At 46.8% G+C, this 72,089-nt stretch overlaps 1 protein-coding gene across 3 annotated transcripts; it reads left to right on the forward strand.

The window, feature by feature from the left end:
* Window positions 1–25,310: 25,310 nt before the first annotated feature.
* On the forward strand, window positions 25,311–54,649 carry RNF138 (ring finger protein 138). Of its 3 annotated transcripts, none has more exons than XM_063924987.1 (6): window positions 25,311–25,445; window positions 29,936–30,101; window positions 31,647–31,759; window positions 41,129–41,234; window positions 41,546–41,653; window positions 54,496–54,649. In XM_063924987.1, exons 2-6 carry the CDS (start codon window positions 29,958–29,960, stop codon window positions 54,583–54,585), a joined length of 561 nt encoding a protein of 186 aa, XP_063781057.1. In that variant the 5' UTR covers window positions 25,311–25,445; window positions 29,936–29,957; the 3' UTR covers window positions 54,586–54,649. The 3 variants fall into 3 exon arrangements, with proteins under 3 accessions (XP_063781057.1, XP_063781056.1, XP_063781055.1); XM_063924986.1 differs by lacking the exon at window positions 25,311–25,445 and adding an exon at window positions 25,664–25,968 and having other exon boundaries at window positions 54,453–54,649; XM_063924985.1 differs by lacking the exon at window positions 25,311–25,445 and adding an exon at window positions 25,666–25,968.
* The last annotated feature ends 17,440 nt before the right edge of the window (window positions 54,650–72,089 follow it).

The raw sequence follows: 72,089 nt of genomic DNA on the forward strand, positions 1-72,089 counted from the left end.
ATACTGTACTCCTGAAGGTGTGTTCTTGGACATACCCGAAAACTACGCCCAGGAAGCGCAAGATATGCTAGACTCCCCAACAAGATTAATGTCACACACTGTTATTGTAAATAGGTGTCCGTCCAAGGTAGAAGAAATGATTTCCCAGATACCGGAGTCACTTTGGACCAAGGATGGACAAGACACTGGATTGATGGCAAATGTAGCCCCAGTAGTTGTGCAAGTAAAAGATGGTAGGATAGCTCCCACAATATCCTCTGAAGCCAGAGGTGGAGTTAGGAGTTTACCCTGTAATAGAGCGCTTGCTACAACAGGGCATTCTGGTAAGGATGTCCAGCACTGCAAATAGTCCTATCTTCCCTGTTAAAAAGAGTGGGGGGAGGGGTTACAGATTAGTGCAGGATCTAAGAGGGGTCAACAAAATAGTTGAGAGTCAATTCCCCGTAGTGCCAAATCCAGCTGTCATCCTAATGCAAATCCCTCCCACTGCCAAATTTTTCACTGTGATTGACCTCTGCTCCGCTTTCTTCTCGGTACCTCTGCACCCTGACAGTCAATACTTATTTGCATTCACATACAGGGGAGTTCAGTATACCTGGACTCGCTTACCACAAGGGTTCATAGACAGTCCAAGTATTTTCTCACAGGCCCTGCATGATTGTTTACAGTCTTTCCAACCAGTGAGTGGATCAGTATTGATCCAGTACGTGGATGATTTACTACTGTGTTCAGATTCACTGGAAGCGTCCCTGAGAGATACGAAACAGCTCCTGTTTCATCTTTCAGACACAGGACACAAGGTTTCCAAAGACAAGTTACAGTTATGCCAGACCCGTGTGAAGTATTTGGGACACTGTCTAACACAAGGACTGAGACACCTCACCGCTGATAGAATTCAAGCAATTCGTGACATGACCCTACCACAAACCCAGCAACAGATTAGAACGTTTTTAGGAATGTGTGGGTATTGCCGTAACTGGATCCCAGGTTTTTCCATACTAGCCCTACCTTTGCAGGAGATGGTCTCATCAAGTAAACCTGATCGGATTTCGCACACAGACGAATCTGAGATGGCATTTGAAAGACTAAAACAGTGCCTAACACAGGCACCGGCATTAGGTATGCCTGACTATGGGAAACCCTTTGAGCTGTACGGAACAGAGAGTGCTGGTTGCGCAGCAGGTGTCTTAACCCAGAAGCATGGTGATGCCAGCAGGCCGGTAGCCTACTACAGCGCTCAGCTAGATACGGTAGCGCGATCCCTCCCCACATGCTTGCGAAGCGTTGCAGCAATAGCATTGCTAGTTACGAAAAGCGAAGATGTAGTGCTAGGACACAACCTCACAATTCATACACCACATGCAGTGTCAGCCTTACTGAATTCTGCCCAAACCAGACACGTCTCATCAGCGCGGTTTACAAGATGGGAATTGGCATTGATGGCCCCCATAAACATCACCATAAGGAGATGCAGCGCATTAAATCCTGCAACGTATCTCCCAGGTGTGCCTGGACAGGCACAAAGGGTGGAGGATGAGAGTGATGGTGAAGGAGGATTTGATACAGGGGATGACACGCATGATTGTATGGAATATTTGACCCAAAATTTCACGGCAAGGCCTGACATCAGTGACAACCCACTGGAAGATGTAGATTTTACTTTCTACACTGACGGTAGTTGTCACAGACAGACGGACTTGGGAGACTTGTGTACTGGATACGCAGTCGTAGATGACCAAGGTACCATAGAAGCAGAACCGCTAGGCCCACCTCACTCAGCACAAGTTGCTGAACTGGTTGCCCTAACCAGAGCATGTGAATTGGCTAAGGGCAAGTCAGCCAATATTTACACAGATTCTAGGTACGCATTCGGAGTAGTCCATGATTTCGGAGCCCTATGGCGCCTCAGAAATTTCATGACGGCAGCTGGCACACCCGTAGCGCATGCAGCCCACATCAAAAGACTTCTAACAGCGATACAGGAACCCGACAGAGTGGCTGTTATCAAGTGTAAAGCTCACACGTATAGCCAAGACCCGGTATCACTTGGTAACAGCCGAGCAGACGAAGCTGCTAAATCAGCAGCAGGTACCCCCATACAGACAGACACCACACAGCTGATGGTATTTAATACTGTAAACACGCAGAAATTGCGTGAAATGCAAAATTTGTGTTCCCCACAGGAAAAGGCAGTTTGGAGGTCAAAAGGATATGGCCAAGAGTCCTCAGGACTCTGGACAGATGGCCATGGTAAACCAGTGGCACCCAGAGCATACCTTCCAAGTCTAGCGGAAGCAGCACATGGGCTGACTCATCTAGGCAAAGAAGGGATGTGCAAGCTAGTAAGAGCTTATTGGTGCGCCCCAGGATTTTCTTCCCATGCGGGTAAAAGAGCAATGACATGTCTCACCTGCTTGAGGAAGAATATCGGAAAGGCAATACCAACAGAACCATCCCATATCCCTCCGACAGATGGCCCTTTCCAGGTAATACAAATTGATTTCATACAATTGCCACCTTGTAGAAATTTAAAATATGTTTTGGTCTGTATTGATGTGTTCTCAAATTGGGTTGAAGCATTTCCCGCGGCCACAAATACCGCTGTATTTACTGCAAAGAAAATTGTGCAGGAATTTGTGTGTAGGTACGGTATCCCTAGAATAATTGAAAGTGATAGGGGTACCCATTTTACAGGTGAAGTCTTTCAAACAATGTGTAAGTTGATGGGAATTAATAGTAAGCTGCACACTCCGTACCGCCACCAGGCGAGTGCGAAGGTGGAAAGAGTCAACAGCACTATTAAAAATAAATTGAGCAAGGTAATGACTGAAACAGGACTGTTGTGGCTTGAAGCTTTGCCAATTGTATTATACAGCATCAGAACCACTCCCAGGTCCCCTCTTAATCTGTCTCCTTTTGAAATTCTGTTTGGTCGACAACCCCATGTTATGATTAACCCCCAGGATGATTTGAAATGTAACAATGAAGTAACCGTAAAGTACTTGGTTAAGATGAGTAAGCAATTGAGGAATCAGAATGATAATCTAAAGTTGGTGATTCCTGATTTGCCAGACAGTAATTGTCATGACATTGAACCTGGGGATTATGTAATGATACGGAATTTTCTACGCTCAGGTTGCCTTATTGACAGATGGGAAGGACCATACCAAGTCTTATTGACCAGCACAACTGCTTTGAAGGTTGCCGAGAGAGAGACTTGGGTCCATACGTCTCATTGTAAGAAGGTTGCGGATCCAGAAAGGTCCCGTGACAAAGAACAGACGGTAGAGGTTGTATCACTAGAGTGTCTGTTCAGGGAAGAGTGAGACGACACCTGAGCGTTGAGAATAATAAGACCAGAAGCTTGTCGAGCCAGATTTCTTTTTTCCCATTTGTTATTTTCTCCAGTTCCCACCTCCCTCCTATTTCCCTTCCTCCTTCTTATTTTCTCCTTTTACTCCTCCAAGATGGACTTGCCCCAAGAGACTGTGATACGGATTTTCCTGTTAACCATGATGTTGACCAGAGCAGTCTGTTTCGGTGAGAGTACCATGGAAGTCGAGAAAGGATCTGGAATGGGTTCTGATGGCCAGGATGAAGGCGTAGATTTCCAAGAACAACATAATCACAGAGTAAAGGCGAGTATCAGAAAACGATCTGGTAGCATTGACAATAGAAGGAATTGTGAAGGATTGTTAGCTGAAGAGAACTGCATCTGTAGACACTGTGACAGTATAGTCGAGGATGGGTGTATCAAGAAATGCCAATCCAGTTTTAATATCCATATGGACCGGCATCCATTGAGTGACTATCACTCCTTAGTGGGTAAAGTGTTAAATCAGACAGATTGTTGGGTATGCTCTCAAGTACCTCAAGGCCATAGCAAATCAGGACTAGTACCATTCCCTTTAACTGTAGGAGAGGTACTTGAGCTAAGCGGTGGGAGGCCGGTGGACAGGAGGTTTAATATCTCTAGTCCTCCTAGTTTGAAGCTCCACCAGTATCATGTGGATAGATCCTTAGTATGCTTTAACATTTCCAATCCCCGAAAGCCGGGAAATTGGGAAGTGTCATGGAGTAATCAAACCATGACATTTTCACATAGAGCCGACAGATTACCCGTAGATACAGAACTTATACGCCAGATAGCCGACCATAGGAAATTCTTTCGGTATAGGTACACCTTAGGAAGTAGGATCATGCGAGTTGGAGAAGTATCACCAGGATACTGTGCACAGATCATACAAACTGATACGTGCACTAAACAGATGGGAGAATTAGGGTTAGGAGAGTTCACATGGAAAATTTGTAACATGGTAATGTCATACTCCGTCCCATATGTTCTCCCCGATGATGCATATTTCATATGCGGGAGGAAGGCGTATAAGTGGCTTGCCCCAAACTCAGAAGGGTTATGTTATATTGGAAAAGTACTGCCTGAGGTAATGATTGTATCCCACACTAAAATGAAAGATATTCACCGTGGTGCCCAAGCTCCTTACACTCACACTCATTACGAGCACGTCGTTAAAAGGCAACTGACAGAAAGAACAGAGCATCCGGCCTCTGACCTGATCCATGAATCCACCGGGATTCGATTCCTAATCGCGTTAGATATCACTCGTACCGCCAGAGGAGTGTTAAACTATAGATATATATCTGCGCTTGCTAATTTATTAGACAATATCACTGAAATGTATGACGACACGCTCAGGTATACTGGAAGAGAGTTACAAGCCTACAAAACAGAACTGGTTCAGCATAGGATGATTCTCAATTATCTCACAGCAGTGACAGGCGGGTATTGTGTCACCTTGGCTACTCAATATGGAATAAAGTGTTGCACGTATATTACAAACAGCACTGAAGACCCGGTCGAGGTCATAGACCAAAAGATGGATGACATTTTACAATTAAAATGGGAGTTTCGAAGGAAACACAATCTCACACTCGCTACTGTGGGTAATGAGCTGACCAGTTGGGTGTCATGGTTGAACCCACGAAATTGGTTCTCCGGTTTAGGAGAATGGGCCCTGTCACGATCCGGGTATCTGGACGCCATTTCTTACCTATCAGATGCCTCCTAAGGCTGGCTCAGCGCTCCAGGACCGGATCCCATCTGTCATCCTGATGTGCACATTCCCGCATCCTCGCCTGTCTCTCTGGACGCAGTCACAGTAACGCCTTATACATCTGGCATGGCGTCTCCCGCGGCCTCCGCCGCCGTCCCTGAGCTTCTGCATTCAGAGTGGCGATTACGTCAGCCGCGGCCTCCGCTGTGTCCGCGTGGTTGGATGTGCATCTGTCAGCTTGGCGTCTCCTGTCTCCGGTGGCCGGCGCCGCCATTACTGTTTTCCAGACCACATGGATTACAATCCAAACTTCCCTCCAAGTGTCTGCATGGGCGCAGCCATCTTGGATTCTGTCAGCTGATCTTTCCCACCAATCTGTTCTCAGTATTGATAATCTGCATAATTGCCTAGCCAATCCCTTCCTTGCTGCAGGTATAAATACACTGTGCCTGAGCAAGGAAGGCGCAGTGCTTTGGTTGTCAAACCTAGTTCCTGTTTGTCTCTCTCCTGTGATTGTCTTCCAGGTTCCAGCTCCTGTCTCAAGACTTCCACCATAGAGACCCGCACCAGCATTCCACCTGCGGTGTAGCCTGACTCTCCAATCCATTGTGGATTCATCTGTTTCCAGCTACAACATTACCTGCTTCCAGCTCAGCTTCCAGCAGAGTACAGCTTCTCTTAAAGGGCCGGTGTCCTTTCTACACTTTACCACTCTCCACCGGTATTATTATTTCTCCGCTCTCAAGTTCTACATTTCAGTTCATATTTCATCGCTCCCAAGTTCATTTATTATTTAACTGGTTCCAGCCAGTATCCACTCCGTGCTAACAACAGTCTGGTTCCAGCCAGTATCCACAGCAGCCGTTTTATCTTCAGCAACCCAGCTTTTCCTGGAACACCAGCTGGCACAATCCTGGGTTATCTCCATTGCTACAGTCGGGCCTGGTAAGGACTTTCCATCTAGAAGATTATAAGAACTATCTCACACTACCAGTGCCCTGTGGCTCCTGCCATCCTGTAGTACCCAGGAACTGTATTTATTCTTTGCTGACTTTTACGTTTTCTTTTACTGCTGCTGTGTTGCGGAGTTGTCATAATAAACATCATTGACTTTTATCCAAGTTGTCGTGGTCACGCCTTCGGGCAGTTATTATTCATGTTACTTACATGTCCAGGGGTCTGATACAACCTCCCAGGTTCCGGTACATCTCAGCCCCTACAACTGAGGCTGCCTCCCGTCAGCTCAGGCCCTCAGTTGTGACAGTAAGCACTGACCTAATGAATCCAGCCGGAGACCAGGATCAAGCGGCCAGGCCGATGCAAGAACTGGCAGCCCGACTAGAACATCAGGAGGCTGCACAGGGCCACATCATCCGCTGTCTCCAGGATCTCTCTACTCGGCTGGATGGGATTCAGACAACTCTCCGTGGATCAGGCGCGTCTGGTGCGTCAACCACAGTGACTCCAGCTATAACCCCACCCACCTTACCCATTTCTGCTCCACGTCTTCATCTTCCAACGCCAGCAAAATTTGACGGATCTCCAAGATTCTGCAGGGGATTTCTCAACCAGTGTGAGATTCAGTTTGAGCTACAACCTGGCAATTTTCCCAGTGACCGTACAAAAATTGCCTACATTATTTCTCTTCTCAGTGGCTCAGCCCTTGATTGGGCATCACCGTTATGGGAGAGGTCCGACACCCTGCTATCTTCCTACACTGCCTTCGTGTCAACATTCAGGCGCATCTTCGACGAGCCAGGCCGGGTAACCTCAGCTTCATCCGAGATTCTCCGTTTACGCCAGGGGTCACGTACTGTAGGACAATATCTGATACAGTTCCAGATCCTGGCATCCGAACTGGCATGGAACGACGAGGCCCTGTATGCTGCATTCTGGCATGGCTTATCTGAGCGTATTAAAGATGAGTTAGCTACCAGAGACTTACCTTCTAAGTTAGATGAGCTAATCTCACTCTGCACGAAAGTTGATTTACGTTTCAGAGAGAGAGCAACTGAGCGTGGAAGATCATCTGCTCCAAAATCTTCTGCTCCTCCTCCTCGTCAACTGTCACCATCTAAAGATGAGCCCATGCAACTTGGCCGTTCCCGTTTAACTCCTGCTGAGCGCCGAAGACGTCTCTCCGAGTCTCTCTGTCTCTATTGTGCAGCTCCGTCTCACACCATTAATGCCTGTCCCAAACGTCCGGGAAACTCCAAATCCTAGCTCGCCAAGGAGAGGGCCGGCTAGGAGTAATGATCTCCTCTCCATCTCCTCAAGATTGTAATCTCCCAGTCTCGCTTCAAGTTGCTCAACGTTATCGGAACGTCATTGCCCTCCTTGATTCCGGAGCAGCTGGGAACTTTATTACCGAAGCCTATGTTAAACGGTGGTCCCTACCCACCGAGAGACTTCCTTCGTCCATTTCTTTAACTGCCGTGGATGGCAGCAAAATTTTTGATGCAGTTATTTCTTTAAGGACTCTACCAGTTCGTCTGAGAGTGGGAGTTCTTCATTCCGAACTTATTTCTTTTTTAGTGATTCCAAGAGCCACACATCCTGTGGTCCTGGGCCTTCCATGGCTCCGTCTTCACAATCCTACAATTGATTGGACGACTACGCAAATCCTGGCATGGGGTTCCTCCTGTGCTGAGACATGTTTGTTTAAAGTATTGCCTGTCTGTTCTTCCTCCCCCAGGTCGTCTGATGTTCCACCTCCTCCATATCAAGATTTCACGGATGTGTTCAGTAAAGCTTCTGCTGATATCCTTCCTCCTCATAGAGAATGGGACTGCCCGATTGATCTCGTTCCAGGGAAGGTTCCACCTCGAGGCCGAACTTATCCGTTGTCTCTGCCTGAGACGCATTCTATGGAGGAATATATTAAAGAGAACCTAGCAAAGGGGTTCATTCGACCTTCTTCTTCTCCAGCCGGCGCAGGCTTCTTTTTTGTAAAAAAGAAAGATGGTGGTCTGCGGCCGTGCATCGACTACAGAGGTTTGAACGACATTACCATCAAGAACCGTTATCCTTTACCCCTGATTACTGAGCTCTTTGACAGAGTTAGCGGAGCTACCATCTTTACAAAGCTGGACTTGAGAGGTGCATACAATCTCATCCGGATCCGTGAGGGTGACGAGTGGAAGACCGCCTTTAACACCCGTGACGGACATTATGAGTACCTCGTCATGCCCTTCGGATTGAGCAATGCTCCAGCTGTCTTCCAGCATTTTGTCAATGAGATCTTCAGAGACATTCTATACCGTCATGTCGTGGTCTATCTAGACGATATCCTCATTTTTGCCAACGATTTAGAGGAACATCGTTTTTGGGTTAAAGAGGTTCTGTCCCGTCTCCGTGTCAATCATCTCTATTGCAAATTAGAAAAATGCGTCTTTGAAGTCAAGTCCATTCCGTTTCTAGGGTACATTGTGTCCGGTTCCGGACTAGAGATGGATCCTGAGAAACTACAAGCAATCCAAAATTGGCCGGTACCCTTAACCCTCAAAGGGGTCCAGAGGTTCTTAGGGTTCGCCAACTATTACCGAAAGTTTATACGAGACTTTTCCACCATTGTGGCGCCTATTACTGCTTTCACTAAGAAGGGTGCTAACCCGTCCAAGTGGTCTGAAGAAGCCATGCAAGCATTTCATCTTTTAAAACAAAGGTTCATCTCTGCGCCTGTTCTGAAACAGCCTGACATCGACTCTCCTTTCATCTTAGAGGTGGATGCCTCCTCCGTTGGAGTAGGAGCGGTGTTATCTCAGAGGGCTAAAGATGGCCATTTACACCCTTGCAGTTTCTTCTCCCGGAAGTTCTCCCCAGCTGAGCGCAACTATGCCATTGGCGACCAGGAGTTGCTAGCCATCAAGCTCGCTCTAGAAGAGTGGAGGTATCTGTTGGAGGGAGCTTCTCATTCAATCACCATACTTACAGACCACAAGAACCTTTTATATCTGAAAGGCGCACAATGTCTCAACCCTCGTCAGGCCAGATGGGCACTTTTCTTTTCCAGGTTCGACTTTAAACTCCAGTTCTGTCCGGGCTCTCAGAATCGCAAGGCCGATGCCCTTTCCCGCTCATGGGAGCAAGAAAATGAGTCAGAGTCTTCAGACAAGCATCCTATTATAAATCCGTTGGCATTCTCCACGGTAGGGATGGACTCTACGCCCCCATCAGGGAAAAGTTTTGTGAAACCGATGCTAAGGACGAAGCTCATGCATTGGGCCCATGCTTCCCGTTTTGCCGGACATACAGGTATCCAAAAAACTCTGGAGTTTATCTCTAGGTCCTATTGGTGGCCAACTCTGAAAAAGGATGTCTTGGAGTTTATTGCATCTTGCCCAAAGTGTGCTCAACATAAGGTATCCCGCCAGTCGCCTGCGGGGCAACTGGTTCCACTATCTGTTCCCCGTCGACCTTGGACCCATTTGTCGATGGATTTTATTACAGATTTACCCATGTGCAACAAGTTCAATACCATCTGGGTGGTAGTTGACCGGTTCACCAAGATGGCACACTTCATTCCTCTCACCGGTCTTCCGTCAGCTTCCAAGTTGGCTCAAGTATTCATACAAGAGATCTTCCGACTCCACGGTCTTCCTGAAGAAATTATCTCAGATCGAGGAGTTCAATTCACAGCCAAATTCTGGCGAAGTTTATGTCAAGTCCTCCAAGTCAAGCTAAAGTTTTCCACGGCTTACCATCCTCAGACCAATGGTCAAACCGAGAGGGTGAATCAGGACTTGGAGGCCTTCCTCCGCATCTATGTGTCCTCCTCTCAAGATGACTGGGTTCAATTACTTCCCTGGGCCGAGTTCTGTCATAACAACCAGTATCATTCTTCATCTGCTTCAACACCATTCTTCACTAACTTTGGATTCCACCCTAAAGTCCCTGAGTTCCAACCGCTTCCAGCAACTTCTGTTCCCGCAGTGGATATCACCTTGCATCAGTTTGCCAATATCTGGAAGAGCGTACGATCAGCTCTGCTCAAGGCATCGTTCAGGTACAAGAAGTTTGCGGATAAGAAGCGTCGAGCAGTTCCTGCTCTCAAGGTGGGTGATCGGGTATGGTTATCCACGAAGAATTTGAGGTTAAGAGTTCCCAGTATGAAGTTTGCACCTCGCTATATCGGTCCTTTCAAGATTGAACAAGTCATCAATCCTGTTGCTTACAGACTCCAGTTACCTCCTTTCTTAAAAATACCCAGGACATTCCATGTTTCCCTGTTGAAACCGCTAATCTTGAATCGGTTTCATTCCTCACTTCCTCCAACTCCGAAAGTCCAAACTCAACGAGGCGTTGAGTATGAAGTGGCCAAGATCCTGGACTCACGTCACCGTTACGGTCAACTTCAGTATCTTATTGACTGGAAGGGTTATGGCCCTGAGGAACGTTCATGGACCAATGCTTCTGATGTCCATGCTCCAGCCTTGGTCCGGAGATTCCATTCCAAGTTTCCTCAAAAGCCAAAGAAGTGTCCTGGGGCCACTCCTAAAGGGGGGGGTGCTGTCACGATCCGGGTATCTGGACGCCATTTCTTACCTATCAGATGCCTCCTAAGGCTGGCTCAGCGCTCCAGGACCGGATCCCATCTGTCATCCTGATGTGCACATTCCCGCATCCTCGCCTGTCTCTCTGGACGCAGTCACAGTAACGCCTTATACATCTGGCATGGCGTCTCCCGCGGCCTCCGCCGCCGTCCCTGAGCTTCTGCATTCAGAGTGGCGATTACGTCAGCCGCGGCCTCCGCTGTGTCCGCGTGGTTGGATGTGCATCTGTCAGCTTGGCGTCTCCTGTCTCCGGTGGCCGGCGCCGCCATTACTGTTTTCCAGACCACATGGATTACAATCCAAACTTCCCTCCAAGTGTCTGCATGGGCGCAGCCATCTTGGATTCTGTCAGCTGATCTTTCCCACCAATCTGTTCTCAGTATTGATAATCTGCATAATTGCCTAGCCAATCCCTTCCTTGCTGCAGGTATAAATACACTGTGCCTGAGCAAGGAAGGCGTCAGTGCTTTGGTTGTCAAACCTAGTTCCTGTTTGTCTCTCTCCTGTGATTGTCTTCCAGGTTCCAGCTCCTGTCTCAAGACTTCCACCATAGAGACCCGCACCAGCATTCCACCTGCGGTGTAGCCTGACTCTCCAATCCATTGTGGATTCATCTGTTTCCAGCTACAACATTACCTGCTTCCAGCTCAGCTTCCAGCAGAGTACAGCTTCTCTTAAAGGGCCGGTGTCCTTTCTACACTTTACCACTCTCCACCGGTATTATTATTTCTCCGCTCTCAAGTTCTACATTTCAGTTCATATTTCATCGCTCCCAAGTTCATTTATTATTTAACTGGTTCCAGCCAGTATCCACTCCGTGCTAACAACAGTCTGGTTCCAGCCAGTATCCACAGCAGCCGTTTTATCTTCAGCAACCCAGCTTTTCCTGGAACACCAGCTGGCACAATCCTGGGTTATCTCCATTGCTACAGTCGGGCCTGGTAAGGACTTTCCATCTAGAAGATTATAAGAACTATCTCACACTACCAGTGCCCTGTGGCTCCTGCCATCCTGTAGTACCCAGGAACTGTATTTATTCTTTGCTGACTTTTACGTTTTCTTTTACTGCTGCTGTGTTGCGGAGTTGTCATAATAAACATCATTGACTTTTATCCAAGTTGTCGTGGTCACGCCTTCGGGCAGTTATTATTCATGTTACTTACATGTCCAGGGGTCTGATACAACCTCCCAGGTTCCGGTACATCTCAGCCCCTACAACTGAGGCTGCCTCCCGTCAGCTCAGGCCCTCAGTTGTGACAGGCCCAAGGTATTATTATGGATGTAGGGAAATTTCTTTTGTGTATTCTGGGTGTCATCATATTGGTCGGTCTGATATTTAGATGCGTTCGGGTTTTAGCGAAGCGTAGAAACAGAACCAGGGTGATGAGTCTAAGGAGTGAGGACACTGTATTAACAACGACTAATTTGATTTATGACCCAACGATAGAGACAATGTTGTGATGAAAATGTGATTCCACGGTCCGTTTCTTTTACCCGTTTCTCCTTTGTTTTTCTCCAAGGTACAAAGACTCGCTTGGAAGAAGGATTTGAAGACCACATTTATACAAAGATTTTTTTTATGGACTATGTTGCCGGCCCCCAATATCCCTAGTGACTTTAATGAAAACGCTAGCCCAGAACTTTAGTGATTTAAAATTTTATGGACATTGAAACGGCTTTGCTCGCATTATAGCAAAAGCCCAAAGAGACTACAGTCAACATGTACATCGAGACAAGACACAAGACAAGACCTCAATCAACAAATGTATATTAAACTCACATAGTTTATGACTGCATTTACCATAATTGCTTCTTATCTTCATTTCTACAACCTTCAGGTAATGACACACATAGTCGATAGGGAATATAGGCACAGATATCAGCACTCACATATCCCCCCATTCATGTATCATCAACTAAAATGTGCTCCCCCATTTTGTTGAAACCAAAAGCCGAAAAGAGCTCAGTAAAGTTTGACAGCCCATCCACAGACCCGTAATCCGGGATAAGAAGGAATTCAAATGTATACTTCGCAATACCTCGAAGCTTGATTTAAAACACGTACGGCACGATGATACATGACCCCTCAAACATGGATTCATACACACATGCTACTACTATCTCACTAGGTCATACTTTTTTCCCACCTTATCCTCTTCTCCCTTACCCAATCATAGAAATGTATTTACATATGACATATATTTTTCTCTTTTTGAACTGTTTTAGGAAGTGGCAGTTATTGATGACTGCCAAATGGTGGACTGTCAAAGTCAGAAAAATATCATGCTACACGTTGCCATATATTCACCTCATGCGCGTGCCTGCTGCACGTGCACATTCTCTCTCCCGTGCGTGCGGATACTCGCAGCTGCGTGATGGCGCCTCGGCCATGCGCTCGAGCGCGTGGTATGTGCATTTACGGTAGAGTTTGTGTGCGTCTAGCGGGCGACTCAATCGCTAGATAATAAATCCATATAGCAGGTTTTATAGGTAATGTTCCCCTTAGTGATAACTGTAAGTTTGTTTAATGTGACTTGTTCACGGACTTGGGAATCCCTCTTTACGTGGTACAAAGGGTCTGATTAAGGTAGAACAGTTGTGTCTGGTACCTAACCGAAGAGTATTTTAATAGCAACAATCCGGTGTTGGTTAGGTAAAGATTAAACGCTCCTGCGTATAGTTATGGCCATTAGTAGTTTCTGGACATATCCTATATTTGCAGTTCATTATCCATGCGGTGGGAATCCGGAGATTCCCTCCCACCTGAGCTGTTTGAAATAGTCACAGCCCACCTGTTCAAACTAACCTATGACCTTTTGTTATAATGCGAGGAGACATTCCTGTGTCCAATGAACAATGAGATTATAGGTCCCTTTGTAGTATACTGTATGCAGTGTATATAAGATCAGCCAGCATGGACAGCTCAGTCTCTCTCACTCCACAAACGGTTTTCATATTGACTAACTCGGAGCTGGTACCAGGACTAGCGCAGCGATCGTTCCCACTGTGTGTAAGTAATTCTCTGTAATCATCTCGCTCTTTGTTTGTATTGGCCACATTCTCTCTCTCTCTGTTTAGTATAAGATTGTAACGTTATTGTATATTTCTGTCTAGATATTCTGTTAGAATTATATGTTAGCTTGTAGTGTACGACTTGTAAACTGTTTTACCCCTTTTCGATATAACTAAAAGCTTGTTAGTAAAGGTGTTGGAACCTTAGCACGGTATCGTGTGTTCATTACATTGCAGAGGGTAATAGGAGCGTCCCGATCGCTCAAACAGCTTTAGTATTAACAAGGTTAAGCAGCGTTGTATCGCTACAGTGTTTCAGTACAAGGTTTACAGCATAAGAGTATCCTTTCTGTGTGTTACATTCAAGGTTTACTGATTGTCATCCTGTGAGCGTCTGCGCCGCTCGTGATCTCCTCGTGGTCTCGAGCGTCCGCTACGCTGGTAGCGTAGCATTACGGTAGTCGCTCGCCTATAGCGTGCTCGACACCAAGCGTAAGCTGTGAGCGAGCGTGCCGCATGTGCGTCTCGATCACGGCCGAGCGTATGCTACGCTAAGCGCGTACCCTTACGGTACCCCATATGCCAATTGCGTACTGAGTCTCTTACCCATATAGTGAAGGTTATAAGATAATCATAATCAGCATTATCACCTGGTTAAGCGAATTAAGGGCTCCATCCACAAGTCCCACATGCCTAGCGGAATTGCTCTGTTTTAGCTCCTCCTTCAATGTCTCCAGCTTCTTCTGCAAAAGCCTGATGAGGGGAATGACCTGACTCAGGCTGGCAGTATCTGAACTGACTTCACGTGTGGCAAGTTCAAGGAGTTGCAGAACCTTGCACAACGTTGAAATCATTCTCCACTGCGCTTGAGTCAGGTGCATTCCCCCTCCTTTGCCTATATCGCAGGCAGATGTATAGTCTTGAATGGCCTTTTGCTGCTCCTCCATCCTCTGAAGCATATAGAGGGTTGAATTCCACCTCGTTACCACCTCTTGCTTCAGATGATGGCATGGCAGGTTCAGGACTGTTTGCTGGTGCTCCAGTCTTCGGCACGCGGTGGCTGAATGCCGAAAGTGGCCCGCAATTCTTCGGGCCACCGACAGCATCTCTTGCAGGCCCCTGTCGTTTTTTAAATAATTCTGCACCACCAAATTCAATGTATGTGCAAAACATGGGACGTACTGGAATTTGCCCAGATGTAATGCACGCACAATATTGGTGGCATTGTCCGATGTCACAAATCCCCAGGAGAGTCCAATTGGGGTAAGCCATTCTGCGATGATGTTCCTCAGTTTCCGTAAGAGGTTGTCAGCTGTGTGCATCTTATGGAAAGCAGTGATACAAAGCGTAGCCTGCCTAGGAACGAGTTGGCATTTGCGAGATGCTGCTACTGGTGCCGCCGCTGCTGTTCTTGCTGCGGGAGGCAATACATCTACCCAGTGGGCTGTCACAGTCATAAAATCCTGAGTCTGCCCTGCTCCACTTGTCCACATGTCCGTGGTTAAGTGGACATTGGATACAACTGCATTTTTTAGGACACTGGTGACTCTTTTTCTGACATCTGTGTACATTTTCGGTATCGCCTGCCTAGAGAAATGGAACCTAGATGGTATTTGGTACCGGGGACACAGTACCCCAATCAAGTCTCTAGTTGCCTGTGAATTAACAGTGGATACCGGAAACACGTTTCTCACCACCCAGGCTGCCAAGGCCTGAGTTATCCGCTTTGAAGCAGGATGACTGCTGTGATATTTCATCTTCCTCGCAAAGGACTGTTGGACAGTCAATTGCTTACTGGAAGTAGTACAAGTGGTCTTCCGACTTCCCCTCTGGGATGACGATCGACTCCCAGCAGCAACAACAGCAGCGCCAGCAGCAGTAGGCGTTACACTCAAGGATGCATCGGAGGAATCCCAGGCAGGAGAGGACTCGTCAGACTTGCCAGTGACATGGCCTGCAGGACTATTGGCTTTCCTGTGTAAGGAGGAAATTGACACTGAGGGAGTTGGTGGTGTGGTTTGCAGGAGCTTGGTTACAAGAGGAAGGAATTTAGTGGTCAGTGGACTACTTCCGCTGTCATCCAAAGTTTTTGAACTTGTCACTAACTTCTGATGAATGCGGTCCAGGTGACGTATAAGGGAGGATGTTTCTAGGTGGTTAACGTCCTTACCCCTACTTATTACAGCTTGACAAAGGCAACACACGGCTTGACACCAGTTGGCCGCATTTCTGTTGAAATAATTCCACACCGAAGAGGTGATTTTTTTTGTATTTTGACCAGGCATGTCAATGGCCGTATTCGTCCCACAGACAACAGGTGTCTCCCTGGGTGCCTGACTTAAACAAACCACCTCACCATCAGAATCCTCTTTGTCAATTTTCTCCCCAGCGCCAGCAACACCCATATCCTCATCCTGGTGTACTTCAACAGTGACATCTTCAATTTGACTATCAGGAACTGGACTGCGGGTGCTCCGTCCAGCACTTGCAGGGGGCGTGCAAATGGTGGAAGGCGCAACCTCTTCCCGTCCAGTGTTGGGAAGGTCAGGCATCGCAACCAACACAATTGGACTCTCCTTGGGGATTTGTGATTTAGAAGAGCGCACAGTTCTTTGCTGTGCTTTTGCCATCTTAACTCTTTTAAGTTTTCTAGCAGGAGGATGAGTGCTTCCATCCTCAGGTGAAGCTGAACCACTAGCCTTGAACATAGGCCAGGGCCTCAGCCGTTCCTTGCCACTCCGTGTCGTAAATGGCACATTGGCAAGTTTACGCTTCTCCTCAGACGATTTTGATTTAGATTTTTGGGTCATTTTACTGAGCTTTATTTTTTTTTTATTTTACATGCTCTCTACTATGACATTGGGCATCGGCCTTGGCAGACAACGTTGATGGCATTTCATCGTCTCGGCCATGACTAGTGGCAGCAGCTTCAGCACGAGGTGGAAGTGGATCTTGATCTTTCCCTATTTTACCCTCCACATTTTTGTTCTCCATTTTTTAATGTGTGGAATTATATGCCAGTATCAACAGCAATGGCCTACTACTATATATACTGCGCACAACTGAAATGCACCACAGGTATGGATGGATAGTATACTTGACGACACAGAGGTAGGTAGAGCAGTGGCCTACTGTACCGTACTGCTATATATTATATACTGGTGGTCAGCAAAATTATGCTCTGTCCTCCTACTACTGCGCACAACAACTTAAATGCACCACAGGTATGGATGGATAGTATACTTGACGACACAGAGGTAGGTAGAGCAGTGGACTTCTGTACCGTACTGCTATATATTATATACTGGTGGTCAGCAAAATTATGCACTGTTCTCCTACTACTGCGCACAACAGCTAAAATGCACCAGAGGTATGGATGGATAGTATACTTGACGACACAGAGGTAGGTAGAGCAGTGGACTACTGTACCGTACTGATATAATACTGGTGGTCACTGGTCAGCAAAATTCTGCACTGTCCTCCTACTATATACTACAATGCAGCACAGATATGGAGCGTTTTTCAGGCAGAGAACGTAGATATACTGGTGGTCAGCAAACTGTGCAAATCTGAAATGCACCACAGGTATGGATGGATAGTATACTTGACGATACAGAGGTAGGTAGAGCAGTCGCCTACTGTACCGTACTGCTATATATTATATACTGGTGGTCAGCAAACTGTGCAAAACTGAAATGCACCACAGGTATGGATGGATAGTATACTTGACGACACAGAGGTAGGTAGAGCAGTGGCCTACTGTACCCTACTGCTATATATTATATACTGGTGGTCAGCAAACTGTGCAAAACTGAAATGCACCACAGGTATGGATGGATAGTATACTTGACGACACAGAGGTAGGTAGAGCAGTGGCCTACTGTACCCTACTGCTATATATTATATACTGGTGGTCAGCAAACTGTGCAAAACTGAAATGCACCACAGGTATGAATGGATAGTATAATTGACGACACAGAGGTAGGTAGAGCAGTGACCTTCTGTACCGTACTGCTATATATTATATACTGGTGGTCAGCAAAATTATGCACTGTACTCCTACTATATACTATAATGCAGCACAGATATGGAGCGTTTTTCAGGCAGAGAACGTATAATACTGGTGGTCACTGGTCAGCAAAACTCTGCACTGTACTCCTCCTATATAATACTGCTGGTCCCCAGTCCCCACAATAAAGCAGTGTGAGCACAGATATATGCAGCACACTGAGCACAGATATGTAGCGTTTTTCAGGCAGAGAACGTATAATACTGGTGGTCACTGGTCAGCAAAACTCTGCACTGTACTCCTCCTATATAATACTGGTGGTCCCCAGTCCCTACAATAAAGCAGTGTGGGCACAGATATATGCAGCACACTGAGCACAGATATGGAGCGTTTTTCAGGCAGAGAACGTATAATACTGGTGGTCACTGGTCAGCAAAACTCTGCACTGTACTCCTCCTATATAATACTGGTGGTCCCCAGTCCCTACAATAAAGCAGTGTGAGCACAGATATATGCAGCACACTGAGCACAGATATGGAGCGTTTTTCAGGCAGAGAACGTATAATACTGGTGGTCACTGGTCAGCAAAACTGTTCACTGTACTCCTCCTATATAATACTGCTGGTCCCCAGTCCCCACAATAAAGCAGTGAGCACAGATATTTGCATCCACCTGAATAAAACTGAGAGGACGCCAGCCACGTCCTCTCACTATTATTTCCAATGCACGAGTGAAAAATGGCGGCGACGCGCGGCTCCTTATATAGAATACGAATCTCGCGAGAATCCGACCGCTGGATGATGACGTTCGGGCGCGCTCGGGTTAACCGAGCAAGGCGGGAGGATCCGAGTCTGCCTCGGACCCGTGTAGAAAGGGTGAAGTTTGGGGGGGGTTCGGATTCCGACGAACTGAACCCGCTCATCACTAGTTAAAACCCTTGGTATATTTGAAAGTTTCTATCATGTCCCCCCTTTCCCTTCTCTCCTCCAAACTATACATGTCTTTTAGCCTTTCCAGGTAAGTTTTGTGATGTAGGCCGTGCACCATTTTAGTTTGCCCTTCTTTTTACACTCTCTATAGGGGGTCATTCCGAGTTGATCGTAGCTGTGCAAAATTTTGCACAGCTACGATCAACTTTCCTGACATGCGGGGGGACGCCCAGCACGGGGCTAGTCCGCCCCACATGTCAGTCCGGCCCCCCTCGCAGAAGTGCAAAGTCATCACACAGCGGCGATGCCTTTGCACTTCAGGAGTAACTCCCGGCCAGCGCAGCTTTAGCGAGCTGGCCGGGAGCTACTCCTCACTCCCTGGCCCGCAGCGGCTGCGTATGACGTCATACAACCGCTGCGGCCCGCCTCCCGTTCGGTCTGGCCACGCCTGTGTTGGCCGGACTGCACCTACGAAACGATGGCCAAACGCTGCCGTTTCGCCCCGCTCCCACCCATCGATCGTCTCTGCCTGTCAATCAGGCAGAGGCGATCGCTGTCCTGCCACGGGCGTCGGCCGTCCCGCATGTGCATGCGCACAAAGGCACCGGCGCATGCGCAGCAGGGACCCGTTCGCTCTGCTGCGTGAAAACGCAGCGAGTGAACAGGTCGGAATGACCCCCATGATCTCCAGAACTGGACACAGTATTTAAGATGAGGCCATAGCAATGACCTATACAGTGGCATTATTACTTCTTTTTTCCTGCTACTGATTCCTCTCGCTATGCAACCAAGCATCTGTCTTGCCTTTCTCATTGCTTTGTTGCATGGCTTCCCTGCCTTTAAGTCACTTGAAATAGTGACTCCTAAATCCCTTTCCTCCTCAGTAGTTTCCATTATAGTACCCTTGATACTATATTTAGCTTTTGGATTTTTGAGACCCAAGTGCATGATTTTGCATTTTTTAGCATTAAACTGTAGCTGCCACGTTCTTGATCATTACTCAAGCCTAGCTAGGTCATCAATCATTTGTTTTACTCCTTCCCGGTGTGTCCACCCTATTGCAAATCCTTGTATCATCTGCAAAACGGCATACTTTCCCTTTAATACCATTTGCAATGTCACCAACAAAGATATTAAAGAGAACTGGTCCAAGTACAGATCACTAGGGTACTCCACTGGTAACATTTCCTTCCAAAGATTGCACTCCATTTACTACAACTGTCTGTTACCTATCCTGCAACCAGGTTCTTATCCTTTTACCTGTTTTATAATCCACCCCCACGCTTTCAAGTTTATTTAGCAGTCTGCGATGTGGGACAGTGTCAAATGCCTTACTAAAGTCTAGATATGCTACATCTACAGCTCCCCCTTAATCTATTATTTTCATCACAGAGTCAAAAAAGTCAGTAAGATTTGTTTGGCATGATCTCCCACTAGTAAATCCATGCTGTTTTGGATCCTGTAAGTTGTTTGATTTAAGATATTCCACAACTCGTTCTTTTAATAGTTTTTCCATTACTTTCCCTACTACTGATGTAAGGCTTACTGGTCTGTAGTTACTTGCTTCTTCCTTGCTTCCACTTTTGTACAGTGGAACTACATTTGCTCTTTTCCAGTCCTCTGGAATGGCACCTGAATTTAGTGACTGGTTAAACAATTCTTAATGGTGCCGCCAGCACATCTTTTAGCTCTTTTAGTATTTTTGGGTGTATCCCATATGGCCCCATTGATTTATCCACTTTTAGTTTTGAAAGTTCTGTTAACCCTACTCCTCTGTAAATGTAGTTTCATCTACAGTATCTTATTTTTAAGAATGTACTTGCAGGTTAACTGTGGCCCCTTCCCTTCTCCTTCTGTAGTAAAGACTGAGCAAAAATAATGATTTAGGTGATCTGCTATTGCCTTGTCTCCCTCCGCCAAATGCTCACTCTCTGTCTTAAGTCTTATTATTCCTCCATTTGATTTTCTCCTTTAATTTATATACTTAAAACACCTTACATATCTACCCCTATAGGCCCTTTATCATTATAAGTCCCAGGCTCATGTGACCCTTGTTCTGGTCCTGGCAGAAAATATCAAATATCAAGGGAGAAAAGTAAACCGTGGTGGAGGCACTCATGTCCAATAATAACACTTCACTTTTAATTATTCAATACATAAAACATATCAACACTGATATTTGTAAAAATAACAATGAGGGGGTCATGGCCTGGACGGGCATGTCATGGCACTCATACTGTGCAGCTCTTCAGCCACGATATCCTAAAGACATATCCTGTATCTCCCCCCTAGGTCTGCTGTTTGGACCATAGCTGCCTGACTGCCTGGTGCCCCCCCTGGAGAGGAATTGGACTGGTGGCTACCATCTCTTGTGAGGTCCAGAGCTATTTTGTGCAGGTGCCCTGGTATGCGCTGGGCCCGCGTGTGAAGCCGTGGGTTCGCACTTTCAGTAATGCCGGAAGTTCGGCCTCCCACTTCTCCCCGCCGCCCACTGCAGCCAGCCGCAGGTTGTACGGGCGGGTGTGAGGAGACAGTGCCTGCCATTCTGTCTGGCCGTGTGGGTGCCGGAAACGATCCTGGTACAGCCGCCCTGTTTGTCCTGTGTTGCCTGCTGCTGCCAGTCCGCAGATCGCTCCATGGACCTCCTGATGCCGTCCCTGCCTGCTCTCTGCGAGTAGCCTCAGGTACCCAGGGCCCTGGACTGTTACTGTGGGGAGCGCCACTTTGGGACCCTGTGCTGGGTGTATTGGAGGATAGCTGCACTGGGTGCTTCCTCTCCCTCCTCCTCTTACTCTGCTGGCTTTTATAGTTATCTGCCCTTGTCTGTGGTGCTGCAGGGTTCGGGCTCCCTTGTCTAGCCCAGGAGACGCTGCTGTGGGACCGACTCTCCGTGCCTTACAGGAACTGTTTTGGTGGGATGCTGGTCCGCTCCCTGCTCCAGCCCATATGCACTACACTTCTCTAGGCTGATACGCTGAAATATAGCGGGGAACCCTGGTCCTACTCTATACCTATATATATTTTCCTACACCTGTGGGCCTCTTCATAGTGTGCTGGGCACACATCCCCCTTCCTTGCCTGCATTTGCTTTGATATATCCTGCTAGTCAAGTGTTGTGGCATCGTGTTGTCCAAAATGGTGAGAGGCCGCCAGCACAGCGCGGCGGCGGGCGCGATGGAGAAGTTTGTCCGTAACCCTGGCCCTCAGCAACAGAGGGGAGAGACTGCATGATCTGAGGCATCACCTCCGTCTCCTGCATATAGCTCTGCCTCCTCTGAACAGGCTGCATTGCAGAGAGTGCTGGATGCGGTGACCGCCAGTGAGGCTCGTATGGCTGACAAAATTGGGCAGGTGCAGTCCGATCTCTCCATTATTCATCAGGATCTCCAGCGGGTGAGGGAGAGGGTGGGAGAGGCCGAGACCCGTATCTCCAATGTTGATGATTCTGTCGCCCCGCTGGGACGGCGTACTGATGCTTTGGAATCTCAGATGACTGATGTGCGCAAAAAGCTGATGGATATGGAGGGTCGCTTACGGTGCAATAATGTCCACTTCATCAGCTTACCTGAGAAGGAGGGGGGTCAACTCCTGAAGAGTTTCTCGAAAAATGGCTCTGGGATGCCTTTGGGTCTGAGGAATTTTCGCCTTTCTTCACCGTTGAACGGGCTCCTAGAGTTCCGATGTGCCCATTACCTCCGGCGGCTCCTCCCCGTACCTTCATTGCCAAATTCCTCCATTTCCATGACCGGGACATTATTCTGAAACTTGCACGCACAAAAGGCCTTTTAAAATGGAACGGGTCGCCAATATCGGTCTTCCCGGATTTCGCGGTGGATGTACAGAAAGATAGGGCTCAATTCTTGCCTGTTAAGAGGAGGCTCCGTAAACTTGACCTGCCATAGCAAGACTGCGGGTGGTGGCTCATGGTGAAACAAATTTTTTTGCGACTCTTCGTGAGGCCATGGTATGGCTGGACAGATGATTCCCGGCAAGGCGTGCTCTTGCTGATCCTTGATTTTTCCGTGTAGCTCTGGTTGCAGGACTTTTTGCTATGTCAGATGTGAATATATGCTATTTACTGCGGGGTAGCAGGATGAGGGAGTGTTTACTTGTTTCTGGTTTCTTTCTCATCCTCTGCTGCTCTGCTTCAACTGTTTAGATATGTTATTTGTCTATTTGTTTATCTAATCTGGCATCTCTTTTGTATTTTGGGGGGGTTATATATATGGTTCGATATATAAGGTTCCCTGTGCCCTGCAGGGGGGCAGATATAACATGTGCGGAGAGAGTTAGATTTGAGTTGGGTGTGTTCAAACTGAAATCTAAATTGCAGTGTAAAAATAAAGCAGCCAGTATTCACATCTGCCCCCCCCCCCCCTGCAGTGCATATGGTTTTACCCAACTGCTAACAAATTTGCTGCTGCGATCAACTCTGAATTACCTCCAATGTCTTTTACATTACACAGTTTTGTGTATTTTCATCTCACGTCAGCACCTTAGTGTGTAGCAGCTGAGCTGAGATGGTAATATCAATAATAATTTAATTTATATAACGCTTTTCTCCTGTAGAACTCAAAGCAAATACAGATATCAGAAACATGCTATAAGGAATTGGTATTACAGAATATAGAAACCCATGCAGAAATAATTAAAAACAACAGAAACCTTTCTATTGCAAGGTTGGTTCAGACATTTTGGGTAATAACTTCCAAAGGTCATATATTCCACCCATGAAAGATACCAGATGAGGCAGCCGTCTTGGGCCCACTACGTAGGATTACCCTGGGTGGGATCGATTTCTCCTAGAAGAGATGACTCAAAATGTGTGATTGAAGAATCCTAATGCTCTGAGTAGGGTCCAACCATAACCCATCAAGTCCATGTATTTTTCATCTGATCCACGAGCGTACCAGGTGAGACGCATTACTAAGGTTACAGTATGGCAGATAAGCCATACAAGGACCCAAGGCATAACTGGGATAACTGGAACATGTGTGGTAGGGTTGGGTACAGGATGCTGGCAGTTAGGATGACAATTTTAGCTCACCCAGGAAAGTCCAGGAATAGAGCATTTTCTCCCTCATGGAGAGGGTCAGGTAGGCAAGTATGTGTACACCATGGACGATTTTATACCATTAATGTTAGTCACCAATGACACATACTTGCCTACCTGACCCACTCCATGAGGGAGAAAATGCTCTGTTCCTGGACTTTCCTGGTAATGTGTGATTGCCATCACCTGTGGTGAGCTAGTTAATTGATAAGAAAGGTGTTTCGCCACAGGTGACGGCAATCATACATTACCAGGAAAGTCCAGGAACAGAGCATTTTCTCCCCCATGGAGAGGGTCAGGTAGGCAAGTATGCAATGACACCATCAATTATGACCATCGCAGGTTAACCCACCAATGGCCATCCCTAATGTGAACATGGGGAGACGTCATACCTCCCAATATGACCCTCTCCAGGAGGGACACAGTGCTCTGCTTCTGGACTTTTCTCCTAATTTATGATTGCCAGCACCTGTGTTGAATGAGTTAATATAGATGAGAAAGGTGTTTCAGCACAGGTGATGGCAATCATAAATTAAGAGGGAAGTCCAGGAGCAGAACATTCTGTCCCTCCTGGAGAGGGTCATGTTGGGAGGTTTGGGAGACGTAGAGTACATGATTAAACATTGGGTTGGAATAAAATCCATACACCCAGCACCATGCATTAATATAGACAGATTTTTTCTTTTGTATCTCAATTTAAATGGCAACACTCAGTTTATATAGGCTTGCCATAGTATTCCTTTAAACCAGGACACTCATGAATTACACAGGTTCGGTGGCTGGCTGACTTCAAGCCTGCATTTCGCCTGGTTTTTATTTGTCACAGAGCCTGTGCGATTAATGAGTGTCCCATTTAAAGGGATAGTATCTATAATTTATTATTATTTCTATTTTTTTTCTTCATTTTTTATTTGTAATCACTGCTGCTGCACCGGGTTCAGAGCCCGGCAGTATACTTACCGGGAGTTAGGAGGGAGGCGGGAGGCAAAAACACTTGTTCTACAGCACAGGTTCTCAAACTCAGTCCTCAGGACTCCACACAGTGCATGTTTTGCAGGTCTCCTCATAGAATCGCAAGTGAAATAATTATCTCCACCTGTGGACCTTTTAAAATGTGTCAGTGAGTAATTAATACACCTGTGCAGCTGCTTAGTTACCTGCAAAACATGCACTGTGTGGGGTCCTGAGGACTGAGATTGAGAACCTATGTTCTACAGCAGTGGTTCTCAACCTCGGTCCTCAAGTACCCCCAACAGTTCATGTTTTCCAGGTCTCCTCACAGGATTGCAAGTTAAATAATTTGCTCCGCCTGTGGGTCTTTTATAATGTGTCAGTGAGTAATGAACACACCTGTTAAACTGCTAGGTGACCTGGAAAACATGAACTGTTGAGGGTACTTGAGGACCGAGGTTGAGAACCACTGTTCTACAGTAGCGTGAAGTGTGGCTGCATCTGCAGTAGGGTTACCACCTCATCCCTTTAATTCAGGACTCATTAATTACACAGGTTCTGTGGCTGGCTGACTTCAAGACTCCATTTCACCTGGTTTTAATTAGCCACAGAACCTGTGTAATTAATATGTGTCCAGAATTAAAGGAATGAGGTGGTAAGCCTAACCTGCAGAAGCTGACTTATGCGCACTGATTGTGCTTATACAGTGCCACATCCATCAGCTGTGCACCTCTGGTGCCACTTCTGCAGGCGCATCCAGGTTTCTGGATTCTGCAGAACAAGTGGCTCCGCTTTCCTCCTCCCTCCCTGTAAGTTTACTGCTGGGCTCCGAACCCTGCGCGACAGCAGTGATTACAAATAAAAAAAGTAAGAAAAATTTATTTTTAGAGGTTACAGTGGGATTGCCTTTGGTAAAGGGAGCTTTGATAAATACCCCCCAAAGTGTTAATTTACATTTTCAAGCATTGAAGAAAGATGATTAGCAGTGTGGTTGGGTTCAGAATAAGGGTTAAGTGACAAAGTTCATTAGAATCACAAGCCCCGGACAGAAATGTGTATCCACTATCTAAATCAAAAGAGTGAGATCCAACTGCAAGTAATGGTTATGTGAGAAACAGGTGATATCAATCTGGGCTGTGATACAGACAGAGCTTTTCAAGTTCTGTTACTCCTGTTTTCTTTGAGTCTCAACAAGCTGCCTTCATTTTCCAGGCTTTAAAATACATGCATGTAGGCTGTATCAGAGACCATACAAACTGCTGTTCTTAATGGCAGAAACAACAGCCTCAACGTCTAGTTTTCCAGCTTCTCGTGAGATGCAGGATTTCAACTGCCCTGTTTGTCAGGAGATCTTTCAGACTCCAGTGAGAACACAAAGCTGTCAGCACCTGTGAGTAACTGCTCTCAGTCTTTGCAGCCATTCTTTGGGGTCTATTTACTAAGCCTTGGAGAGGGAGAAAGTACCAGCTCCTAACTGTCATTTTTCAAATACAGCCTGTAACATGGCAGTTAGGAGCTGATTGGCTGGTACTTTATCTCTGTCTAAGGCTTAGTAAATAAACCCCTCTTCTTGTAATGATTATAGTTGATTTGCAATGTTTTATGACTTTTGTATATGTGTAGTTTCCATGTGATGAGTAAACTTTAGAAAAATGAAAATTTGATATACTGTACTAATTCCATTCTATCCTCAACCCTTTTTGGGTAATAAATACATGAATATTAAGGTGGATGTAATATCTCTAATTAAAATAGGTGTGTGTGTGTATATATATATATATATATATATATATATATATATATATATATATAATAGGCAACAAAGCAGGCGGCACTCCAAGTCTGTTGAAAATTCAAGTGTATTACACACAAAACATGATCCGACGTTTCGGGGTCCAAGCGCCCCTTTGTCAAGGTGAACAATGATTGTTCACCTTGACAAAGGGGCGCTTGGACCCCGAAACGTCGGATCATGTTTTGTGTGTAATACACTTGAATTTTCAACAGACTTGGAGTGCCGCCTGCTTTGTTGCCTATTATCCAAATTTATCTGAGATGGCACCCAAGCACTAAGTCCGGGAGGGGGAGTGCCGGTCCTTGCAATATATATATATATACATACATATATATATATATATATATATATATATATATATATATATATATATATATAATGCTGTTCTGCTCATTTATCTGAAAACCCAAAAAAGAGATTCCGAGATCCCCAGTCCCGGCGCTAGTATTCAAATAACAGTATAGAATCTTTACTCTCACTCCACAGAAATGGTAGTCTATAGGTGGAATAGCGTCTTATCAGAGGTGGTAAAAGCTACAGTAAAGCAATTTTAAACCTGCTTGGGTTCGACATAAGAATATCCTTAGGGCTGTAACACACTGGCCGGTTTCTCCCGGATGGCAAAAAGCCGGACAAACTTTGTCCGGCTTTTTGCCATCCGGGAGAAACCGGCAGAGTCGCTCACACAGGACGGCTTTGAGCCGTGTGTAATGCTGTGCGCATGCGCAGCATCAGACACGGCTTCAGAAAAAACCGTTGTGTGTGTGAAAGCTCCCCTTCACACACATGGTTTACTGGCTCCAAAGACGGCCCGGCGGCCGCCCGGCCGCCGGACCTTCCAGTGGTGAGACCCGGCTGCAACCCGGCAGCCGGGCCGGGGCCATGCAGTGTGAAGGGACCCTAGCCCTCACACTGTTAACTACAATGCCGGCACGGGAAAAAGCCGTCTGGCTTTTTCCCGGCCGGCAAAAGCCGGGTAGTGTGTTTCAGCACTTACAAAGAACTAAGGGGCAGATGTATTAACCTGGAGAAGGCATAAGAAAGTGATAAACACACCAGCCAGTCAGTTCCTACCTGGCAATTTGCATATTGGAGCTGATTGGCTGGTGCGTTTATCACCTTGCACTTATCACTGGTTTATCCCTTCCTTATGCCTTCTCCAGGTTAATAGTTACATCTACCCCTTTGGATCAAATAAGGTTGAGGTTGCCAAAAGGTTAAAAAAAAAAAAAAAAAAAAAAAGAAAGAGAAGAAAAAATAAAGGGTCAGACTATACAGGCCAAGTGGATCTTATCTGCCATTATCCTGTTCACTAATGGGCCGTGGCAGATGGGGTGTTTTTTTATTTGACAGTCGAATCTTGGAAACTACTGCTATTAGGCCGAGTACACTTTACAGCAACCTGGATTGCGGCAGACGGCATAACCGATGTAAAGATATATCAGTCACCATCACATCTAATGCGCAGAACATCAGATGTGACCATGACATTGAGGACCTGCAGGATTGCTCAATTGAGGGTACATGAGATGATAAGGATGATCTGCCGATTTCATATGGATGACACATCGGTTTCATGTGTAACCACCCTTAAGGGGGGTACACACGGAGAGATCCGTGCTTAAAATCTAAGCAATCTTGCTAGATTGCTTAGATTTTAAGCACGGATCTGCCGTGTGTATGCCCTCCAGCGATAGCGATGCGCGGCCCCGCGCATCGCTATCGCCGATGCTAGATTGAGCTGCATGCAGGCTCAATCTAGCGGGTCGCTCACTTCACCGTTGTGTGAAGTGAGCGGCCCCCTGTCGGCTTTCCCCCTCGCTCAGCACATCGCGCTGTGCTGAGCGGGGTGTGTTAAGATCGTTCAGCACACATCTCTCCCGTGAGTACCCCCCTTTAGGCTGCAGGAGGAGAGATCACGGTTAGAGGTTAGTGTCACTCACTGCTAGACCCACCACAGGATTGCCGCCAGTTTATCACTGGAGCCGCCAGACTTGCCAAACAAAGCAAGTCACATTAGACTACCAAGAACATTTTACACCATCTAATCGAAGTCAACTTGTTGCATGTTAACAGTATAACCATATCAACATTCACATCAACAAAAAACATCCAACCCCAAAATGCTGCATGTTGTGTTTGAACAGTAAATTAACTTTTTGTTTGACAAAGAAACATCTTATTTAATTTTCTATAGAACATTGGAGTTTCCTGGTCAGGGGTGGATTGGCCATAGGGCGCACCAGGAAGATTCCTGGTAGGCTGACGTGTCTGTGTGGCCTGTTTTGCATGTGGTCCCACCCCCCACATGAGACAGCCCCGCACACTCAGGGGGTTATTCAGGTTGCATCGCTAAGCAATGCGACGCAATAACCCCATCTTTGGCGGCAGTGGGTGTGAACGCTCTGCCCGATTGACAGACAGAGGGGGCAACGTGGGGAAAATGGGGGCTGGGCGGCTGCGTGACATCAAATGCAGCAGCTCAAATGGGAAAAATGGCGGCTGACCGCCTGCATATGCAGCCTAGCTGCAGCTGCAGGGGGTTGTCCACAATTGCTGCAACCACAGTGTAAATTGCAGCTGGTGGCCACTAATTAGCATACTGGGCGGCCTTACCCTGTGATGGGCGGCCCCCAGCATGTGAAAGAATGGATTGCAAATTCAGCTTTTTAGCAGAATATCCAATCTGTACTGAATAACCCCCTCGGTACACTGCATTGTCCCCATTCATTCTGTTACTTCATCTCTGCAGTACAGCATCCAGTGATGCTGCCATGGCTACACAGTATGTTCTACCTCATGTGCTACCCATGTTGGGCCACTTCTACAAAATTTTACTGTGCCACTCTTGGTTCCCAATCTGCTTCTGGTCTCGGATATTTTACATGTGAGCAAATGAAAATGATTAACCATACCATATGTTAACTAAGGCTGGGGCCACACATTGCGTTTTAGCGGGTCCTGTTCAGCGGGACCTGGTTGGCAGGAAGGAGCCTGCATATGTGTGGCTGCCGCATAGGAGCACATATGCGGTGGCGCCATATCCACCGGACCCAACCGCAGCATACTGCGGTTGAGCCAGATGACCGGATTTCAAGGAGAACGCATACATTTGAATGCATGTGTTCATACAGTGCGGCTAGAAATCCGGTCATGGCTACTGGCCGGATCCCATTCTGTGGCATCCGGTGAAAAGGCTATGTGTGAATCCATATAGCGTTTTCGCCGGAAACTGGTCCGGGGAAAACTGTGTGAGCCGAAGAGTTCAACGTTAAGGGGGAATTCAATTGCGGGTGAATGTATTCGAATCAGCGCAGCAGCCAACACGCTTTACAACAGTGGGACCTCACATGAAAGTGTTGCTATCCCATAGGGTAGCAAGCACTTTTGTGCAAATTGGGTAATTTGCCAGGCAGAAGGTGCAAGATCGGCTGCCGTTGCCAGTGTTTAGATGCCATAGCAATGGCAATTCGCACCATTCACTGGCAACTGAATTCCCCCTAATGCTCTTCACTCTTTTATGAAAATCTGGCCCACCTAATAAAGACCCACTGTGTGTTAGTTTTTGCAGAAAATGCTTTCTAATGGCTGTTAAAGCCAGTGGTGCTCACTGCCCTCTCTGCCGTGGGGCAATAAGCAGATGGGAAAGAGCAACACCTACCAGAGCATCTGACATTGAGCTAGAGATGCGAAGCCGCTCAATGGAGTGTTTGTACTGCGGGAAACAGGTAAGATGCATGTTCTTTTACAGTCTTTCCATCTGTATTGGCTCACACTGTTTCATTTTAAAATTGCGCTGCTGGAATTTCTAGAATTAGCTGATGCTGGTATAAGCAAAGTTTCCTGAAATCTGGCAGTTGAATGTATTCAGGAGCACACTGTGCATGAGGCTACCACCAATACATGGGGTGTTAGTATCTCCGTGACGCTCATTAATATTCAGATCAACCCAGCAGTTGGCTAAGTTCATGAATGTATAGCAGTAATGCAAGTATATCCACAAGTTCATCATTATGTGCTGTCCTAATTATTAGTAGTGTTTCTCAAACGCCCTTCTAATTGAATCCTAATAGTGCATGTTTTCAAGATATCATCAGGAATTATTCATACCACCTGCGGATCTATTGTGTTGGTAAACTAACACACCTGCGCCCCAGCTACGTAAGCTAGAAAACATGCACTGTTAGAGTTCCATGAGTACCGAGTTTTAGAAACACTGGTTTAAGGCATGGGCGTATCTATAATGGGTGCAGGGTGTGTAGTGCATATGGGTCCAGAGAGGCCAATACCACACACCTGGCACCCATTCATTATACTTGTCTCTCCGAAGTCCGGTGCTGCCACTGCACAATTTACCAGGAATCGTGCAGACGTAATGTACATGCATGCTGCCAACAAGAATAATAGGCCCACATCAAACTGAACAGCCAGGCGCCATTCCCAGCTGGCTAGACACAGGAAAAGCAAATCGCGCTATTGACTATTAGCATTAAACTTAAATTACATCCTTGTGTAACAAAAAATGCGTATGTGCTCATATGTAAATATTTTTCCTTCAAGTTATAAAACTTGGAGCCCGTTAACATGTATTGTTCTTCATAAATGTTCCCATACCATGGGGTAAATGTAATAGGGTGCTGGACTTTGTGCGAGAATGCCCGTGGTTTTAAAGCGGCAATCATAAGCAAGGCAAGAACAACCTGGCTTTGCTTTGTAAATGATTGCCGATTTTAAATTACGGGCATACCCACTCAAAGTCCTGCACCTCTGGCTTGTTGCACCATATTACATTTATTATATGTTCATTTCTCATGTTCATGGAAAGAGAGAAAAAAAATATCTAGTGCACCACTGTAAATTAAAAAGTATTGAATTATACTTGTATATTAAAAACCGCATACTACAGAAAGAATATTCCCATTGCTTGATCACCTACCAGCAAAAGTGAAATCCCATCAAAATTAAGGCACGGTTCACTCCGAGATTCCCCAAGCATTGCCAAAACCACCTATCGGCAGCATCTCTCCCACGTGACTCTGGCGCTGGCCTTTTTGCTAAAGACACTAGAAGTATCCAAACACATTTAGTACCATCATGAGTGATGCTGTGGACATCATCTGTGAGTCGTTTTGTGCTATGCATTAGGAAATGTGTCTAGAAAGTGTATTGGTCGTCTGTAAAGTGATTTCCTATTGATTGATCATCCTTGCATTACTTTTACTTCTGACTTATTCTTAGATTTACAAGTGAGATGATATGATTTGATTTTATAGGTGAAATTGTCCTATATGCGACTTCATTATAAATCCTGCAAGCGTTATCAAGAGGAATTTGGGACTACATCCAAATATGCAAAAGTTCAGAGCAGCACATACACCACTAAACCGTAAGATTAAAAAGTGACAGTATTAATATGTAGGAACTACTGCATGATGTACGTTGTATTGGCATCTCCTGTTTGTTAACCTTATTTTAGACAGATTTGGGGTGTTTTTTTATTTAATTTTAATTTTTTACATCTTTTATTAGCAACAGTGGCTCCTACTTACTTACGTTTAGTAGTAGGGTTGCCAGTATCCACGTGCTGAAGAGACTGCCAGCCCCGGGTCCCAGCACCTGCATCGCTGCAGCCCATAGAAGCTGACTCCCAAAGGCAGAGAGTTCAAGCCAGCTCTCTGCTTATCCCAGCCCAGTCTAGCAGTCCCACAGGGAGGAAACGCCGTGGCTGCAGAAACCCTGCGGATGCAGAAATCCAGCTGATAAAGGGGGTCATTCTGCGTTAATCACTAGCTGCTGTTGTGCGCAGCGATCAGGCTAGAAATCTGCACTTCTGCGCATGCACCGCAATGCGCACGCGCCACGTATGGGTACAAAGGCATTTGTTCTATTGCACAGGTTCTAGCGAAGTTTGACGGTCGCAAGAAGATTGACAGGAAGGAGGCGTTTCTGGGTGTCAACTGACCATTTTCAGGTAATGTTTGCAAAAACGCAGGTGTGTCTGAAAAAAGGCAGGCGTGGCTGGGTGTTCGCTGGGCTGGTGTATGACGTCAAATCCGGACACGTATAGGCTGAAGTGAGCGCAAGCGCTGAGTAGGTTCAGAGCTACTCTGAAACTGTACAAACTGTTTTTGCAGAGCTCGACTACACATGCGTTCGCACTTCTGGTAAGCTAAAATACACTCCCCAGTGGGCGGCGGCGGCATAGCGTTTGCACGGCTGCCAAAACTAACTAGCGAGCGATCAACTCTGAATGACCCCCAATGTCCAGGCAGCCCCAGCAATAAGGTGCTGTCGTGGGTTGGGAGGGGGGATCACAGTTGTGGACAGACTGTCCGGCAACAATGTCCCGGAAGTGGGGGGTGAAGGGGGCGCCATGGCTGCAGAGGTATTTCTGCAGCTGGAGAGACCAGTTAATAAGGTGCCGGCAGGGGCTCGGTGTGCCTGTGGCTGCAATACTCCATTCTGAAGCCAGGCAGCCTGTGGGGAAAATTATCACTTACCAAAAGTCTTCTCAAAAAGCCCAGTTTTTTGGAAGTGATAATTTTCTCATGGGGGCATAATGAACACACACACACACACACACACACACACACACCTCTGCAGCAGCCCTGCTGGGTTCCGTGTAGCTCTGCCCCTCCCCCTCGCTGCTCACGCTTCACTACAACTTTCAGCAAATCCTGACAAAAAACGAGTTTTATGGTAAGAACTTACCTTTGTTAAAACTCTTTCTTTCTGCGAGGTACACTGGGATCCACAAGGAATGGACAATGGGGTGTAGAGTAGGATCAACAGGATCAAAGCTTTGACTGTTCCCAGAATGCACAGCGCCGCCTCCTATATCACCCCACCTCCCTGCACAGGATCTCCGTTTTTAGTTAACCAGTCCAATGCAGTAGCAGGAAAAGATACGACAACGGTTCGTAGCCACAACACCGCATTCTCGCGACAGGAGATGTGTCAGCGGCTAATGCCATACCAACCCAAAGAAGCAAAGTGCGTCAGGGTGGAGCCCAGTGTACCTCGCAGAAAGAGATTTAACAAAGGTAAGTTCTTACCATAAAACTCGTTTTCCGCTGCGGGGTACACTGGGCTGCACAAGGAATGGACAATGGGGATGTCCTAAAGCAGTTCCTTCTGGGAGGGGACGCACTGTAGCGGGCACAAGAACCCGGCGTCCAAAGGAAGCATCCTGGGAAGCTGCAGTATCGAAGGCATAGAACCTTATGAACGTGTTCACAGAGGACCACGTAGCCGCCTTGCACAATTGTTCATGGGTCGCACCACGTTGTGCCGCCCAAGAAGGTCCAACAGACCGAGTAGAATGGGCCTTATTGTGATCCGGAGCAGAGAGACCAGCCTTCACATAAGCATGTGCAATCGCCATTCTAATCCATCTGGCCAGAGTTTGCTTGTGAGCAGGCCAGCCACGTTTGTGAAACCTAAACACAACAAAAAGAGAATCTGATTTCCTAATAGGAGCAGTTCTGTTCACATAGATACGGAGAGCCCGTACCACATCCAAAGACCACTCTTTGGGAGACAGATCAGGAGAAACAAGTGCCAGAACTACAATCTCCTGATTAAGGTGGAACGAAGAAACCACCTTAGGTAGATAGCCGGGATGAGTCCTAAGAAAACGCCCGGTCACGGTGAAATATCAGATATGGGGAACTACAGGACAAGGCACCCAAATCCGACACTCTTCTAGCAGAAGCAATAGCCAGCAGAAACACCACCTTAAGGGAAAGCCACTTAAGGTCAGCTGAACCAAGAGGTTCAAACGGAGACTCTTGTAAAGCCTCCAAAACCACCGACAAGTCCCAAGGAGCCACAGGCGGGACATAGGGAGGTTGGATACGCAACACGCCCTGAGTAAAGGTATGCACATCAGGTAAGGTCGCAATTTTTCTCTGAAACCACACCGACAAGGCAGATGTTTGAACCTTGAGGGAGGCCAGACGCAGGCCTGAGTCCAGGCCCTGCTGAAGAAAAGCCAACAACTGGGCTATACTTAACTTGGAAGCGTCATAATCGTTAGATGCGCACCAAACAAAGTAAGAATGCCAGACCCTATAGTAAATCCGAGTCGAAGCTGGTTTCCGGGCCCGCAACATAGTTTGAATGACAGCCTCAGAAAACCTTTTAGCCCTTAAGACGGAAGCTTCAAGAGCCACGCCGTCAAAGACAGCCGGGCTAGGTCCTGGTAGACACAGGGGCCCTGAACGAGGAGGTCTGGGCGTTGTGGAAGTAGAAATGGGCGCTCTGACCTTGCAGGTCTGAGAACCAGTGCCATCTGGGCCACGCTGGAGCTATGAGAAGCAGAATTCCTTTTTCTTGCTTGAACTTCCGAATTACCCTGGGCAGGAGTGACACCGGAGGGAACACGTACGGCAGCCGAAACCTCCACGGTACCGCCAGCACATCCACGAATGCTGCTTGAGGATCCCTTGTCCTTGCTCCAAAGACCGGAACCTTGTGATTGTGTCGAGACGCCATCAGGTCTACATCTGGAAGACCCCACCTTTCCACTAGGAGTTGAAACACTTCTGGATGGAGGCCCCACTCGCCGGCATGCACGTCCTGACAACTGAAAGTCCGCTTCCCAATTCAGGACTCCCGGAATGAATATGGCCGGTAGATGGCATTCTGCCCACTGTAGAATCCGTGAGACTTCCTTCATTGCTAGGAGGCTTCGAGTGCCACCTTGATGATTTATGTAAGCCACTATGGTGGCGTTGTCCGACTGTACTTGAACAGGACTGTTCTGAATTAAATGCTGGGCTAGGTTCAAGGCATTGAAGACCGCCCCCGCAACTCCAGAATATTGATCGAGAGGAGGGACTCCTTCTTGGTCTACCGCCTCTGAAGGGAGTGTTGCTCCAGCACCGCGCCCCAACCTCTTAGACTGGCATCTGTCGTCAGCAGGACCCAGTCGGATATCCAGAACAGACGGCCCCTGCACAGTTGTTGGTCCCAGAGCAGCGACAGACGGACCTCCGGAGTCAATGAGATCATCCGTTGAGACAGGCCGTCCCATTTGGTTAGAATCAGCCTCTGGAGAGGGCGAGAATGAACTTGAGCATACTCCACCATGTCGAATGCTGACACCATGAGGCCCAGCACCTGCATCGCCGAATGTATCGACACTTGCGGACGAGATAGGAAGCAACGAATCCTGTCCTGAAGTTTCTGGACTTTCTCCTGAGACAGGAACAACCGCTGGTGGTGAGTGTCCAATTGTGCTCCCAGATGCACCATGCTCTGAGCAGGGATCAGGGATGACTTCTTCCAGTTAATGAGCCACCCGTGGGCTTGCATAAACCGGACCGTCACATCTAGATGACGCAGGAGAAGTTCTGGGGAATTTGCCAGGATTAATAAGTCGTCCAAATACGGCAGTATCCTGACCCCTTGACGGCGGAGTACCACCGTCATCACCGCCATGACTTTTGTAAAGACTCGCGGAGCCGTTGTTAAACCAAAAGGTAACGCCAAAAACTAGTAATGTCGGTTGCCAATCGCAAATCTCAGGTATTGCTGATGAGACACTGCTATAGGAATATGCAGGTAAGCATCCTGTATATCCAGGGAGACCATGAAGTCCCCAGGTTTCAAGGCCAGAACTATAGAGCGAAGGGTTTCCATCTGGAACTTGGAAACCTTCACAAACCTGTTCAATGCCTTGAGGTTGAGAATGGGCCGGGAGGACCCATTCGGTTTCGGGACTAGAAACAGCGGAGAATAGTACCCCACGGCCCCTCTGCGCAAGAGGCACCTGTACTACGACTCCTGTATCCAGGAGTGTCTGTACCACCGAATGTAGAGTGTTTGCCTAGGGGGTCGGTTTTTGAAGGCTATGGCGTAACCTCGTGTGACGACTTCCCGTACCCAGGCATCTGAAGTGGTCTTCAACCATTCCCTAGAAGCCGGCCCCCCACCCTGCCGTCATGCGGCAGGCATATCTGTCTTGGAAGCTGGCTGATGGGCCGCCCAGGCTCTTTTGGGCTTAGGCTTACCAGGTTTGGAAGTGCGGGCTTGCTTGTTGTATGCCTGACCTTTTTTGCTTTACCTGAAGGACGAAAGGGGCGAAAGGAAGTACCTTTAGCCTTCGACACAGAAGGAGCAGTACTTGGCAGACAGGCAGTTTTGGCAGTAGCCAAGTCAGCCACAAACTTATTTAAATCCTCCCCAAACAGAATATCTCCCTTGAAAGGGAGTACCTCCAGGGTTTTTCTAGAGTCCAGATCCACAGACCAGGATCTCAGCCACAATATCCGGCGAGCCAGGACTGACGTAGTAGAGGCCTTGGCTGCCTGGATACCGTCATCAGAAGCCGCCTCTTTAATATAGCGAGAAGCTGTGACAATATAAGACAAGCATTGTCTAGCATGGTCAGAGGAGATTTCAGCATCTAACTCCAAGGCCCATGCTTTAATGGCCTCTGCAGCCCAAGTAGCTGCAATAGTGGGCCTTTGTGCAGCACCCGTGAGGGTGTAAATCGCTTTCAGACAACCCTCCACACGTTTATCCGTAGGCTGTTTTAAAGACGTGACGGTGGTGACCGGTAGAGCTGAGGAAACCACCATCCTAGCCACATGCGAGTCCACTGGAGGAGGCGTTTCCCAATTCTTAGACGGCTCCGGCGTGAGGGGATAGCAAGACAGCATCTTCTTTTGAGGCACAAACTTCGTACCCGGTTTTTCCCAGGGTTCCTGACGTATATCAATTACGTGGTGAGAGTGAGGTAAAACTTGTTTAATCACCTTCTGACGCTTGAACCTATCTGGTTTCTTAGGAGGAACGGATGGCTCGGGATCATCCGTAATCTGTAAAATTAATTTAATAGCCTCCAAGAGATCAGGAACATCCACATGTGAACCACCCTACCCATCAGCCGTATCTGAGTCAGAACCTGTGGGGTCAGTGTAAGTGCCGTCTTCATCAGACGACGTGTCAGTGACAGCAGTGGATTGTGAGGAGACAAGCGCTCGCTTAGAGGACCCCTTGGACATGGGCGAGCGACGGTCAGCCTTTTTAGTAGTCAGGGACTGGTTCAAATTCATTTGAGCAGATAAATCGTCCGCCCACGGCGGGTTAGCTGCAGGGACCACAAACAGTTGTACCGGCATTGGGGGTCCCATAGGGGGTGTTAGTTTATGAACTAGCATATGCAGAAGCGTGGAAAAAGCGGCCCACGGCGGGTCATTATTTGCCTCCGTTGCCACCGTCCCACTGGGGGGCAAGGAGTCCCCAGAGCCCAAAGCTGCTATATTCTCCTCATAGGTATCTGCGGCTTCAGCAACACCGGCAGTGTGTTCAGCCCCAGAACCGTTATCCTCAGAAGTAGACATGATATAACTTGCAGTATCGGGTAGCACAGTACAATTTGTCAGCAGCACGATACCTCTAGCCCAAACCCCTGCGCAGTGTAGTTGGCAACAGCAGAGATAAAGGAGAGATATGGTGACTAAATCGCAGAGAAAAATACGTAAAACAGTATATCTTTGTGAAAATCCTATATCATTATAAAACCTGACGTACCAAGCCCCCTCAGGTTATAGAATATAGGGATAGCAGGTTGAGTGAAAGACACAAAATGGACACCACTCAGCTATCAAATGCACACACAAATAGTCAGTTTGTACAATGCAGAGGTTATTACTAACAATAATACTGCACTGGACTAGTTTACACAGCTATATAACAGTACACAGTAAGAACTGGATGTATATCACCGGGTAATTGTACTAGGAAACCCTGACTAAATGCACTCTTTCTTAACTAACACTGACTAAAAAAAAGGCAGATAGAATACTTAAGTGTCTTGTAAAGTCACAGCACTGACAACCAGGCGGCTTTACATAGGAGGATTTGCCCAAGCATTCCCAGGAACAGTGAGCTGAGTGATAATGGCGCCGCAGACACTGCCAGGGAGTGAGGGAGAGACAGATATGCAGCTCCAGGGCGGGAACATTTGCAGAAAATGGCGCCCTGGGGCTGGGGGAGGGGCTTCAGGTCCAAGCTCTATCCCTCTGCTGGCAAAACCACCGGGTACTGCGGGCTCTAATAAAACGGTTTAGAGAACCTGACCTGTCCCATGCCCTGGTGATCTAGTGGGATTGCCTGTACTGCCACAGTGTCCACCGCCAGCGCGCGCGGCCTGCCTCCCACTGACCGCGCCGGATCGCGATAAAAACCGGGTCCCGCAAGCGGGACCCACTTACCACCTCCCGAAGCGTGGCCACGCGATCCCGGAGAGCCCCCGTCGTGTGTGCCTGACAAGAAGAAAACCGGAGCCTCCAGCTGTAGTTACCCGGCAACCAGGGCTCGGGAGTGTACAGCGCTGCTGGGGAGAGCCGGAGCTGCAGCCGTGAATGTCCACTGACATGTAACACTGCTGCTGCCCTTGAAGTCTTCACTTTTTTCCTCAGGAAAAAAAGCTCTTCTTATGGCTGCCTGGAGCAGCCCCTCTGTTAAGTGCCTGCTACTGCAGCACCAACTACAAAACTGAGATCCTGTGCAGGGAGGCACGGTGATATAGGAGGCGACGCTATGCATTCTGGGAACAGTCAAAGCTTTGAGCCTGTTGGTGCCTCGGATCAAGATCCTACTCTACACCCCATTGTCCATTCCTTGTGGAGCCCAGTGTACCCCGCGGCAGAAATTTATTTTGCCTGCACTCACTGAAGTCTACATTGTATTTATCAATTTGGGTTCTCCTATTGCAGGGGTGGCCAACCCGTGGCTCTCGAGCCGCATGTGGCACTTTCGTTGTGATAATGTGGCTCCCTGGCTGCCACTGCTCACCATTACACACATGAAGCCTCCTCTGATTGATGTTCAGCAGTTCAGAGGAGGCTTCATGTGTATCTCGGCTCATCTCCGCTCCGCTCTGTGCGTGCAAAGTGACTTCATGATGGCACAGCGCATGGGAGGCGGAGCCGCGAGGAGGATGGCTCACAGGAGCGGGAAGACTGTGCAGACAGCAGATGCCCAGAGAAGGGAGATCGATCGACAAGGCATGGTAAGTGAGCGTGTGGTGCTCTGCCCTGCCCTGGCTACCCGAGATCTATATTATGAGAACTCTAGGAGGCGCAGGGTGAGGGGGGGAGTGGGGGGGGGGGGTGTTGTTTTGATCTGGAGAGGTGCTGTCTAAGAGCCGGAGGAGGGGGGGGGGGGTACAGAGGCGCTGTGTAATAGCTGGTGGGGGGTGGGGCTGGAGAGGACAGAGGCGCTGTCTAACAGCGGGGGGGAGAGGTGCTGTCTGAGAGCTTGGGGGGGGGGGGGGGGGGGGACAGAGGTGCTGAGAGCTGGGGATGGGAGGGAGGAGAAAGGTGCTGTCTGAGAGCTGGGGGGAAGGAGAGGAGTTGTCTGAGAGCTGGGGGGGTTGTAACTCATAGTCACGCACCAGGAAACATCACACCAAAGGTGTGCATAAAAAATGGGGTGTGACCTTGTGCCAGCTAGACCCCCCCCCCCCCCCATTTTTTACTAGATCACACCCTCTTTTGTGGGGCGCGCCTGGTACCGGCTCTGCAGCTTTCTTGGAGACCATTCTGGGCTCTTTGACTCGGATTAGTTGGCCACCCCTGTCCTAGTGTGTGTGCTGTTGGGTTTTCGCTCTGGCACACAACACATGATATTCTTTGTTTTTGTAGATATACTTTGCAAAAGGTTTTTAAAGAGATTATTGTAAATCCAGTTTAGCACAAGCTAATTTTACGTTTAGACACATTGATATCACCTTTAATAAAACTGTGACACGTTTTCATAGAAATTAACAATTTTAAACACTCATTGGGGCAGATTAAATTAGCAGATGGAAGGTCGTGCTCATTTTTGTATGCATTACAGCAGGCAGATCCTGTTTGCTGCTCCATAGGCCTTTGAATCTGACCCACTGTTTCTTCTATACTACTTCTCTTTGAGGAGAGCTTTCTATGCTATCTCCTCTGCTGCAGGGTCACCGATACTGTCCATCAGTAACAGATGTGCTGATGTTAAGGCCGCCTCCAGTGGCAAACGCAGGATTTCTGGAGGGGTGTTTCCAAATGCAGTCCACAATCTCCCACTCTGTGGAACATTGGAGCAAGTGTGAGAGTCTGGGGGAGTGGTAGAAGAACCTAACAATGACCCTGGACATTAATGTAAACATTGGACTTTTCATACACTGTATACTATATGGAATATAGTAGTAATATTTCACAAGGGTATAGCCTGTGTCAAACATATTTAAATATAAGTGGTCAGGAAAAGGTTAAACATACAATAATAAATACACAAACATAATAAAACCAGTACTGCACTTTCTAGGCACACATTGTCCTACCTCATGGTAAGGCTTCTGTCTCTTCCTGGTAGCTACTCTCTGGTCCAGTACACTGATTGAGGACTCTACACACATAGCAAACTTGGTAGAAGAAGCTGCTACCATTGGCATGTGCAGCAGCTCTGCTCTGTCCCTTAAACTGCATGATGTAGCAACAGCTCTAGTAATCGTATTATATACCGTGCAACCTATAGCCTCCTCCACCCCAATGTGCTATTGTGCGTACGTGTCTTCCTCCTCCATTCTCCATGGAAGAAGGATGTGCCTCCTTGAGGGAGACTATGCAGACACATAATAGAGCCTATTATAACTCCAATTGTTTAAATGAGCAGGTGTGCTATCATATTTGCTGACAGTGGCAATGTGTGTAGTTCATTTCTATTAGAAAATAAAGAGTGTAAGATTTCCTGTGCTTTTCTCTTACAGACTGGAGGCCACCTATAATTGTCCCCTCTGCCCACAGCAAACCTTGACCAGAAGAGCCTTACTGGACCACTGTAACTTTATGCATTATTTTGAAGTTGTGAAAGCGGTAATTCTTTATTTATTCCCACCACCACCACTCTTAATCCCCATTTTATGTCCCTCATTTCTTAGACTGTATTTTAGCATGCTCTTCTAAGCTGCGATTATATAAACTTTTCTTATTGATACACAAAGACTTAATTGCATGAATACTTGGATTATTCAGAAAACGTATCAGTCCATGCATTTTATGCTGTAAATATATGGTTGATTCAGGGATAGTGGAAAGATACCAATTATAAGGTTTATAGATGTGACTGACCATTTTTTAAACCACAAAATTGGCAATTGATCCTTCATCTTGTTTTGCTCTGTTAGGTGTGCCCTATATGCACTTTTTTGCCGTGGGGAGATCCGATCCAAGCAACGGGAAATATTGTTGGACATCTAAATGCTAGACACCAATTTAGCTATGAAGATTTCATGGTGAATATTCTAATTTCTATAATTATTATTATTATTATTATTATTATTATTATTATTATTATATATAATATATATATTTTTTTTTTTTGCATTATGGGGGAGCTGTATTAAGCTTTGGCGAGAGAGCAACTACCAGCAAGCTCCTAACTGCCATGTTAATGACAGCACCTGTAATTTATCATTCTCCAAGGCTTAGTACACAAGCCCCTAAGTGTTTTACGAATGCCTCCTGTGACTTTTGATGATATTCCTACTAAATATTAATAATAGATTTTATTTTTTTGTGTGTATTTTGTTTTTATTAAAATTTCCAAATGAATACAGACCATTCACTCTACATCAAAGCACATGAGGAATCGTTCCAGAGAGCAATCCAAACTAAATTACAATATGAATCAAACAAACATCCATAAAAGTAACATAATTGTAGGATAGAAAGGAGAGACCAGAGAAAAAGGGAAGGGAACTGGAGGGGTGAAGAAGGAAAAGGATAAGTAAAGGGAGGAAATCGCCTAGCGACGAGGGGGGAAAAAAGAAGACATCAGCCTCCTAAAGTTCACAGCTTACACAATAGGGAGGAAGGAAGACATGCAGCTTTTAAAATCTGAGGATTTATATTCAAGCCAAGGGAACCAGGTGGTGGTGAAATCAGAAGGCTTGTCTACTGAGGTGCTTAAATGTCTTCCATTGACATAAATGAATTAATTAAACCTATGGAACCAATATTTGCGAGTGGGGGGTTTATTAGAATTCCAAAGTACTGGAATGACAGCGTGCTGCATTGCTAAGATGGCAAAGTAAAGATGCCGTAAGTTTGTCCACTGGGATATGAGAGTGTTTGAGTAGCAAAACTGTGAACCTGTAGGAACAGGGGTACCTAAAACTTGTTGGGAAATAACAATTATCTTAGACCAGTATTTTGATCTCACTAAATGTCACCGGAAGCCTGGGGCAGAAAGACCTCTCCAGCAAGAGCTGGAAATTGATGGCAACAATACATGAAGTACTGTAAGGACGGATGTCTTTACCATTGCATTCAAATCTTATATTTTTCTTTAGAAAGATAGTTTGCCATTGAAATTCTTCTGTCCAAGGAATAGGGGAGTCCTGTTTTTCTTTTTCTGTTTCTAACATTGACTGATAATGTATGCATGAAAAACTGTTACCTCGCTCAGTGGTATTTGTCTATTCTCACTATTTTATTATTATTATTATTATTATTATTATTATTATTACATTTTATTTATAGGGCGCCACAAGTGTTTCGCAGCGCCGTACAAAGGACAGTACAGGGAGACAAAACTTAGCATAACCGTAAATAAATAACAAAAATGGAGTGCAGGTAACAAAGAGCAACACAATTCTCAAAACATAATACAGCTTAGATGTAAGTAGCGAAGGAGTAATCATTGTACTACTTGGGGCTGGCGGCCATAGATAGAGATGAGCCTTTACCAGCAGGAGAAATAGCAGGTAAAGATGGTCGCTGAGTGAAATGTGTCAAGAAGTATAATACTATACTGTCTGTTCTAATCAGTTGTCATTGCTTAGTCTTACTAGGTTTCTTATGCTCCTACACTATATATATATATATATATATATATATATATATATATATATATATATATAATATAATATAATATAATATAATGGTCTTATTTTCTTTATGCCTTGTCCTTTTGCTTTCTCTGCTTTTTATTTTTCATTTCCTTCAATTACTTTTTTTTTTTTTTCCCACGCTCTCATACTACATTTCACAGCACGCAGGTCCCTGTTCCTCTATATTGCACTGCATGCTGGTCCCTGTCCCTCTGTTACACTAAACACACAGGTCCATATCCCTCCTCCCCTTTCTTACTCTGCAAGCTCTTTGAAGCCTCGCCTTTTCCTTTAGTATTTATTCTCATTATTATTTTTTTCCTCACATAACACACTGCCCATTCTCATCTCTCACATAGACCTCTGTCCCTCTCTGTCCCTCTTTTTCTCTAGCATCCATAAGGGATATTGGGGGAAACTAGTACGATGGGGGTATAGACGGGGTGCACTTTAAATTTCTTCAGCTGGGTATGCTGGCTCCTCCCCTCTATGCCCCCTCCCACAGGCAGTTTAGAAAAAAGTGCCCTCAGGAGAGGATGCACACTCTGCAGCTCCAGAGAGTTTTCTTCAATTTCTTTTACATCTGCTTTTATTTTCGGTACGCTGTCTGGGCAACAGCATACCTGCACTGTGGTAGTTTGGTGGGGGGCGTCACCAGCCTTACGAGGTGCAGAGCCGCTTCCCCGCTGCAGGACCACCGTCCTGATTGGTTGATGTTCAGTGGGGTACTGTGCCTTGGCTGTCACAGCCACGGCATGCCGCACAACCCTTACGCTGCCTAAAGGTGACATCGGGGGCCCCGCTGGGGGGTCCCGGTCCAAAGTGCGGCTGACCATGAGTGCGGCGTACGGTACCCTCCCGGGGGGGGGGTCCCGCTAAGGTCCCCTGTGTAAAACTGCCACAAAAGGGCTTGACTAGCACTTGTGTGATGTTTTAAGCTTAAAAGGAGACTTTTGCCAGTATAATCTATGTATGTAACTCTGGTGCCATAGGAGGGTCCAGAGCTACAGCAGAGCAGGACCTGAGTTGTTTTGGCGCTTTCCTCTGCTTACTGCAGCACACACAGCACTTCCTGATCCTCAGACACGCTGGAAATGTGGTACAGGGTATAGAAAAGGGGGAGAGCCGCTTGTGTACACTATCTGGATCCTAATTGTTAGTGTTTACTGTGTAATAGGGAGCTGACAGTCTCACTGGGGCTGTGCAGCTCAGGGTGTGCTGGTGTTCTCTCTTCTGTGTCTCCTCTCACATACAGTAGGGCAGGCTTGCATTATAACTGTCTGTGTGTATGTTATTGTGCTTACTGTGAATATGGGTAAACGCAAGCAGTGCAGTATACGTCACACTAGAGTCTCTCCCTTATCCTAATGACTGTTTCCTGTGAACAATGCAGTCAATGTTCACAAATCAGTGAAGGGGCTGGGCGAGAGGGGCTGGAGCCCCGCTGGTTAGGGTCTCTAAAAACTATGATGTCAGCTATCTCATCCCATCTCAATGCTAATGTGCAGAAAACTCTACTACAACAAGCTGTTGCAGATTTAGCTGCTAGGGCAGATGCACAGCCCCCCCACAAACCCCCATCCCCCACCACCACCACCTTATGCAGGTCCCCAGATGTGTGGTTTACCTGCTATTCTATCTGATACAGATGGTGATGACCTGGACCCCGTTAGTTTGGATCCCGATGCTGCTCAGGGTATTGAACCCCTCATTTTGACTGTAAGGGATGTGTTACAGCTCCCTCTATGGGACGCTGCATCACAGCAGTCGTTTTTCTTTGTACAAAACAAGCTGTCACTTTCCCTGATTCTAAAGAGTTAGATGACTTATTCAAACAGGCCTGTAATAAGCCAGACAAAAAATTCCAAGTGTCCAAAAAGTTTTTGCGCACTTTCCCATTTGCTCCTGAAGGTAGATTTTGAGAGGAACCCCCTGGGGTGGATGTCTCAGTATCTCTCCTGTCTAAAAAGGTGGTGCTACCCACCCCGGGCTCCTTTATCATGAAGGATCATGGGGATATGAAGATTGAGACTACACCAAAATCTATATACACAGCAGCTGGTATATCGCAAAGACTGGTCATTGCGTGTTGCTGGATGACCGATGCTATTCATTCTTGGGCCACTCAAATTCAGGGGGCCTCTCGGGAGATATGCCCTTAGTTACTATGGTAACCCTGCTGAAGCATATTCAGGACATTACACTTGTCCTCTGTGATTCGCTCAAGGAGATGGGAACATTAATGCATTGACTTCTGCCATGGCAGTGTCAGCGCGCATGGCGTTGTTGTCAGTGGATTGCGGACGCAGAATCCAAAAGTAGTGTGGAATCCTCCCCTTTTTGGGGGAATGATTTTTTGGGGTTGAATTGGATATCTGGATATCCAAAATTATGGCTGGGAAATCCACATTTCTCCCACCTGGGGCCCCGCCGACTAGACACTCCTATCATGTGCCGTCTGTCCAGTCCTTTCGGTTACGTAGATTTCGATCTAAGGCCAGAGGTGCCTCCAATGCGGCTAGAGGCACCAGAGGTAAGTCCAGAAAACCTGCAAGCACCAGTTTTCAAGAACAGTCCACCTGCTTCCACTAAGACCTCAGCATGACTGTGCCCACCCACCTCAAGGGTATCTCGAGGTGGGAGCTCAACTGCGCCACTTCAGCCGTGTCTGGGAGACCTCTTGCTAGGATTCCTGGGTCAGATCTCATTTCTCAGGGCTACATGCTGGAGTTCAACAATACTCCCCCCTCAACGATTTTCAAATCAAGCTTACCAGCTTTGGAGGATATGCAGGTTACGTTCTAACAGGCAATCCGAAAGTTGGTTCAGTCCCGCGTCATTGTTCCAGTATCACTGCTGCAACGTGGCACGGGGTTTAATTCGGACCTGTTTGTGGTGCCGAAACAGGATGGTTCAGTCAGACCCATTTTGAATCTCAAATCTTTGAATCCTTACTTGAAGGTGTTCAAGATGGAGTCCCTGCGAGCAGTGATTGTGGGCCTGGAAGAACTGGAATTTATGGTCTCCTTGGATATCAAGGATGCCTATCTCCATATTCCGATTTGGCCACCTCATCAAGCGTACCTGCGGTTTGCCTTCCTGGACAGTCCCTTCCAATTCCAGGCACTACCCTTCGGCCTGTCCACAGCCCCGTGGGTATTCACAAAGGTGATGGTGGAGATGAGCTATGGGTCCAGGGGGTCAATGTGGTCCCTTATCTGGACTATCTTCTGATAAAGGCACGATCCAGGGAGCTTTTGTTTCATATTGACCGCACCATCCATCTTCTTTCGGACCATGGGTGGATCTTCAACTTGCAGAAGTACCACCTGGAGTCAACTCGGAGGCTCGTGTTCCTTGTTCCTGGGGATGTTGCTGGATACTGTGGCCGAGAAGGTGTTTCTGCCAGAGGACAAGGCGAAAACACTTCAGGAGATGGTGCTCCGGCCTACTCGAGTGTCCATCTGTCTTTGAATAAGATTGCTGGGTACAATGGTTGCTTCATACGAGGCTATCCAGTACGGGAGGTTCCATGCCAGAACATTTTAATTGGATCTCCTGAGCAAGTGGTCCGTATCGCATCTCCAGGTGCACCGGATGATTCAGCGGTCACCTCAGGCCAGGATTTCACTCCTGTGGTGGCTCCAGTCCTCCAATCTCCTGGACGGCCAGAGTTTCGGGATTCAGGATTGGACCCTCCTCACAATGGATGCAAGTCGATGGGGAGCGGTCACTCAAGGGGCACAGTTCCAGGGCAGATGGTCAGTCCACGAGGCCCTCCTTCCGATCAACATTCTGGAACTTCAGGCGATCTACAATGCTCTGCTTCAGGCCCCTCCTCTGCTCAGGGATCACGTGATCCAGGTATAGTCGGACAACACCACATCCAGGGCGTATATCCGTAGTCAAGGAGGGACAAAGCAGAGCCTGCATGCGAGAGGTGTCAAATAATAATAATAATAATAATACTCCTCTGGGTGGAAAGAAATGCAAGAGCAATGTCGGAAATCTTCATTCTGGGTGTAGACAACTGGGAGGTGGACTTCCTGAGTCGTCACGATCTCCACCCGGGGGAGTGGGGGCTCCACCACCTGATGTTCCAACAGATCATCGACCGGTGGGGTTTCCCACAAATAGACATGATGGCTTCTCTGCTCAACAAGAATCTTCCCTGGTACTGCTCACGGACCAGGGACCCTCAGACGAGGGCGGTGGACGCACTGGCGTCGCCTTGGCCGTTACTGGCTATTCTGTTTCCTCCGATTCCATTGCTCCCAAGGGTGCTAAAGCGAATCGGGCATCAGGATGTCGGGCAATTCTGATTGGCCTTGGAGGGCGTGGTACGTAGATCTTCTGGACATGTCTGTCAAAGACCCTTGGCCTCTACCACTAAGAAGAGCTCTTCAACAAGGACCGTTCGTCTACCCGGACTTACGGCAACTTCGTTTGACGGCATGGAGGTTAAGCAGAATATCCTAGCTCACAAGGGCCTCTCCAAAAAGGTTATTACTACCATAGTCCAGGCCAGGAAACCTGTGACATCAAAACACTATCCTCCTATGTGGAGGAGATATGTCTCTTGGTGCGAGGAATGCACTTATCTGCCTGCCGTGTTTCACTTGGGACATTTCCTGCAGGCTGGTGTGGATAAGGGCTTACGTCTGGGTTCCATTAAGGTCCAGATCTCAGCCCTCTCAATTTTCTTCCAAAAGAAATTGTCAGTGTTGCCTGAAGTTCAGACCTTCTTGCAAAGGGTACTCCACATGCAACCGCCTTTTGTGCCGCCTACGGATTTTGATGTAGTGTTTGAAATTTCTACAGTCCTCCTGGTTTGTACCTCATGTGGAAGATGGTGATGTTACTGGCCCTGGCTTCTAATCGACGTGTTTCAGAATTGGGGGCCTTATCGTGTAAAAGTCCATACTTGGTCTTTTACGAGGACCGAGCGGAGCTCCAGACTAGACAGCAGTACCTGCCGAAGGTTGTCTCCGCGTTTCATCTGAATCAACCTATTGTGGTTCCATCCAGTTCTGACGCTTCTGCTCCTCCGGAGGCTTTGGATGCTGTGCGTTCCTTGAAGATCTATGTCAAGCGTATAGCTTGGGTCAGAAAGACTGATTCATTGTTCGTGCTCTATGATGTGCGGAAGAAGGGTTGCCCTGCTTTAAAGCAGTCCATTGCTTGTTGGATTAGGCTTATTATCCAACAGGCCTATGTGTCTGCAGCCTTACCCGTTCTGAAGTCTCTAAAGGCCCACTCTACAAGATCAGTGGGCTCTTCCTGGTCGGCTACCCATGGAGTCTCTGCCTTGCAACTATGCTGAGCTGCTACCTGGTCAGGGAAGAACAGTTTTTTTTGTGAAGTTCTAAAAATTTGATACCCTGGCCAAAGAGGATACCTAGTTTGGGCAGGTGGTGCTACATCAGTCTCTGTACGTTCCTGCCCACTTTGGAAGCTTTGGGACGTCCCCATCGTACTAGATTCCCCAATATCCCTTATGGATGCTAGAAAAAATAGGATTTTAATACCTACCAGTAAATCCTTTTCTCGTAGTCCATAAGGGATATTGGATGCCTGCCTCAGTGCATGGACTTTTCTGCAGGTTCTTGTTCTATAGTTACCTGTTCAGCAGTCGCTGTTGTTGTATGAGAGTGGTGTGTAAAACTCACCACCCTTTCAGTTATGTTCCTTCTCTCATATGTCCTTTCTCCTTCGGTAACGTTTTTACCTATAACTGCCTGTGGGAGGGGGCATAGAGGGGAGGAGTCGGCATACCCAGGTGAAGAATTTTAAAGTGCACTGGCTTCTTTGGACTCTGTCTATACCCCATCATACTAATTTCCCCCAATATCCCTTATGGACTACGAGAAAAGGATTTACCGGTAGGTATTAAAAACCTTTTATTTTCTTTGCTGTCTCGGGTGCATTACTCTTTTCTTTCACTCCACTCTCATTCCTAACCCACATTCCTCTCTTTACTCTCCCTCATCCTCATAGCTTGCTCTACTACTGCATCTTACTTTCCTCACTTGCAATGGTTTAGGCTACTCTTCTCTCTTACCTCTTCCTGCCACTGTTGTCACATGGCAACAGTGCCAAGTGCTGGTCCTGCCCCCTGCATGACATCACAAAGGGTGGGGCTTGTAGTCTGAGGAAGTGCTGCTCACCAAGCAGCTGCACAGACTGCAGCATCACTGATAGTGGCTGTGCAGGGTGCTGTTCGCAAACGCTACCTGATCAGAACTCTGCTCCGATTGCAGCAGCCGTCCCATTGGAGAGCTGACTCAGGCCACTGAGAAGACAACGTGACTGGACCTGGCATCCCAATCTGTCCGATAACGATGGTGTAGTCAGAGGCCTGTGTGTGTGTATCCTAGGCTTTATAGCAGTCATCCTTATCAGTACATACTGTACTTGCACCAGCCCTATCCCTGCTGATGCAATAGATCAGTCTGAATACATGTGTATGTATATAGAGATCAGCAGGTTCGGTTCTTAGAGAACCGAACCCTACCGGAGCCCGGATCAGAGTCAGGCTCAGGTTTTCCCACCTGACTCTGAAACCCAAACGAGGCAAAATGTCGTCATCCCGCTGTCGGATTCTCGCTGGATTTGGATTCCATATGAGGAACCGCGCGTCTCGGCCATTTTCACTCCAGTCTCAGAGTGTATTGAGAGGATGTGTCCTCAGTGTTCAGTGTCTGTGGGGGTGGGAAAGTGGGGAGTCTTGTGCTGTGCTGTACAGTCCATTGTAGTCAGTGTATTGTGCTGCATCAGTCCAGCCAGTCAGTGTTGGTGTCCTCTGCTGCTATATGTCCCCAGTGCTGCTGGCTTGCATTTTTTGCTGTGTTGTCCTGCATTAGACCAGGGGAAGTCTCTCTTGTGCATCAGTCCAGTGACCAGTCACAGTGGTGGTGTCCTCTGCTACCATATATCCAGTGTAGCTGTATAAGTCCCTTACAGTGTTGTTGTGTTGCATCAGACCAGTGGTAGTGTCCTGGCCATCAGTCATTCCTGTGCTGCATATTTAGTTATATAACTCCAAAAACATAATGGAGGACAAAAATTTGGAGGATAAAATAGGGAAAGATCAAGAACTACTTCCTTCTAGTGCTGAAGCTGCTGCCAGTAGCCATGACATAGATGATGAAATGCCATCAACGTCGTCTGCCAAGGGCGTTGCCCAATGTGATAGTAGAGGGCATGTAAAATCCAAAAAGTCACAGTTCAGTAAAACTAACCAGAAAAAGAAATTTAAATGGTCTGAGGAGAAACGTAAACTTGCCAATATGCAATTTATGACACGGAGTGGCAAGGAACGGCTGTGGCCCTGGCCTATGTTCATGGCTAGTGGTTCAGCTTCACATGACGATGAAAGCCCTCATCCTTCCGGTAGAAAAATTAAGAGTTAAGCTGGAAAGAGCACAGAAAAGAACTGTGCGTTCTGAGATGGTATCACATATACCCAAGGAGAGTCCAAGTGTGTCGGCGGTTGCGATTCCTGACCTTCCCAACACTGGATGGGAAGAAGTGGCTCCTTCTACCATTTGCATGCCCCCTGCAAGTGCTGGAAGGAGCACCCAAAGTCCAGTTCCTGATATTGAAATGGAAGATGTCACTGTTGAAGTACACCAGGATGAGGATATGGGTGTTGCTGGTGCTGAGGAAGTTGCCGATGAGGATTCTGATGGTGATGTGGTTTGTTTAAGTCAGGCACTGGGGGAGACACCTGTTGTCCATGGGATGAAGAAGCCAGTTGTGATGCCTGTGCAAACTACCAAAAAAGCCACCTCTTCGGTGTGGAATTATTTCTCCACAGATCCTGGCAACAGGTGTCAAGCCATCTGTTGCCTCTGTCAATCTGTAATAAGTAGGGGTAAGGATGTTAACCACTTAGGAACATACTCCCTTATACGTCACCTGCAGCGCATTCATCATAAGTCAGTGTCAAGTTGTGAAACTTTGGGCAAGAGCGTAAGCAGCCCACTGACACCTAAATCCCTTCTTCCTCCTGCAAGCCACACCAACTCCCTCAACGTCAACTTCCTCCTCAGTCCGGAACATCGGTAGTCCTGAAGGCCATGTCACTGTCAAGACTGAGGAGTCCTCTCCTAACCGGGATTCCTCCAGGAGGATCCTTGAGTGGTACGCCTGCTGTTGTTGCTGCTGGGAGTCTATCGTCATCCCAGAAGTCGGAAGACCACTTGTACTACTTTCAGTAAGCAATTGACTGTCCAACAGTCCTTTGTGAGGAAGATAAAATATGACAGCAGTCATCCTTTTGCAATTCGGATAACTGAGGCCTTGACAGCAATGTTGGTGTTAGACGTGCGTCCAATATCCATCATTAGTTCAGTGGGAATTGTTTGAGGTACTGTGTCCCCGTTATCAAATCCCATCTAGGTTCCTCTTCTCTAGGCAGGTGATACCGAGAATGTACACAGATGTCAGTCACCAGTGTCCTACAAAATGCAGTTGTGTCCACTTAACCACGGACAAGTGGAACAGGGCAGACTAAGGACTATGACTGTTGCAGCCCACTGGGTAGATGTATTGCCTCCCGCAGCAACAGCGGAGGCACCAGTAGCAGCATCTCGCAAATCCAAACTCATTCCTAGGCGGGCTATGCTATGTATCACCGCTTTCCCTAAGAGGCACACAGCTGACAACCTCTTACAGAAACTGAGGAACATCATTGCAGAATGGCTTACCCCAATTGGACTCTCCTGGGGATTTATGATATCGGACAACGCCACCAATATTATGCGTGCATTACATCTGGGCAAATTCCAGCATGTCTCATGTTTTGCACATACAATTCATTTGGTGGTGCAGAATTTTTTGGGTGTGCAGGAGATGCTATTGGTGGCCCGAGAAATTGCAGGCCACTTTCGGCATTCTGCCACTGCATGCTGAAGAATGGAGCGCCAGCAAACACTCCTGAACCTGCCCTGCCATCAACTGAAGAAAGAAGTGGTAACGAGGTGGAATTCAACACTCTCTATATGCTTCAGAGAATGGAGGAGCAGCAAAAGGCCTTCAAGCCTATACATCCACCTACGATATAGGCAAAGGAGGGGTATTGCACCTGACTCAAGCACAGTGGAGAATAATTTCTGTCTTGTGCAAGGATCTCCAACCCTTCTAACTTGCCACACGTGAAGTCAGTTCAGACAGTGCCAGCTTGAGTCGGGTCATTCCCCTCATCAGGCTTTTGCAGAAGCAGCTGGAGAAATTGAAGGAGGAGCTAATACGGAGCGATTCCGCAAAGTATGTGGGACTTGTGGATGAAGCCCTTCATTCACTTTGCCAGGATTCAAGGGTGGTCAATCTGTTGAAATCTGAGTACTACATTTTGGCCACCGTACTCGATCCTAGATTTAAAGTTTACGTTGTATCTCTTTCCAGCAGACACAAGTGTGCAGAGGTGCAAAGAACTGCTGGTTAGTAAATTGTCAACTCAAGTGGACTGTGACCTGTCAACAGCTCGTCCTTCAATTTCTCACGCCACTGGGGCTGCAAGGAAAAGGATAAGATTTCCTAGCCCACCCACTGGTCCGGACTGAAGGACCTGCCAACGATTACTGACATGTCTACTGTCACTGCATATGATTCTGTCACCATTGAAAGAATGGTGGAGGATTATATGAGTGACTGCATCCAAGTAGGCATGTCAGACAGTCCATATGTATACTGACAGGAAAAAGAGGCAATTTGGATGCCCTTGCACAAACTGGCTTTATTCTACCTGAGTTGCCCCCCCTCCAGTGTGTACTCCGAAAGCGTGTTTAGTGCAGCCGGTAACCTTGTCAGCGATCGCCGTAGGAGGTTACTTCCACTAAATGTGGAGAAGGTGATGTTCATCAAAACAAATTATAAATTCCTCCAGGAAGACCTTTTACCATCAATTGCCTCCAGATAGTACACAGGGACCTGTGATGGTGGATTCCAGTGGGGACGAATTAATACTATGTGAGGAGGAGGATGTATGCAGTGAAAGGGGTGAGGAATCGGCTGATGATGATGAGGTCGACATCTTGCCTCCTGTAGAGCCAGTTTGTGCAAGAAGAGATTGATTGCTTTTTTTTGTGGGGGCCCAAACAAACCAGTCATTTCAGCCACAGTCGTGTGGCAGACCTTGTTGCTAAAATGATTGGTTTGTTAAAGTGTGCATGTCCTGTATATACAACATAAGGGTGGGTGGGAGGGCCCAAGGACAATTCCATCTTGCACCTCTTTTTCTTCTTTGCATCATGTGCTGTTTGGGGACTAGTTTTTAAATCTGCCATCCTGTCTGCCACTGCAGTGCCACTCCTAGATGGGCCAGATGTTTGTGCCGCACACTTGTGTCGCTTTGCTTAGTCATACAGCCACCTCGGTGCAACTTTTAGGCCTAAAAACAATATTGTGAGGTGTTCAGAATAGACTGGAAATGAATGTTATTGAGGTTAATAATACCGTAGGAGCAAGATTACCCCCAAATTCTGTGATTTTTTTTTTTTAAACTGTTTTTATGTGGGTGTTTTGTTTTTGTTTTCCAAAAATCATCCAAAACCAAAACACAAAAGGGTGGTTTTGGCAAAACCAAGCCAAAATACAAAAGTGGAATTAGAACCAAAACACAAAGTGCCAGCTGCACATCTCTAGTATGTATAGCTTGCAATTCCAACAACATGCTCTTATTGAACTTTGCCCATGTGTAAAGCCCCAGTTCAAACTAGTTATGCCCCTTCAGCTACAAGTGGAGAAGCACTTAAGTAATGTTCTCTGCTGCATTTCGGGTATCTGCAGATGCATTGCACCAGAGCATGTGCAGTGCGAAAACACGCAAGATGCATTTGCAAAACCAACTTGTATTGAAGTCTACATTAGCCCTAGAGTAGGCATGTCCAAACTGCGGCCCTCCAGCTGTTGTGAAACTACAAATCCCAGCATGCCCTGACACAGTTTTGCTGTCAGAGAATGCTAAAGCTGTGTCAGGGCATGCGCTGGGATGTGTAGTTTCTCAACAGCTGGAGGGCCGCAGTTTGGACATGCCTGCCCTAGAGTATTAGTCTTACTACGGTAAACACTCCGTATGCATCTTTCATACCAGGTTAAAATTATTATTATTATTATTTATTATTATTATTATTATTATTTATTTTTTATTAATAATTTTTTATTTTATATATTTTTTTTAATTTTTTTTTCTGATTAGCTAATCAATTTATGGCTTTGTCTCGATGATACCTGTCTTCCAGAATGTCTACCTTGATGAAGAGGCTCAATTCAAAGCTGCAGTTGAGAAATCCTATCAAACTTTCAATGGACTACATGAAATGCTGCAATAAATACAACTTAATAACTTACACAATTTGTTTACTGTATGTTAATAAAATATTTTTTATTCTAAAATATCTAAATTGTATTGTTTTACATTCAAGATTAACTCTTAATCAGGCAGTGGCTTGTATCATACTGACTTCATATCCTTTTTTTTTTTTTTTTTTTTTTAAACGTTTTATTGACAGGAAAATTGTAAACATAGAGCAAGTTCACACAACAATAGAACAAAAATCTGGTAAAATCACAGTACAGACATAAAGGTATGCATGGGGAGCAATGGGAAGATAAAAAGGAATAGGGATAAACAACTAGATTGTGGGTACACAGAGAAACAAGGAAAGCCCAGGTTTGGTTTTAAAAAGGGTGGCCAGTATCTAGTACAGACATATTGTACCAAGTGGTGAGGTGAAAGCTCTGACGCAAAAGTGACTTGGTTTCTGGAGGTAGTGTCATGATGTAGGGCAACCAAATGTCAAAGAAAGTCGCCGTTGGTTTTTTTTTTTTTTGTAGGGTAACCTCGGACCAATCCATCATGAACAAATAAGATAACCTGGGGTATAAAAGGGTAATGGATACTGGGTCTGGAGATATTCATTGGGATAGTATCATCTTTTTGGCTGTGGCGGCCAATTTATTAAGTACCACTGGACAAACCAGATCTTGATTCGGCAGGGACTATACCCCAAAAGTCCCATATATCACTGATAGTAAAGGACAAGTGTAGGTCGTGGGTTATGTAACTTTGAAGGGCAGACCACAGGGAACGAACTAGGGGACATGACCAAAGACAGTGCTTAATGTCGGCTTCCAGGTCACCACACTTTTAAAATAAGCAGACGTGTCTGCCTTACCCATCAAAAACTTGAGCTTGGGGGTGAAGTACGCTCTATGTAAAATTTTGTGGTTCATCTTTACATATGATATAGATACCAAGTGTTTGTTTAGAGTTTTTGGCAAGCAGAAAAGAGCGATCTCCTGGTAAGACCAGGGAAGTCGCGTTCCCATTTCAATAATCCCGTCGAACCTTTCCTCAAGGTTCAGTACTAGGCGGGCCCGGTCATAGATGTGTGATGTAGTGAGTGGGGAACCCGGAGCGCGTCGTACAGCACTGTCAAGGTCAGTGGACACACCTCTACTTTCCAACACAGAGAGGATTGTGTTAACGTAACTACAGGCCTGTAGGAAGGGGAACAAGGGTATCTATAATGTCAGGAATTTCTCTTCGAGCTGTATACGTGTTAGGAGGATAAACGATTCCGGTTGTAAAAATTGGAATATGTAACAGAGGCCATGCTTATGCCAGTCCCAAAAAATTGGGGATGTGAGGTGGGGATGGAAGTCGGGGGTTTCCCCATAGCGGTTAAAATCTAGATTGGTAGCGTAATAATTGCAATCTAGGGCACAAAGTGCACCAGGCAACACAGGCAGTTGATTAAGCAGTTGTTTTTAAATGCTGTCAGGAGGTGTGGTGTGTAGTAGGGAAACTAGCTTCCATCCGGGTGTGAAAGCTTGATCTAGGTGGGTATTTGAGTAAGTTTGGGTACCACTGACCCAATCAGAAGCTATTCTATAATTTAGCTGCCAAGGTGTAAGATTGTAAACATGGCAAATTAAGGCCTCCCAGGTCACGTTTCTGCTGTAGTTTTTATATAGGGAGATTCTGGGGTGTAAGCCCAAATGAATTTAGAGAGGGCTTTATTCTAAACCGATGACATTTGTTTAGAGGGATAAATGGGTAGAGTTTGGAGGACATAGAGAAATCAGGGGAAACTGATCATTTTAAAAAGATGACAGCGATCAATATAAGTTAAGGAGAGGTGAGCCCATTTTGAAAAGTCCAGAAGGGTTCTCTGAAGGAGCGGGTTGTAATTAGTCATGTAATAGGGATGGGTGATGTGGTATCTGTATGCCCAAATAGGTAAGGCAGTTGTTTTGGGCCCAACAACATGGGAAGGAGCCTCGCTGTCCCTCTGGGAAGAACACTAACGCTTCAGTTTTGAGATAATTGATTTTAAATCCGGATATCATTTCAAAGTCTGCCAACAGCGGAAGAACTTTTGGGATAGCTGTCTTAGGATTTGAGAAGTAGAGGAGAACATCATCTGGAAAAGCAGAGAACCTCACCTCCACCTCCACAACCATAATCCCTTGCCAGAGGGGTTCCTTAATAAAGCGTCTAAAGTGGGTCTATGGTGAGGTTAAATAGCAGAGGGGAGAGAGGGCAGCCTTGTCTTGTCCCCCTGGCCAAGTCAAAACAATAAGTATTGTTGGAATTGATAGTTAAAAAGGCAGTAGGGTTGTTGTAAAGGGTAGAAAACACCTGGAGGAAGGGGGTACTAAAGCCCTGTACCTGAAATATTCAAGAGGTGGGCCCAAGGCCAGTAGGCCAGCATGGTGTCGCTGTCATGGCATCTAAGAGTGTCCTAATGTTACGTACCGAGTGTCTGTTACACATAAACCCTGTTTGAGCAGGGTGGATTAGGTTGGAGAGTATGGGTTGCAGTCGGGAAGCGAGCAATTTTGTGAAAATCTTAAAGTCCCGATTAAGTAAAGAGATCGGCCTATATGAGGAGGGAAGGGTGGTTTTTTTTGGTTTCAAAAGTAAAATAGCGACATTGAAATGTGGGGGGGATGGTTCACCCAAATGAATGGAATTAAACAATTGAGCAAGGAGTGGAGAGATTTGTGACAACAATGATTTATAGTACACAGTGGACAGACCATCTGGTCCAGGGGACTTGCCCGTGGGGAGTAATTTAATTATCTGTTCAATCTCCTGTGTCGTTATCTGTGATATATGAGGAACTCTGTCATCAACAGTGAGGACCTGGAGGTCTAATTGGGTGAGAGTCTATGCCTGCTGTCGGGTTGTCCGCCTGGGTGCTATAAAATTATTCAAAGTAAGTTAAAAAGGTTGAATTTATTTCAGACTGGGAGGTGGAAAGGGAGCCGTCAGGAAGTTGAATCGAAAGGATAGGGGCTTCTGCCGTAGAGGCTCGCGCCATGCTGGCCAGAAGTTTTCCCAGTCTATTTCCCCAGCGAAAATATCTATATTTCTGGAAGGTAAGGTTCATTTGGGCTCTTTCTGAACAGAGTGTCATAGAGGTCCTTAGCCTGCTTATATAGGAGGCGTGAGGATTCTGAGGCCAATCAAGCGGAATATGCTACAGAAGCTGCTGTGGAAGCTTGGGAGAATCTCTGAGCAAGTTTTTTGTTTTTTGACTGCTACATAAGCTATAATATGGCCCCGTAAGACCGGTTTAGATGCCGACCAGAGGAGGTTAATGTCTGAGCAATGGACGTTATGATCTACAAGGTAATTAGAGAAAGATTGCGCTAAGTGAGCTTTAAAATCATCAGTGGATGCTAGATAATCAGGGAATTTCCAATTATAGGAGAAAGTTTTAGGTTTGAGTTAGGTGATGGTCATACTAATAGGGGCGTGGTCAGACAATAGAATATTCTTTATGGTCACCTGTTCCACTTTATGTAAAAGAGATTTGGACACCAACCAGTAATCTAAACAGGAAAAGGAATTGTGGGGATGAGAATAAAATGTATATTCACGGGAGACTGGGTGAAAAAATTTCCAGGAATCTATTAGGGTGAGGGAGTCAAGAAGAAAGTGAAACTGTGGGGGAAAGTGACTTGTTGAGTCGAGGGCCTCCGGAGACATCTAGTTCTGGATCTAAAATTGTTACGGTCCCCGCTCAAGATCACGAACCCTTCTGCCCATATCTGCAATTTAGAAAAAATATCATGAAAAAAGGAGGTGCTTGGGTCAGTAGGGGCAAACTAGCGTGTATAATTCACCTTCCAAATTAACTTTAAAAAAAAAAAAGAAACTGCCTTCCGGGTCGCACCACTCATCACGTATGACATAGTGGATAGAGTTGCTAAACATTATTAGGACCCCACGGGATTTACTCTGATAAGGGGCAGAATGAAAACCCTGGAGCCAGGTATCACGCAGTGTGTTAGGGTCCGAGGCCTTCCAGTGTGTTTCCTGGAGAAAAACAACGTCTGGGCAAAGTTTTTTCAGGTGGCCCAACACTTTTTTACATTTGGTGGTGGTGTTTAACCCTTCTACGTTCCAAGATATGCATTTAAGAGGTTTTGGAGTGGGGGGAAACAGTAGCTAATGAAGACCCCATGGCATTAACATATACCTTTCCTGTGGAATTTAAAACCATACGATGAGTAGAGTGGCCATCAGCCCATCCCAGCAAGTAGGCCAATAGGAACGTGTAAACAACATACCATGAAAAAACATAAAATTGATACCTAAAAGTTGAGTGTGTGAAAGAGAACATGAGGAATATAGCAAACAGAACCTGTCAATTATTTTCAAAATTACAAGAATCCAATATGGAGGCCTGAAAGGCCAAATACATCTGTTAACAATTACAGCAAGATAAGATAGGAGAAAAAATAGAAGAGAGGTCGAGAAGGCATGGAAAAGGAAGAGGAGCGGTAGACCCCAACCCAGCCAATAGGCAGAGGGAAAGTGGTCTGCAGCAATATATGCTGGACCTCCCTGACATCACAGAGTTAAAGTAGAACATATGGAACCTCTTAGTAGAACAACAGTGTCGATACTTATCAAGTGTAGACCTCAATCCGCATCAGCGACAGAGGACCGCAGCAAAATAGTCCAATGAGGATAGAAAGTTTCTGTCAGCTTGCGGCGTGTCAAAAAATGATGGTGCCATTGCGATGCACTTGAAGTTTAGCAGGGTACAGAAGTGCAAATCGAATGCCCTTGGAGAACATCTCGGTGCAGATGGGGAGAATTCCCGGTGTTTAGTGGAGATTTGAAAAGAAAAGTCCTGGAACAATAAGATTCGGGCGTCCTCATATTTTAAGTTCCTTCAGCTTCCGGAATGCATTCATAATAGCTTGTCGAGGTAATTCAAAAGGCGAAATATGACAGAGCGTGGACGCTGTGGTTGTCACATCAGTCCGATGCGGTGTGTCCTCTCCACTTGGAGCAGTCTGCTCGATGGTGGTAGTCCCAAAGCTTCGGGCAGCCAGGAGGACACCATATAAAGCAATTCTTTAGGTCGCACAGATTCCGGCAAACCGTTGAGACATAGATTATTCCGGCGATTACGATTTTCAAGTTCCTCTAATTTGTCTTGGGAAGCCAGCATATTAGTGTCTTGGGTATGTAGCAAGGCTTTCGCCTCCATTAACTCGTCCTCCAGGGCCCGAGATCCTATCTTCTGCTTCCGTTAAGGGGGAAGTGTGTTGTTTCAGAAGCGCGGTTGCTGAGGTCATGGCCTCAGTAAGAGGGGCCAATTTGGCGTCAAGCAGTGTGGACAATACGTCTGAGATTTCCTTGGCTCTCCTCGCCGCATCAGAGCAAGTGGGCGCTGGATCAGGCGAGTCGGAGCGATCATCTCTGGAGAGAGAATTTCGGAGAGGAGATGAAATGGGCGCAGGAAATTTCTCTTCTGCTTCTGAGTCTGAGAATTCTTAGTGTTCCTGGGTGTTTTAGCCACACATTTTTCCATGGCTAGGCGGGGAAATATAGTAATATAATATAATATAATATGCTGAAAGAAGGTGTCGTACAATAAGCTATTAGGTAGATATCATGCAGAATAGAGGATGTCAGGGGAGGAGAGGCATCATAGATCACATATCACAGTGATATAGGGCTGTGAAGGTGTGGTAGGGAGGGGGGTTGCCTGGTGTAATAGGCACAACAGTGCAGACCTGACAGATGACAAACAGCAGGGAGGGAAGGGATGGCAGCCTTCGTCCTGTGATGCAGTGTCCCTGTAAGGCAGGCAGCCACCAGCGCGGTACCTACTGTGGCAGGGATAATTATTAGCACACACTGCTATATAGGAGAGGGTCAGGAGCTTCAGAACAGCTGCAGGGTTTCAGACAGGGAGCCTTAGCAGCAAAGGCAGGGGTCCAGCCGCAGAGAGCCCGGTTGAAAGAGAAGAGTCTCACGTCAGAGTGAGGTGTGCGTGTGTCCCCCTCACAGCAGCCGTGACTGGCCTTGGTATTCTGGAGGTGAGAGGCTCTGGGCAAGGGCAGGAGACGGAGACCAGAGGTGAGGCGCCGTGAGCAGAGAGCGCCAGTGTCCGGAGGCCGGGACCCCGCCGGTGACGTCACCGATCTCCTCCACTCTGTCACGATCCGAGTACTGAGACACTATCTCCCTTCTGGTTGTACGCCCTCCGCGGCCTCCGCTGCCTTCCACGTGTCTCAGCATGCACTTGTTGTTTGGCGTCTCCTGTCCTCTGCGGCCGGAGCCGCCATTACTACTATGTTTCTACATTGTGTTCCAAACCAGGTTTTCCATCTTACTTCCAGCATGGGCGCAGCCATGTTGGATGCAATCACATGTTCCAGCTCCTCTAATCTACTGGCTCTGAAATCTGCATAATTACCCAGCCAATGCCTGCATAGCTGCAGGTATAAGTATCCTGTGTCTGGGCCAGATAGATGTCAGTGCTTCATTTGTCTCCAGTGGTTCCTGTGTGCAGTCTTCTCCAGATTCTCCAGTGAACTCTCCTGCATTCAAGCCTGACTCCTCTGTGTTACACTCTGTGGTGTAACACGACACCTCTGTGATTAACCCTCTACAACATCACCTTACTCACCTGTGTCTGTATTCCGGCTTTCCAGCAGCCACTCTTCAACAACTACAGTTTTCCAGCGAACCCTAGCTTCATTTACAGTTTTCCAGCGAACCCTAGCTTCATTTACAGTTTTTCAGCTAACCCTAGCTTCATTTACAGTTTACAGAACTTTTCTCTACATTCCAGGTTACTGGTATTAACCAGTTGCACACCTAAATTTCCACTTGTGACTTTCTATTGTTTTTGCACGTTTTATGACTTTTCATTTAATAAAATCACTGAAAGATATTTCCAGTTGTCGTGGTCACGCCTTCGGGCATCCTTGCTACTGTCTTTACGCATGTCCAGGAGTCCCATCGCTCCTCCAACATTCAGGTACCCGTCAACCCCTACAACTGAGGCTCCCAGTCACGGTCTTCAGCCCTCAGTTGTGACACACTCGGGGACAGACTTCGGCTGGCTTCAGCGCTGAGCTGGGGGTCAGGCGGCCGGATGTCCCACTGGCGAGGTTACCGCCAGCCGTAGCAAGAAGCCAGGTGTCAGTGTCTCTGAGCTTGCAGCCGGGAAGCTCGGACTCCGGGGACAAGCGGGTCCAAGATGGCGGTCGAGGGTACTGGCATTCGACAAAAAGGCCTTTGTTCCGGTAGGTCACGGGTGGTGGGGAGCCGGGAGCAATGTCCACTTGCCCACCAGTATCATCCACTTTTGGAGAAATTGTTGTACATGGATCTCTACTTGTGACCATAGCTAGATTAAGGGAGGGATGCAGGGCATACTGTACCCTGGGCCCAGTCTTTGTTTCACTGCAGGAAAACAGTGCCGTAACTAGACATTTTAGCGCTGTGTGCAAGAAACGGCATTGGCGCCCCCCTCTATGTAAAATATGGGCAGTGCACGCCTTAGGCGCGCGCAAAAAATTAGGGATGTGGCTTCATGGGGAAAGGGTGTGGCCACAAAATAATACCAATTCATACTACCAGGGCCGGCGCTTCCACTAGGCAGCTTTAGGCAGCTGCCTATGGGCGCCAGCCATTGGAGGGCGGCACGCTCCTCCTGAATTAGTTTTACCTAAAAATCATATTGTGCTGGGCTGGCTAGTAGCGGCCGCAGTGCGCGTCTAGCCGGCCGCAGCCATCGCTATCAGTCACCCTCAACCCCAGCCAGGGTGAACTGCATCTGCCGCGCCCCCTCTGCTGGCGGACCCCGGCAACAAGCAGAAACAGCTGCGCGATGCTGCTGTGTCCTAAAGTCCGGGTAGGCAGCATCGTCCTCTCCCTCCTCCCCCTGCAGCCGCAGGCAGGGAGAACCGATCGATGTCCCCAGTCTTTCATGCTCCTTCCGCCGACGCCGTTTGCCACCACCTGCTGGCCGCCCACCTGCTTTAGGCTCCCTCCCTTGTATTTTGACTGACCCTGGCCGGCTCCACCTCCTGACCCTGCATGCTCATTGCTCAGTGTACAGAGAGGAACAACGCAGTGCTGCCATGGAACCGCACCTCAATGAAAGTCCCAGCCACAGTCAGCAAAAAACGTATGTGAACTTGAGCATATATAGATATAATTTATATATATATATATATATATATATATAGTGTATCCTTTTGTGGACACCCTTATATATTTTCTGTTAATCACCCCCACCCCCTATAAAGTGTGTATGTATGTGTGTATATATATATATATATATATATAAATAAATAAAATAATTGTTTTAAAAAAAATCTAGAAATAGGAAAGGGGAAAAATGACACAAAATCAATATATATATATATATATAACACACACACACACACACACACACACACACACACACACACACACACACACGTGTAACTACCATTTGCAACTATAACTAATGAAAGAAACATAATAGGCAGTCACTTTTCATGAAATGGAATTACTGTATTATAAAAAGGTTGTGTATATATAATATATATATATATATATATATATATCCCACATAGAAACTCCGGCACTCCAAAAATGGCAAACAAATACCTTGCTCCTGTGGCTTCCTCCCGGGGGGCTACCCCACAATACCAAAGCACAAAGAAATGAGGCGGCACTCGGAGTCTGGTGAAAATAGTGAATGTTGTATTAACAAACAAGTTGACGTTTCGGGGACGTGCTCCCCTTCCTCAGAACAATCTAAATGGATGCTTGTGTTTATGTTGTTTACATGCTGAACTTTAGTTTGTTTTTATATTATAGCATATTCAATAATCAATGAGTTTAACAGGGTTTGTTTTTAATATTACGATTTTATCTCTTTGAGTATAACACGAATTGTGCATTTGATGATTGTATGGGCACTGTATATGAATTATTGTTTATGTGTTTTGTTAGTGTCTCCCTTGCAACCGAGCCGGGCTCCATGATGTCGCATCCGCCCGGCTGTGGGCAGCTGATGGGACAGCAGGAGTATAGCGGGCGGTCAGGCGCAGCGTTGCCATGGTCACCAGGCTGGGTCCCGTCACGTCCGCCCCGCCGCCGGATGCTGGAAGCGTCAGACCGGAGCCGCGGGCAACGTGTCGAGGATGCACGCTGGTGGGTGAGGTCCACGAGGTAAGTAGGGTATTTATTGTACACATGTCACACTATTTAGATTGTTCTGAGGAAGGGGAGCACGTCCCCGAAACGTCAACTCGTTTGTTAATACAACATTCACTATTTTCACCAGACTCCAAGTGCCGCCTCATTTCTTTGTGCATATATATATATATATATATATATATATATATATATATATATATATATATATATATATATATAAAATTAGCATTTTTGCTCCAGTACAGGCACACATTTTTGTTTTCTGTGCCAACTGTTTACAGGTGGTGCACTGGCAAGTGCACAGAGCCATGTCAGAGACAACAACACCGTCATTTTAAATCTGGAGCCGTCCGCGAGGCAATGTGTCATCATGTGTAAGGGGCATTACTAATGTGTGGCATAATGTTGTAAGGGGCAATACTGTGTGTGGCATTACTGTGTGGCTAAATGTATAAGGGGTATTACTGTGTGGCATAATGTATAGGGGGCATTACTGTTGACATATTGTGTTATAAGGTGCACTAGAACTGTGTGGCATAATGTGTATAAGGAGTACTACTGGGTGGCATGATGTGAATGGACTGTGTGGTTTAATGTAAATGGGCTCGGTTGTAACGTGAATAAGGGGCACTACTGTGATGTAACGTGAATAAGGGGCACTACTGTGTGACGTAACATTGTAGCGTAATGTGAATAAGGAGGGGGGGAGGTAGTCTTAAGTTTTGCCTAGGGTGCCAAATAACCTTACACCGGCCCTGCATACTACGGTGACAGTAGTCTCCATTATTCAAATTAAACTGCATAGTAGCGCCACTACACCAGGTAGAGACCCTTTTACACATTACGGCAGACAGCGTCCCCCTTTTTACACATTACGGCAGACAGCGTCCCCCTTTTTACACATTACGGCAGACAGCGTCCCCTTCTTACACATTACTGCAGACTGCGTCCCCCTTCTTATACATTAAGGCAGACGGCGTCCCCCTTCTTACACATTACGGCAGACAGCGTCCCCTTTCTTACACATTACGGCAGCCAGTCCCCCTTTTTATACTTTACGGCAGACAGACCCTTACCATCTCTCACCGCTGTCCTCTGTGACACTGGCTGGTGCTGCTGTGCTGGGGCGGGCTGTGGCTGGGCAATGGAGCTGAGCGGCGCCTGCGGATGGGGCATGTTGGCGGGTCCTCCCCGCTCTGAAGCTCCATACAGTGGAGCTGAGGTTTGCGGCTGGGGCATGTTGGTGGGTCGTCCCCGCTCCCATTCTCTGTAGTACGGAGTATGGGAGCGGGGAGGACCCGCCAACATGCCCCAGCCGCAAGCCGCCTCAGCTCCACTGTACGGAGTCCGTACAGTCGAGCTGAGGTGGCAGGGCCGGCCTGAGCCTAAATTATTTGGTAAGCGAATATATATTTTGATGCTCCGTAGTGAATATTTAAGGGTGTTTCTTCATGGGGAAGGGGCATGACCACGGAATAATGGAGAGAGCAAGGCCAACTGAATCAGCAGTTGTCATTGTGTTAGTATGGATTAAAGTAAAAAACAATTGGCATACAACATAGACAGTGGAAGTGGTCTGGATTTAAAGCAGTCAGCATATAACAGGGAATGCAAAAAGTCAATCTAGAAGCCCCTTTTTGGCCCATATGTCCATATCCCCACTATGTCCTATGTGCAGAGATATATAGTTAACAGGAATTAAAAGTGAATATGCCCCCTTTTAGTCGTGGAAGAAAATCAGAACCATGATAAAATAAAGTTCAGGGTTTGAGGAGTATCAGCATGGGCCTGTCTGAGGTCTATTGCAGACTGCACTTACTGAGGCTGTTGTTCTGTAGCTGCTCATACAGGACGATGGTCTCAGCCTTCTCCACTGGGGCTGCGGTGCTGCTGCGGACGTCGTATAGCCCGCGGTGATGCAGCGCTAAACTGCCAGCTAGAGGGCTCTGGTGATGGGGTCACTGGTTACAAGGTGCGTTAGGGGCCGGGGTAACACTCTTGTGCCGGGTCACAGATGACGCGGAGCTCGGTCCCTGGCAGTGGCGGGATGCAGCAGGGTGAATGTCCGAATACATGGTCAGGTGAGAGGAGGCGACAAAGGTCCTTGCAGGAACACATAGACGGTGGAACCCACTGATGATAGAAGCAGCGCCCTCGTACTCTGCCTAATGATAGAACCGGCGCTGTGAGGCGGCTTGCTGTGCTGGGGCGGGGTGCAGCTGGGCAATGGAGCTGTACAGAGCTCTGATGCTCCGTACAGTGTTAAACAGGGCCGTGGCTGTGCGCTCCCCAGGGCTCTGCGCTGTGTGCGAGGCCCTTCTCGCACACACCTAGTTACGGCCCTGCAGGAAAACATTATAAAATAGTTGTCTCTCTATTAGGTGGAGATATAAACAGTACCCAGGCCTTATTAAACTATTAGTTTAAATCTAATATACACCATTGGTTTATATTTAATATACACAATCCAAACATGACTCATTCCAATACCTTTTTTTTAATCAATTAAATAGTTCAACACATGTGATGCCAATCATATATTAAAAGGGAAGTCCAGGTAGAGAGCATTTTATCCCTCCTGAAATGGGTCATGTTGAGAAGTATGCACAACCTAATATACCCCTCCCCCTCCCCCTCCACCTGGGCCCCTCTGTCCTTAGTGCCCCAGGCCCCCCCAAGGCTTAATACGGCCCTGCTTGTGACCCCCAACTCTGCAATTGAATGCTGTCTGGACCATCTGCTGCTTATTACCCTGACTGCTTTTCACATTGCTTACACCATTAATTGGCAAGTATTACTTGATGTGTTCACTCCATTCCTCTTTGCGTTGTGTTGTGTTGTGACTCTGTCCTACTGCTCTCTACTGAACTATTTAACTTGTTACATTTGGTACACATGGTGGTCTGGGCTTGAGTACTATCCTGAGGTGATTTCCTAACAGACTGATCTCCCGTGGTGCGGGACTTTCTACAAGTCTGGCTGTTTTGTTTTTGGTGTGTGTGTGTGTGAGAGAGGGGGGGGGGGGTTGGTTATTTTTTATTTTTCTAAAGCAGCAGTCATTTACAAGGCAAAACCAACCTGTTTTTGACTTGTAAATGATTGTTGCTTTAAAAAAATAATCAGCAGACTTGCAGAAAGTCCCACACCTCCGGCAACTCAGAGGCTATTACATTTAGCCCCTACTCTTTACCTGTTGGTGATGCATGGGAACAATGCTGCTGAAATTCAAAAACTCACAATAGATTATCTCTTCTCAAAAGTTTGGGCACCTCCCATCTCACCATACAAAGTGCCTGTGTCATTCTGTCTTTTCTGAAATTATTCACAGTTCTCCAGCGACCTTTTAGCTAGCAACTTACTGATACCCCCACTACTTCCAAACTGTTGGTTACACTAAAGGGCATTAAAAGTAACTGACCCACTGCCTCCACCATCAGCAGGGAGGTTATATGAAGATATAACCTGATATAGCCCATGATCTAATGTTCCTGCATCCTGGTTCCCCTCCATATACTGTAATAGCCTTCTCGAATCATTTGGTAGTTGGCAATTGCCGTTTCTAGTACACAAAATGTACTGCACTTATCTAGGTAGACCCTGTCACTTGGGTCTCCACCTCTTCCTTACTAAGAACCCATGCTGCTGTACCCTGACACCTAATCACACCAGTGTAGAAGAAAAGCACCCTCCAGGATTATCATTATGTGATGCCTCACTCTTTCCTGGACTCACTATGAGACTTACAGCACATATGGTGATGGTTTAGGAAACACACTATTGCTCCAGTGCTTGACGCAAGACTTTCCAACACTGTGACCTGAGATTATAAAAGCAGAGGTGAGGCACTTCTTTGGCACAGCTCATATGATAGGATCATGGTCGACTCCGGGGTTTTGTGCCCCCAAGGAATTACTTTGTTTCTGGGAAGTTCTGAAAATAATCTCTTGCTATAATTTCAATATCTGAGTCTCACACAAGACAGGCTGGCCATTTTTTTTTCTCGGAATTTTATACTAAACTTGCCCAAATTGCCAAGGATTGAGTGGTAGTGGGCAGATGACTAGCATGTAGTCTCCGAGCCAAATCATGAGCAGCAGATTGTATTCAGAAAAAGCTGAAATCTATTTAATCTCTTCACGTTTGACAACCTATATGATATACCTAATGACATACCTAATATATACAATTGATATACCCAATATATACAAATGATATACCTAATGATAAACAACTTGCGCACTTCAAGACTTCTTAATGTATGGTCTTATATAGAGATGCTGGTGGTCAATACACACGTAACTTGCTATTCTCTGCTGGGGTCCCCCCTGTGTCAGACCAAATGTAGATTTTTCCCCCCCCTCACTTATGGTATACATCCGGCCTGGCCAACCTGTGGCTCTCCAGCTGTTGTGAAACTACAAGTCCCAGCATGCCCTGCCACAGTTTTGCTATTAGGGAATCCTATAACGGTGGCAAGGCATGCTGGGATGTGTAGTTTAATGACAGCTGGAGAGCCATAGGTTGTCCTGGCCTGGCCTGGTATACATCATCAATGGCATCGAAATGACAATATATTTTTAAAGAGAGGTAACAAAGGTGGCTTGGAGGCTGATCTGGACGGACGTGCTGCAAGAGAGCTCCTGCCCTAGGCTTCTATTTTGGCCAACGGAGCCACTTTTGGATAGCCGTGCAGCTCTATCTCCCCCTATATAGACCTACCCGAAGCGTGTGACAGGTTCGTGGTGCCGGCGGGCAGTCTCTCTGCTCGTGCCGGTTGTGGCCTACCACCAGCAGGACGCCGGACCTCGATTGATGATGAAGCCCGGGCGGAAGTTCATCGCGTCTCAATGCTGAGCCCTCCCTGCACCCGCTGGACGAGAAGACGTGTCCTGCCTGCTCCCAGGGATACTGATCCTCGGCCCGGGAAACGGAGCTGACGAGCGGACGGCAGCCTACGATCGCCACCGGAGCCGGGACCTCGATTGGGAGCTCGAACCGCGGCACACGCAGGTTCGTCCTTGCCCACGGAGGAGTGTGCGCCAGAAAGCACTACACACCTAGACCTGTGCCTAGAGGACCCGATCACCTACTGTGTGTCCTCCTCCTTGCATGGAGGAGAAGCTGGGAGACTGAGAGAGTCGGCCAGGGGTTGCCGGGCAACCTGTGGAACTCGGAAGAGCGCGTCTACAACGGAGCTCCTACCTGGACCTCCGGTCCTCTTACTGAACTACCCCTCTCATCTGGCCTGAAGCAAGAACTCGTTTATCAGGTAACGGGGTGACTGTGGGGCTGACCTCAGCCAAGGAAGTGATTCCCTGGGGCTCCTATACAGGCCTTGCAGCTGGAATTTCTCTTTCCCCACCTAGCCCCCCTTACCTATATCCATTGCCTCTCGACACCCGCCTGATGCCCTCTATACCCTGCAGGCTGAACACGCAGACCATGGAGGAATTTGGGGACACGTGGTAGATCGCGTCCTAAACATCTGGCGTAACTACGATCTCTGCCTTATCTTGGGGTCTGAGTTGGGGTACCGCGGGCGGTGACGGGGAACCCCCGTATCACCGACATATAACACACCACTACTACGCCCTGCACTTCACTGGGGTCCTCCGCTGACACCGCAATACTGAAGACGACTGTACCAGATCTGAGGTACCTGACCCTATTCCAACACAGTGCCAGCTCTACATTAAGTGGCGTGTGACCGCGACCTCAGTTGCTCCTCCCATCAGCTTCTAGAACCGAGCTCTATGTGAAGCATTTTCTGAGCCTCATTTACATCCTTTCTCATGTGCAGCCATTTAAGCTTGTATTTCTATACTCGAGATCCTCGAAGATCTATTCAGCAAGCAGTTTCCACCTCTTTACCTATACATATTTCACCCATCAGTGTTCTGGTTGTGGCAGGCCCAGAACAGAAACCTCTCCCTGAGGTGCCTTCCATCACAGTTTGGTAGACCACCATCCTGTTCTTCCTGTGTCTCTTACTATGGACAAATTCATGTCTAAAACACCACGTAATCTACGGGGTGCCCAGACGGGTAAAGGCAAAAATCATGAAAGCTCCGCTAGCAGTGCTCCTGTCTCTCCGACATATAGTCAGGGCTCTAGCCCTAGGGGACGATAACAGCCCACACCAACTATGGAATCATCCAAATCCTTCTCCACGAATGAAATCACAAATATACTCTCATCTCTACTGGATCAAAAACTGGCACCCCTAAAGGATTCTTTGGACTCTGCACTCCCGCAACTTACAGCTCATGATCAGCGTATATCCGAGGCTGAATAAAGAATTTCTGATCTAGAAGACTATCTATCTGCAGCTAAGTCAACCTGGGCGGAGCATGATAACCTGATAGTGTCCCTACAAGACAAACTAGAAGATTTGGAAAATCGGAATAGAAGAAATAATATACGTCTTGTGGGTCTGCCAGAATCTGTGAAAACATTCGATCTTATGAAACTGGTCTCCCAATGGTTGCCAAGAGAACTGGGTTGCATTTCGGACTCGGGTTCCGTTCTGTTTGAACGTGTCCATCGGATTGGTCCGGATCATCATTCCAGTAGAGCTAGACCCAGACAAGTCATCATGAGAATTCTCAACTACGCCGATAAAGTCGGTTTGAAGGAAGCCTATCGGAAATATACTGATCTTCGGTACCAGGACTCCAAGATCTTGCTATTTCAGTACTTTTCTTATCTAGTTGCTGCGAGGTTTCACCTATTTGTAGACTTCTGTTTGAACTTGGTCAATGATTTGCATTGTTATACCCGGCCAAGCTGAGAATCACCCATGCTGGTAAATCCTACCTCTTTGAAACTGCACAAGAGGCCAGAAACTTTGTAAACTTGTTGGATACTATTTCACCGTGGAAAGTCACCATTCACCACCCGCCGAGGAACAGCATTCTTGCGGACGCAGATTCGCCTAATTGCCTCGAGACACGTTGGTGGTAACTATCTAATCCACGAATAGGACATTGAACCTTACTAACCAAGGGGACTCTCATAGGAACAGGTCCATTCTTGCTAAATCTTCCAACAGGATGATACACCATTGGGAGTTACACAATTTCTTTCATTTAAGTGTTTTTATGTGGTATTAATCACTAATGTGCATTGCATTTTTAACTTTACTCCTACAATAAATTGTGATTTAATTGTGACACACCTTTGCATTTGTGACCAATAAGCGCTAATATCTTCCTTATTGTTCATATTGTTAGGGGTCTGACCAACCCCTGTTTATATACAGCTGCTGTGGTGAACCTCGCATCAAGCGCCTGGGAGTAGTAATACCTTAGGGTATTTCTTTTCTTATATTGTTGGATACGGTGCTGCTTTCTGGTATAGATGATGCCAACTGACTCTTATATCCTTTTCCGGTTGGTTAATTGTCACCTATGAAAACAGAAAAGCTTTTGTGAACCCCTAGTAAATGGCGCACTGAAAAGCAGCCCACAGACTGGTTCACCACAGAAAGAACCTCACCAGAAAAGTTAAAAAAAATTCTACAGGTTTAAATACAAGTTTGTGGGATCCAAGATAGTAGGCGCTTAATTAAACATGAAATTATACTCAACACAACTTTCCTGTGGTAGGTGCATGTATTTGATATCCAATTTGTAGCATGGGCAATTTCTTTCCCTTTTTCTGGAATACTGTTCTCCTCTCAGATTTGATGTTAACTGTTATGATTCCAGTACTTCTGACCAGAGGAGATCTTATGACAAAGGCCAGAGTACTGGATGGGAATGCTGGTTACGGGAGCAGGAAAGCCTAGTAACCCCTGGCGCCCTAACTCCGTTGTCTCGCCCGTGTTATCAGAAATCCCCTGCGAGACTATGGTTGCTTGAGCCCATGGCAGCCGCGTTTGAAGGGCGGATTATGTCTGCCCAACTCCGATGCCCCCTCAGGTCTTAATGGGAGACAAAGGGAAATCCGAGACAGGGTGATAATAAGGGGCCCTCTGACTAAACAACCAGGCCAGGGGCAACAAGCTAACTAAACTTAAACCAGAAGTATGTGCGGACAAACCGCCAGGGAAAAGGACAACCAAAATCCACTAATCCGTTACTCCTACCCAGCACCGCTGGATACCAGAGTGGATTTGTGGGAGCGGAATCCTCCGCAAAAGCTCCGAGACTCAATATAACAAATAATAAATAGTAAGCGGTCAAGCCGCAACACACGGCTACGCCGTGACTCACGAACACCACAGGATGTTAAAGGTGCTCGGTCAGGACTCCAGGAACATATGACAACTTCCGAGTACTGGACCACTGAGGACAGGAACGACCGGATAGAGCAGGACTGGAAACACTCTCTGCAACAGATACAGCAAACAGGAAG

The sequence above is a fragment of the Pseudophryne corroboree genome, chromosome 5, assembly GCF_028390025.1.
Source record: "Pseudophryne corroboree isolate aPseCor3 chromosome 5, aPseCor3.hap2, whole genome shotgun sequence".
NCBI lineage: Eukaryota > Metazoa > Chordata > Amphibia > Anura > Myobatrachidae > Pseudophryne > Pseudophryne corroboree.

Coding starts and splice junctions, on each gene's coding strand:
- RNF138 (XM_063924985.1), top strand. CDS start 25,847: ATGGCAGAAACAACAGCCTCAACGTCTAGTTTTCCAGCTTCTCGTGAG. Junction 30,102..31,646: donor GTTTGTACTGCGGGAAACAG/GTAAGATGCATG, acceptor TTGATTTTATAG/GTGAAATTGTCCTATATGCG. Junction 31,760..41,128: donor AGCACATACACCACTAAACC/GTAAGATTAAAA, acceptor TTTCTCTTACAG/ACTGGAGGCCACCTATAATT.